This window comes from Microcebus murinus, chromosome X (genome assembly GCF_040939455.1).
Source record: "Microcebus murinus isolate Inina chromosome X, M.murinus_Inina_mat1.0, whole genome shotgun sequence".
NCBI lineage: Eukaryota > Metazoa > Chordata > Mammalia > Primates > Cheirogaleidae > Microcebus > Microcebus murinus.
The window spans coordinates 61291359-61363447 of record NC_134136.1 but is presented as its reverse complement, the minus strand read 5'-3'; the positions used below and the strand labels follow the sequence as shown (position 1 = coordinate 61363447).

General features: G+C 43.5%; 1 long non-coding RNA gene across 1 annotated transcript; it reads left to right on the top strand.

The window, feature by feature from the left end:
* The first annotated feature begins 33599 nt into the window (after positions 1–33599).
* On the top strand, positions 33600–41760 carry LOC142865876 (uncharacterized). The gene is made up of 3 exons (XR_012915966.1): positions 33600–33650; positions 36242–36335; positions 36698–41760. It is a non-coding gene; the product is annotated as an uncharacterized LOC142865876 (long non-coding RNA).
* Positions 41761–72089: the final 30329 nt, after the last annotated feature.

Genomic DNA, 72089 nt, shown 5'->3' with positions numbered 1-72089 from the left:
CTGTATATTGTCAAAACCTATTTCAATGAATTGTTACCCACAGTCTTGCATGGTGTATGAGTGTCAGTAATTAGTAACAAAGTTAGAATACAAAACCCATTACAAAAGTTGATTATGCATAATTTTGTATGATTTAATACCCTTATTATTGAAGAGAAAAAATGAACTTCTGAACCTCCTCTTGTAGCAAATAACAGACAATGCCTTTTAGTCTAATATCTAATAATTCTTCCATTTTTCATTAAAGTAGGATCAACTATTATTGTTTTGAAGCTGCCGTCGGGTCTCTAAAATATTGGTCCTATCCGATTTCGTGCTTGATTTATGTAGTTTCTATCTCTCTTTATCTTTGACTCTTTTGACTACTTCACACAGGCTTCATGATTGAGTACATGGTCCCCACCAACCATATTCAGAAACTACTCTCTGGATAAGAGAAAAAGTAGGTATGCCCCAGCCACCCACCTGGATGAGCTTCCAAGGTACATAACTTTCCTGTAGTGGTGGGAGGCTGTCCGCCCACAGGAAAGTCTCCTGACAGATTTGTGCAGTCACCATCTGCTTCAGAACTTGTGATGGAAAAGTCCAATACAGTCAGCCCATGGGCCTGTAACATGAAGAGGGTTGAACTGGAACCAATTGTCAAGACCAGGCAGACAAGTAAGAGTAAGCTTATGTTTTGTGATGTGACGGGAGTTGGGTCGATGGCAGCGCCCATTTTCCTGTCAGCTGTACTATCATTTAGGATGGTGTTGAAACTCTTTACAGGAAACTCTTTTCCTGAGTCTCTAGGCTAAGAGGTACCAACAATGTCAGGGGCAGTCCATGGGCACTGCTTATTAACTCCATGGTGGAGATCCTCTTTCTACAATCAATTCTTTTAGCTAAACAGTGACATTTCCCCAGTCCTTATTTGTGTTCCCCTGTACACTGTAGGTGCTGCTGTACAGACACATTGACTTTATTAGAATGTCAGATTTCAACGAAACCTGATCTTGACATTTTCACATCAAAGTTTGACCTGCCTTTTTATTTTGTTTTGAAAACCCTTGCAGTACCAGGCAGAAGCAGGATTGACTGGATAAGATGTCCAAAAACAAAATTCAGGAATCCAGGAATTATGCAAATAATGCACACATGATCTTTTTACAGGTATGAAAATGGGGCTTTGACTATGATCTAAAGCCAGCAATCTGTAGGACATTTCCTATATGAGAAACATGAGACCTGGAGACCAATTGAGTGCCAGAGAACGATAGTCTGCCAGGCTACTCACTGTGGCTGGATGGGCATCCAGTGAGAAGCGTGCTGGTCTCAAGCTGCCCACAGGGTCCCCAAGTAGGTTTGATGTCCCTCTGCCTCGGGTCATGCACCACAGTGATGCAGTTGCTGGGCAACTGGCACCAAGGAGGGGCAGCGGGCAGGGAGCTCACAGTCTGAGCACCCCTCAGTCTGCTGCAGGACCTCTAGAGGGAAGGTCTGAGCCCAATTCCCTGGGCAAGCCTTGGCGTAGTGGCTCTGTTGTCTCTCTCAGTAGCTATAGGTAGTGAAACTGCATGTCAATATGGGGTACAAGCCAAGAACTGTGGTAAATGCCTCGCCAAAAATAATGATAAAAATTATTTGCTGTCCCTCTATTTGCACCCCCTCTATTTGCACCTCTATAATTGCCAATCTGGAGCCAGGCACCTGGTGGTCATAAAGATTCTTAACTTTATCCATAGATAACATCACCTTTTCAAACCTAAAGGTAGTTTTTAAGATATCTTCCAAGCCCTGTATTCCAGTTGATTGACTGACCCACCAGGACCTGCAGCCCATACCAAGAAACTGACTCATGTGGAATTGTGACTCCAGGGGCTGAAACAACACAAGAACATGATTTCTACATTCCTATGATTTTGCCCCAATTAATGAACTTAATTGCCTAATCCCTTGCCTGCCAAACTTTTGTTAAAAATACTGTCTCCCAAAATCTTGGGGAGGCGGATTTGAGATTTCTCCCATCTACCCACTTAGTGCTATCTAGAATAAAGACTCTTGCTCTGCCATAAAACCTATTGACTTAGTATACTGGCTTCTTCTTGGGCAGCAGGCAATGAACCTGGTTGGGCCACAACAATAGGGGATGCGAAGGGGAGTCTGGGAAAGTTTGAGCCCCACTCTCTGTGCAAGGCCTGGTGTGGTGGTTGCACCAACAGAGAGGAGAAACAGTTCCAGTGAGCCCTGCTTCACTTGTCTCTCAGCAGCATCCACTGGGGCAGTAGAAGGGGAGAAAAAGGGTCTGAGTAGAAGAAAGCTAGCACTTGGTCATCTCTGTCCCTCTCTCCTGAAGGCAGCCCACCCAGAATGTCCAGATTATGGAGTCACGCAGGTATCCTATGGTTTCCAGCTGGGCTGGAGTTGGTATATTTTATGTGAGAAATAGTGAGATAAAAACTGAGGAGCTGAGGCCCCCTGGGAAGGATTAAGGTGTATGGTGAGTGGAAAAGCAATATGGCACCTGCTGTCTCGGCTCATGCCTGTGTTGAGGGGAAGTGACCTGAAGGCACCAGACGGTTGGTCCTTCACCCTCGTGAAGCACCAGTTCCCCGGTGGCAGCAGCTTTTGGGCTTGTGAGTGTTGAAAAACTCTCCAGCAACTTGGGAGCTCACTGACTGCAAGAAACATGGGGGAGGGAGACATAAGCCACTCCACACACCCTATTCGCTTGGGCACAGGAGGACTAACTGTGCTACAAGAGCCCACCCACATTCTGCATGATCTAGCAAAACCAATGAGTGAACAGGTTCCTTGTGAAATCCTCAGGGGAAGATATTTCTTGTGATGGCCCAATGAAAGCTTCTATTTCAGAACCTGCTTATGTACGTATGGGATCGCCATATGAAACCTGGTCTGCATTGAGCTAAATTATATCAGAAAGGAATAAGCTGGTCAGGTGCCAGTATGAGTCTCTTTTCTGTTGCTTATAACAGAGCCCCTGAAACAGGGTAATGTAGAAAGAAAAGAAATTTCTTTCTTGCAGTTGTGGAGACTGGGAAGTCCAAGGTTAAGGGGCTACATCTGCTGAGAGTTCTTTCCTGTGTAGTACTCTCAGCAGATTCCGAAGGCGGGGAAGAGTACAACACATGCAGGGGGCTGAGCATGCCATGTGCTAGTGCAGGCTCCCTTTTACTTTATATGAAGCCACCAGTTCCCCTTTCATGAGGGGATCGACCCACTCATGAGGGCTGGGCCTCATGATCCAACAGAACTTAAATATTCCCCTAATACTCCACCTTTCGGGGCTAAATTCCAAAATGAGTATTGGAGGAGACAAATATCACAACCATAACAGTGGCCCAGAGGGAAACTTGTAGTAAACTTAGGAGATGAGATGCATACATGAAGAATTAGGATCAGACTTAACATGTTGATTAATACAGAGGTATTAGCACAGATGAAAGCGACAATGTTGACATGAAAATTACTGGCAAAGTGGACAATGTGTTGTAGGAGGTGGGTTGTGTGTTATGAATGTTTCGGCTAAAAGGGATTAGAAAAAGGAGACTAACACAGACAGGCCCGGCACAGAACAGCTCAAGGAAGGAGATGATATTTGACCAGAGACATGCAGCAAAATGTTACAAAAAAAAATCATAGCTAACTTTACAGGAAAGTTTGATATCTTCCAGGATTTATTCCGGTTGCTGAATGCCAAGGCAGTCCAATAACATAATCCTTATTGGTCTCTACAGTGATTTCAATGTTGGTGTACCCCCACAATTTTTATGATGCAAGTTAGTCCCCACAGTGAAGGTATTATAGGTAGGGCCTTTGGGAGGTAATTAGGTGATGCGGCTCTGCCCTCATGAATGGGATAGTGGCCTGCCTTATAAAAGAGGCTAGTGGGAGCCTTCTTTCCCCTTACAATATGTGCGGGAACACAAAGGGTGACATGAAGAAGGAAGAGGCCCTCGTGAGGCAGCAAACCTGCTGGTGCCTTGCTCTTGGACTTCCCAGCCTCCAGAACACTGAGTAATCTACTCCTGTCTTTTGTGAATTACCCAGTGGGAGATATTTTTTTAAAAACAGCCTGAACAGACTTAGCGACTGTACCATCATTTTACTGACAAAGAAATCGAGAAGAAAAACAACCCGGAAAAATACACAGGTGGTAGGAGGAAGAGCTGTGACATGAATGCAAGCAGCCTACGTGGAACCCATACACTTGACCACTGGTGCAGGTGGATAAGAAGTCATAGATAATTTTTTCAGGACAACCTATGAGCATGAGATGAAGTATGGATGGGAGCAGAGTGACTAGTGAGCATAGACTGTGGAGACACAAGTGCACTGAGAGACAGGACCTGGGCAGTGTCCTGGCATCAAGAGAGGCCAGCCATGTTTCCAGCTGCAGAGTGCAGCCAGAGGGAAAAGCCTCAGCAACACGTGAGCAATGAGGTGGGAATTCCCGGGCATCGGATTGACACTAACGGCCTGGTTCTTCCTTCTCTTCCCATCCCTTGCTCCTTAAGTTCCCAGATTCATCCCTTCACTGATTTCTGGACAAAGTATAGAACCACTCCCTGTCCCTCTGGATCTTTGCCAAAGTCTTTTGCCCAACGCCGATATCTGGAAAAGCTCACTAATAATCATTCTCTGAGCTTTTATAGGAGCAGCAAGACTGTAGAGGGTAAATTATCTCTAGGGGAAAATGGTTCTCTTGTTTTTATAAAAAAAGAGTCACATATAATAATTGTATATATTTTGGGGGCAAAATGTGATAATTTGATGTATTACATGTTGTAGAATGATTAAATCGAGTAAATTGAAATAGCCTTTACTTCACATACTACTTTCTTGTGCGGAAGATCTCAAAAACCAATTCTCTCTGTCACACTGGAATTTTCTAGCCTTTGAACAACATCTCTCCTTAATCCTCCCACTACACCAGCCTCTGGTAACTTCCAAACAATGGTTTAGGAAGCTAAGATACCAGAAACAGACAGCTGAATCATGACCCCCATGTTCGTGGCAATACACAACAATTGAGCTATCTGTGTGTATTGTCTGAGCTTCCTAAAGCATAGTTGGGAAGTGATTTTAACCAATCTGATTCTGCTGTTTCTTCAGACTTGTACTTGGAGGACAGCGAGTCCATCTTTCCCAGCTAGTGTTGCTTGTGAGAGTCCAGGTTGGGTAGGGCAACATCGTGAACTATTGCATATGCACGCCGTGCAGCTTCACCTTTCCCACTCAAAATAATCTTTTCTGCATATTGGACAGTTATGTCGTTAGAGTGCCATTCCTGGTGGTGCTCCCCAAGCCACTCAAGGTCCAACTATCATGACCCCGTGACTGTGTGCTTCACCTTCCACCTTGGGCACAGATGAATTCAAAATTGAAATTAATCAATCCTTGGTAGAGTTGGACGTTTCTGTTTATACTGACTCGCATATTGAGAGCAGCTCAGCAGATGGCCTCTTGAAAAGGGGCAGGGTCCAGTCCTACCTCCAGTACTCATGAAGCCAGTGACCTTGGCAAATGAGATCTGAAACCATATAATCATTCATCCTACAACAGAAGAAATCAGTCTTCTAGCGTTTGTGCATGGAAACATGAAGTCAGTCATGTCGTCAGAGAAGAGACAGCTGATGCCTGAAGCTGGAAGGGTGGGACAAAATATTGAGAGAGAGAAAGACAGGGAAAGGGATCAAATCCAGAAAAGTTATTTGCGTTCAGTGTTGTGATTAATCCTGGGAGACTGCTGTGATTTACCTTGTGGATGGCTTCCCCTGGCCATAGCACAATTATGGAAACCTCAAAGGCATTGATGAAATCGCAAAGACAAAACTTGGGTCCCTGACATCTTGCTCAGCACACTGCTTTCAGATCCCAAGGACTATATAATTCTTCTTCCTCCCACCCTCTATATCTCTCATGTGCCCACTTAAAAGCAAAGAACAACTCCCTTCTGCCTGGCAGGGGAAGGAGTAAAAGCATGGAAGGCTTCCTGGAAGAGAGGGCAATTGAGGTGGGCCTAGAGAAACTGGGTGAACCAGATTTCCAAAATAAGAAATGCCAGGAAACAGGGGATATGGTATGTACAGAAGCCTGGGTAGTAGAACTGGATATGGAGAGATGAGCACAGTTATATAAGCTACAGTATGAGAAAGGCCTGAGTTATTTAGCTGGGCCTTTAGGTATTGGTTGAGTTTTCCCTTGTAAACCTGGAGCTCAATATTGGATTCCTTGTCAATCCCTTCAGACCCTTCAATGACGTTGTCTGTAGGCGGGGCCTTAGACTGGGTGTCCAGGCATCCGTACCACGTGACCAGGTAGATACCCTTAAAGTCTGGATTGTCCTGTGGGGCTTCCGTGGACAGTTTCCCGAGGATATGTGGGAATATGGCGGCACCTGCCTTCCGGGATCAGAAAATGTAAGTTTATTTGGTTTTAATTCTTAATTACTGAGTTTTGTGGTGATCCTGATCGAATTGGGTTTATGATGTGTGGTGACATCTTTAAGGGATGTGTGCGATGGGCCAATGGATTGTTGACAGGGAAGCTCCCTAGTCACGTCTGGCCCAGTGTTGTGCTTGATGGAACAACGGGATGAGTGTTTGCGGTCATTTTGTTTGTTTAAATGTTGGTCATGGGCACCCCTCCTCCCTCTGGATCCTAAGGTTTTTTGGTGGTTTAAAGTTAAAAATGAGGAAACGCTGATGTGATCGATGAGCAGCTGTCGGTCCAGCCCTGAACGGTGGCTGTTGGTCGCCGGGCACCTGAGTTTGCCTTTATTTATTACTGTCGTTGGGTAGATATCGTCACCGCTTATTTCTTTAAAGTTTTTATTTTGCCACCTTTCGCCATTCGATTTTCATATTTCTGTTCCTTTAGAGGTGACAAGGAGGGAAATTACCTCCTGAGGTGGGGTTATGACAGCTGACCACAGTTAGCTGCCTTACATGCCAGTTGAGTACCTCATTTAACATGATTATAGGTTTAATGTAATCTGTTATGGTTCAAGTTCAGAATCGGTCTTCCTAATATGCTGTGTTCACAAGAAAAAAAAGTGTTTTGATTATTTCTACGTGAAATGGGGCAATGGACTTACAGCTTGTTCACTAACCCCAGTGAATCACCTAGCCGTGGTCCTTGAAGTCTGTTTTGTGCTTTTGTATAATGCAATTGTCTATTTAATATCACTGTATTCAGCAAAAGCGCCCCTTAAAATGTTTAGCGGTATTGACACTTTAAGGATATGTAAACTAGCAGTCAGGTTGTCAAGAGCTTATACCTGAAGGCCCTGTAGGGAATGAAGCCCCCAGGGATCCTATTTATTGTTTTGGTTTCTAGCATACTGACTTGCGTTTTTTTCACGACATTGCAATCATTTGAATTTGGTTAAATTTCTTTGGGCTTTTTTGCATAAATATTTCTCAAATGAGGGTATTTTCAGTGTGCATATTGTGAAGTGATTCATCTGGCTTAGCAGGTGACGTTTTAAATCTCGTGATATGTCTGCCCATCAGCCAGTTATTTTTCAGACAAATTGGACTTGGATTTGCATTTAATTTCACCTGTTCCTCCTCCTGTCTCATCCAATTAACTTTTGGTCCCAGGGCTCTTCATAAGGGACTTTAAAAGGTTTTGTGTTGATAGAGAGTAAATTAATGTCTGATTGATTGATTGCCTTTTGTTTTCTATCGTAATATCTTCCGTGATATAATTAAAAATATTGTAGTGTTGTTATCTCTCTACAAATGTACTTTATGTTTCTGTTCTTGTACGCTCTTGAGCGGATCCATAAATGTACTTTAAAGAAATGTTGTGGGCCAGGGTGGATTAATAAATGCAGAACGTCATCAATGGGCCGCGTGCTTGATTTTTTACGACAGTGAATGCCCTTAACCATCGTTCTCGGCTGTTTCATAGGATTGGGTTTTAATTTGGAAAAATGTGTTTTTTAGCATTGTATTAAATTAACTGCGGTCCTGACCCTCATCCCAAGCATGGTTAAACACTTTTTCGTTCTTCTCAATGAACAAATAAGAAATATAATGTTTTCGTTGGTTTTGTGTGTGTCTTGCTTTACAACAGTTCCGGCCTCACGTTGCCGGCTACCTGAAGTTTGACTTGATTTTACCATCAAATTGTTTTAATATTATTGGATTGGTTGAGATTGTAGTCCTGGTGTTTCCTTATTTCATAAATGTACCCAAATGAAGCAAGTTTGGTGGCATTTTCTAGATCAAACCGCACATATGGAATAAGCTGCCACTTGTTTTATGGCAGTGAATGCCCGGAAGTACTGGTCGCCTGTCACCTCTGCACATTGTTGGGAATTTCATTTCCCACATGAATTGCCTGCTCAATATCATGTTATTTAATCCAATTCTGTCCTGAGGCTTTTGCATAAGTTTCCTTTAAACATAATGAGGAATTTCCCATTTATGAATGAAGAAAGTCACAGATTGAGTGCTTTCAGTAATCTGGGAGTAATTGCCAATTGCAGGTGACGTTGACAGTTTTGCTTTTGAAGCACAATGGTGTAAGTAATATACTGTTTTTCTTTAAATGTAGCATTGGTATCGTTTCCAGGTGTTCTTCCTTAGAAAAAAAAATGATTCATGTATTTTTTTATATGTCCACAAGGTAAAGAGAAATGAGTGATCAAGACCTAGCCTGGGGAGGACAAGAATTCCGTGGAATGGGCTACTCCTATTGACTGATTACCCCATGACCTGTGGTTCCCTTTGAAGGGAGCAGTGGAGCCTCTGAAAGGCACTCTTACCTGGTGTTGGGGCACAGTTCCTGCAATCTCTGTGTTACGTTGCCTTTCATGAATTTGGTCTACCTGGCATGGGCTGAATAACTGTGTACTCAGTCCCCACTAGGTATATTCAGCAGCTCTTCTTCATAAGGGTAATAGGACACGTGCTCCAGCCCCCTACCTACGTTATGAGTTGCCATATGTGTTTCCCCAGTGGTTCTAGTCTTGCAGATCTGTACAATTGCCATCTCCTTCAGGACCTGTGGTGGAAACGTCTGGGACTTGTCAGCATGGGAGCCTGTACCATGACTAGTGTGGAATTGGAACTAACTGTCCAGAGCATCCAGCCAGGTAAGAACAACCGTCTCTCGTGTGAGGTGACAGGTTTTGGGCAGAGGGCATCACCCATCTGTTCTCACCTGTACCATCATTTAGGAAGGCATTGAATCCAATGTCCTGGGTCTCCAGGCAAGGAACTGCCATTGGTGTTAAGGTCTGTTCATGGTTGCTGCTTATTAACTTCATGATTGAGACCCTCCTAGATATTGACATCTTTTTCCAGGAATTAGAGCTGTTCCTCTGCTCACAGTCAGTGTCCCATTACAGCAAGCTTGAATTTATTTTAATGTAATGGTGTCCAAAAACAAGATCTTGTCATTTTATCTTCAAAGTTTTAATGTTTGGATCCTATTTGGAATCTTTTGCACTAACAGGCAATAGCAGGATGAACTCGAGAGGATGGTCAAAAGTCAACTCCAGGAATGGAGGGAATGTGGGATACTGCTCAGATGCCTTTTAACTTCTGGTTCAAAAATGGATCTGAAGGTAATAGAAAGCCATGTTTATCTATGCAAAAGGGGAGGCTTGGGACCTGTGGGCCAAGTGGCTGGTGGGGAATGGCAGTCTGTCCGTCTGCCTCCACCATAGAGGGGAGGGCATTTTTTGGGGAGGAGACTTGGAGACAGAAGGTAACAGTCAAAGTAATGCATAAGTCAGTGCACCTTCAAATCTTCACCCTTTCTTGCTTCCTGGCCATTTCTTTGCTTTGCAGACATTACTGGGAGCACACCTCATGTCTCATTCACTGTCTCCGGTACCTGAGTCCAAAGAGGTGCCCAAGGAAGTAGTATCCCATTTCCTGACTCCACATGTTGGAGAAGAACATCAGGGTCCTCGGTTTAACGCCCTCCCTACCACTGTTCCCCTACCCCTATACAAGCTTTTAGATATTGCCACAATATCATTTAAATGTTTGTTTTCTTTCCCAGGGCCAGCAAGCCTCCTCAGGGGTTTCTGGGGAATCTCTCTGGAACCCCGACCTCATCAATCATGCTGTGAAGGAAGAGGCAACCCAGCACCTCAGGCTTTTCCTTCTCCTGAGCACGTTTCTATTCTTGCCTACTGAAACACTGCGCGTGGAGAATGACAGGGCTCAGGCCTCACTACTGATCAGGACTCTTTGCCATATGTCAATGGTGCAAGCTTGAGGGGTCCTGCTAACTGGCAGTGCCATAGAGGTGTCTGCTGTTTCTTGGTCTATTTAAAGTCATTTCCTTTGTGTGTGGTGATTTATTCTTTGAAATGCGGGTGAAGACATTTGACAATATGACAGAGGGAATGAACGTGCTAATTGGAAATATGCACTATTCTAAGATGTTCTTATGGTGACTTTGAACCTTTAGTCTCAATGGGTCCTTGTGGGTCCTGTAGTTTTCTATTGGCACACGTTTCGTGGAGAAGGTGGCAGCACAGAACTTGAAGTTCATTCATCTTAAGTCAAATTCCTAATTTCTTTGGGAAGAGACCCTAAATTGTCTACCTTTTACTCAGTACGTTGCCGTTGATACCCTTGTGACTTGTCCCTGTCATTGGTTAACTTACTTTTAATCCTTGGAAGATGAGAGTCATTTTTATTTTCCAACCAATGTAAAATTGAGGCCTGAGATCCATGGAAAAACATTACCTCAATCCATGCTAGTTAACCAAATATTGTGATGATGAGCATGGATGGCTTATTTCTTAGTCAAAAGCCCTTGTGAAACTTGAGGTAACTGTGATGCTTCCTCCCTGTTACACATGCACGTGTTGTGCCCTCTGCCTCTGCAATATCACCGCCATCTTTGGTCTTCTTGTTTTTTTTGTGAGTGGGGAAGCCTTGGGTTAAGACCGAAATGCGTGCCTTGGTTGATAGGTACACTGAGTAATAGCATGGAAGCAGCATTCTCAAGGTAGAGGATGCCAAAAGGGTGTCTCCGTAATTGATGGCACTCCCAGGGAACCAAGCCTTCGATGAAAGAGAAGGTGGACCTCCTCAGAATTTAAGTTGAGACTTATGTCCTTGGACCTTTCCCGGGAGTTCATTCCTAGGCCAGTCTTGTCACTTAGTTTTTTCTGGTTTGTAGTCATTGAGTATCTACTCACTAGTGATAATGGTAATGTGCTGTAAATTCTTGGTGTGCAGTATTTCACATCACACTCCAATTTGCCTTAAAGTGCTTTTTCATGCATGTTTCTTATATGAGTGCTAGGAAGAGAGTGGATTATATTGGCCACTACAAGGCAAGGCCTTTGACTGAAACTCTGTAGATTATTTAAGTAGAGGGAGACAATTTATTTTGCTATTATTTGATGAAATTGTACAACACAAGTAAGGGCTGATGTGCTCACTTTTCACCTGGTTGTGAAATGACTTTTCAGATTATTCAGTTGCTATGTAGTCATATACAAAGCTGAACGATTTCATGAGAATATAATGAAATTTCATACACTGAAGTCCCAATTTGCAGAGTTACACTCACTGTGACCATTTTGTATGATTTGCAGAGAGGCTTTTCCCTGACAATGCCTATTTTGTAGCTTCCGACCCATGTCATGGCTATTTAGGAAGTAAATTTCTGGTTTTGCACTGAGAAATTTGAAAAAAGCCTTTGATACTGTTTGTTACTTTTGAGGCACAATGTTAGCCCTGAGAATTGAAGGCCTGGATCTCCCACCTTAAATACCAACTCTTGTCTTCCTGGTGACTAAGTGTCTATGCTTGAACATAAGGCACAGGCACAGGTGTAGGCATTAGGCATGGAGAACAATGCAACTGATTGTATTTCTTGTAGGACTGGTTCCCTGTTTGGCATGTCTAGACATGTAACTGGGACAGCACTAGTCGTTTTGAGAAGCACCTTGGGCTACTGGAAATGATGGTGATGGTTGTGACAATGATGTTGATGGTAGTGGTGATGATGCCTAAAGAAATAAGTCAGGGCTATCACTGATGGAAAGGTCACTAACACCAACCACTGTGCTCAGTTCATTGGGTTCTCTCCTCATCCTCTAAAAACCATCAGTTAAACGTACTGTTATTCCCATTTTACAGAGTACATTAATGATTACAGAACCTCCCATGGTAACAAAGGCAGGATCCTTTAGGAGGGGGAATAAGATCCAGCTTCAGATGGTTCTGAATCCCGTGGTGTTAATCACAAGCTGTGAGGCCTTTTAATAGTGTTTTTGTTGCTTGAAAAAGTTATAATTACCCCAATCTCTGTCTCCTGTCCATTCTGGTCCATGTGGATATCCAGAGGTCACACTGGGTGTTTTTGTAGCAGTAGAAATACGTGCTGAATACAAGGCTCCTCAAAATCCAGGGCAATACACCTTCAACTAATAGATTTCATGGCTGGATCCCCAGCCACTTTGATGATCTGTCCTTTGATGGGAATAATTATAGGGGTTCGAGGGTGAGACAGGGATAGAGACTTCTCTGATCAGGAAAGATGGAATGACACATTGCATATGGTTGCTCCATCGGGGGCCTATTGACTCTAGGTGGGAAAGGGCTGGGAACAGTGGCACTGGGCAGAGCTGCTGGGAGAGGTGGAGGCTCAGGGACTCTGGCAGGGACGTTCTCAGAGGCTTTATGTGTCCAAGGCAGTGTCTCTGGCCATTCCCCATGCCTGGCACTGCACCAGAGGGTATTGTGGAATGTGACTTGGGAAAATCTGGCTCTTGGGCAAAGATGAGAGTTTATTAACGTGGCAGAACTTGGCTGTCCATTATGAATGAGCATTCTGGACTTCCCTGTTAATGAGGACTTAACAATTTCTGGCTAATTAGGTGCACTGCCTTAGCCTATGGCAAATGGCTTGGAGGAATGTGTTATTATATGGTATCATCATAGATTAATCTGTGGGAGTCTTCTGAGTAGCACCTGTGTTTTTTTCTGGGGTACGTTTCTCCCTTGCATGGTCTCACCACTGAGTCTTTCATGCTGATAGTGAGCCGTGTTCACAAGTGGAGACTGATGAAAGTGAACTGCTATTGCTATAGGGCCTCCCAATGCACTGCTTTACCCTATGTCAATGGCTTGAGGAGATGTGATCCTTCCCCTATTATATTGTAGCCTCATAGGGTAATCTGAGCGTGTCTTCTTAGAGGCACCTGTTATTGTTTCTGGGGGACATTTCTGTCTTGTATGGTCTCAACACTGAGTCTTTCATGCTGATAGTGAGGTGTGTTCACTAGCAGACACTTATGAAAGTGAACTGCTTTTGCTGCTAGGACCTCCCAATTTACTTGACCTCTCTCTCCTCTGTCCCACTCCAGTGGCTCCGAAGCCTTGTGTAAATTCCTACAGGAACGAGACAGCTTCACCGGCAGTATCTGTAGCAAGTAGAATTTTGAATCCAGTGGAGACACATTTGATGGCCAGTGGTCAGGCTGTGTCCTCATATGCTAATGTGCTGAACACAAGGGTTTGGACCATGCACAGCAAGGGTGCCCCAGGGATCATGAGAACTCCTGTTTCAGACAGTGGGAATGAAGTTGGCATGTTGTTCAGGCATTTCTCTATTAGCTTCCTACACTCTTCCGTTGATCATACTCTGCACGTTGGTGGGAAGGAAAATCCACATGGGTTCTGCCACTGACCAAAATATGAAGCTGGTGACGCTGGAATCCTTTTGCATATCTCCCCTTGAGCCTGGTGTCCAGGAACATTCCGAGTTATGTTAGGTGTCCAGAATGGCAGCTTAACCTGTCTTATTGGTCATGCTGAAAGGGGCATATCCCTGTCAGCTGAAGCTGTAACGTTTCCCGTCCACTGATGTAAACTGTCACCACTTTGTGGTCTAACCCATCAGTCACTTTGCTCTTCTCAGAAGGGTGTTTACATAGGCACGAGAAGTGTCCTGAACCCTCAAGACTGTCCTAGACAGCTCAGTGAGGGATTCATGCATCTTGTGTAGTACTACAGCCACTGACGCTGTTAAAGGACAGGAGGGAGTTGCAATGTGAGGAGGGGAGGGCTCGGTGGTCTCCCTATTTCAGGGTATTCCAGGGTCCTAAAAGGAATGTCAGGAGTCTCCTGGGCATGAGGAGAATATAGAGAGTTTGGAGGACATGGGAGTTGGGGGTGAATATCGTGATGGGCAATAGCGTTCAAGGAGGCACCTGCCTCGTGTGGCCTTTCCCCTCCCTTGCAGCACGTGTGGGTCGGCATAGCTGGGGAACCAAAGACAAAAATGTACCTTGATGGAGGTGATAGGGAAAATATGTGCCTTGGGAAGTTGATACATTTATTCTGGGGTCAGGTCCTTATTTTCCCTTTCCCAGTCATTGTGGGTTTAAGTGTGTTGACATCTTGGCTGTGTCACCTCCTCTGTGCACTGCCCTAGATGTTTGAAAAATGGCCACAGACGTAGGTGGGGCTTCACTTATATTGTTGCATAGTGCAACAGTGGGAGGGAGTTCTCGGCAGGATGGGCTGTAGCTTTAATTGGTACTCATGTATGCTTCCTGGACACTGTATTCTCTCATCTCTTTTGTATTCCAGTATTTTCTCCTGTAACTATAGGGAGCCTTGGGTGCTGACTGTGCTGTGCATTTGCCTCTTTTGTAGTCGGACCCTGATGAGTTTCTGGGTTCAGGTCCTTAAGATGTCCCCTGTGTACCGAGCTCTCATGAAGTCCAATTATGTTATTGGCAGGTCCTTGTCCATTCCTGATTGTACAAGTGGCAGAGATATATTTTATTTTCAAAATGTTTACGACATTTTTGAGAGGTACATGGAGAACTTCACATTTGCCAGTTTTCTAAGGGAAATGCTCTAAGAAAAGGGAAAGTTTAAGTTTCTTTTCTCAACATCGAGGTGTAAACTTTCATTTCCCTTTTTACTTTCTCACTCAGTCAGGCACCATGACTTATTGTCTGCTGTGTCTCCTTAGTGCCATCTTTCTTGGTAGAGAATGTATTTTACAGACCACATGTTAAATTATGCTGACTAATACTCATTTCTTTGCCTAAGAAATGTGTTTTCTGATTTGGTTTAGGACTTTGTAAGGTCCTTGTGTTCTTATAATAAAATGTGTTTCTTGGAGAATCTCCCACGTGAATGTTTTATTATTCAAAAGAAAGAAATCCTGATCAATGAATCATGTCTCTTCCATGTGCATCCTACCATGTATAGAGTGACATATATGAGCTTTATACTCTGGTACCTTGAGGTAAGGGCATTTGTGGCAAGGTTTAGGGTTTCCAGGCCAAGTCTTAAGTTCTCCCATTGTTAAAACAAGAACGGAAGTAAGTGATCTGATACCTCCTTATACAAGGTGATCTGTTGAAGATCACCATATACAAGGTGATCTGAAGAACACAAGTCTGTATTTGGATATTGTGTGGGTGACAGGGGCATCTCCTGATCACAGTAAGGGTAAGGCAGAGGTTGAGTGAGCAGTAAGGTTCTGCAGGACACAGTTCAGAAGTCATGAGGACAAAAACTGGAAGAGTGAGCAGGCAGTTCATTCTCACTCCTGCCTGCCTAAAATCTTGGTCCTCCAGTCTTAGAAATGTGTCCTTGTATCACACAACCTTCCTTTGAATGGAGACAGGTAAAAGGGGTGATGCTTCTGAGCATCATCTGTTCCTTGAAAATATCAGTACTCTTCTCAATGTGTCAAATTTCCAATTAATTACCATTATGTATCCTTTGTTAAGCTGAGAAATATCTCAGCATTTTATGAATTAGCAGTTCCAGTAAGTAGTAAGGATCAGGGTCTCCATTCCCAGAGAATTTTCAGATACATTTTATCTTCCTTAGGCAGCTTAGGCCTTGTGGGTATTAAGTGTCCCCTACAGGGAAGGACAAGGAGAGTATGGTAGCCCGTCCTACCTGTGCATGTGCCACATTGAGTGGTTGGGCATGTGCCTCTCCCTGCTTTGTCATAGAGATCCTGAGCTAAGGCTCTGAACAACTCTAGTGTTGTCTTTCAGTCTACAGAGCTGAAACATCTCATGTCCCGCCTCAGAATTCAAGGAACCTCCTCTCCAGATCCCATGGAGCAGCTGGAACTTTATTTTTATCCCCACTATTATTGGCTTCTATTAAGTATGGGTTGCCCCTTAGACTGTTAGCTACTCCGTCCAACTATTCATCTTTTCAGCAAGGTGAAAAGTAGAGACAACTGGTGAGATTTGGGTGAAAAGAGAGGTGGGAATGTTCACATGTATTTTCCACTCGAGACTGTCAAATATGAATGGGTAGGTCGTGTGTTCTCAGAACAAGAAGGTCTTTTGGAACTGAGAAGTCCTGAGGTATGTTGGTAATTGCCTCCATTTTTTGAGTGCTTCATACATGCCAGACTATATATTCCCCCTACATATCTATTGCCCTGGCAGGTAAATAATGAAAATGAATGAGAACTTCCTTTAGACACTGGACACCGTGGCACTCAGCATAGCATTCCTGGTGCCCATTCTGTGCGTGTATACACTTAGCCGCGATAAACATGATGTGTGTGCACGCACAGCGCTCCCCCATTCCAGTGGAGGGTGAGGCTGTCTCATTGCTCCCAGGCACAGGCCTCTCCATTAGCCTTAGGAGTTCCCTTCTCCCCTTCCACCTCTCCGTTTTTCTTAAATGTGGTCCCAAGATAGACGGGAACTAGTGTGTGGGTCGCAGCCAGTGCCAAGGAGGGACTGCTATGTGTCCTACCCCTTCAGTGTTCCTTTCTCCACCCTTTTTATGATTGTCATCCCCACCCCAGGAATGTCAGGGACTTCAATGCATTGAGTGCCCTCTCTGACAAGCATTTGCAGGGTAAAATCTCAGCACATTGATAGTTGACCCTCCAGGCACTGTGGGAGGGATTTTGGCCAGGGCCCGAGTTCAGAGTGAGGGCATGCTCAGGGCGGGGGAAAACTGTGCGTGTCCAAGAAGTATCCAGGGCAAAAGTGTCCTCATGGCAGAGGGAGTGGAGACAGCTGATCCTGTGTAGCTGGTTTGGCCCTGCTGTCCTCCCTACCTTCCTGCCTGTCTGCCCTTCTGCCTGTGTCTCTCTCTACAGATCTAGGTGTCTACCTGTCTATCTGTCTATTTCCCAGGGACACAGAAGCTCACCTGGCACAGTCTGCGCCAGGTATCTGGCCACAAATGTGGTCCAGGAGAGCTGTGGAGTCTGGTCTCTAGTGAGGGTTCTGAGTTTCCCTACAGATTCTAGCAGGTGATTTGGGTCAGCCCTGGGCTACCATTGCTGTTACTGGTGAGAATCAACCACTGTTGCCTGTTCCATGTCCCAGAGGAGTGGACCTGGACTATTGAGCCCGGGTCAGAGAGGATAGGACCTGATCGGCCATATGCCCCATTCCAGCCGTCTGGTTCTAGGAGGGTGGGCCCCTTGTCATGAATGGGAGGAGTGTGCAGTGCAATTCTGACAGTACCACGAGTTAAACAAAACTTACAGGCTAATGGCACAGTCCCCTAAATGAGACTGCCCACATTTCACACACTTTCCATAAATTCGAGGGTCCCTGGGCCCCATCATTGCTGCTGACCAACTGATACATGGGCCTGAGTCCTAATGAGGTAACACAATGAAAAGTCGCAGATGACCATTGAATATTTAATAGCATTTTCATTCAAACATTATTCAAACAGCTACAGGTGAAAGACAGTAAAGCATTATTTTTCCTGAGGAGATTCACAGTGAATTGTAAAACCTGATACTAGAATGCAGAAAAACAGCCATACTATTCATGAGAATTGAGGAGTGGGAAGAATCTTATAAAGGAAGAGAAGTAAATATAAATCATTAATGTGAATATTAGTTGATGAAGTACTTCCATTCACAGCTTTGAGCAAATGAATTAGGCTGTAAGTAAATAAATTCCTCTTCTCTATTTTTAGAGAAATATAAATTACAATATTCATGATTCTCTGGTAGATATTAAAATTTAAAGAAAAGTCTTAAGTCCCCATTTTGAGAACGGCATCAGGAAATGGACATACTCTGAGATTTTTAAAGTCTATTTAAAAATTTGTCAGAGGTTTCTCATGCACAATTGGACTACAACTGTCACAACCTTATAAATGTGCAATACATTGTGTCTGAGAGGATCCTCTGCTGGGCATGCATCCAGTGGGTGAGCAAGATTTCCAAAACCAGACATGACAAAAAACATTTTGTTTTGATTGTGCAAAGTCATGAGTATTAGATGTGGACATTGAGGGATTGTCAGAGATACGTAGGTGATAACAACATGAGCAAAGACGTATTATTTAACTACCATGTGTCCCCCAAAATAAGACCTACCTATAAAATAAGCCCTAGCAGGATTTCTACCAATTTATGCAGTATAAGCCCTACCCCAAAATAAGACCTAGTGATGGGCGTGGCTAAGGAGTATGTCTGCACAACCCACGCATTTCGTGTTGGTGCAGTAAAGAAGATGAGCAGCCCTTCTCATCTGCCCCATGAGAGCTCTATTGCTCAACACGAGAGTTTGGGGCCAGTGGTACTAAAGGACATAGAGTCACAAGAAATTCTGGATGGAATTCGGGGTTAGATACAAGGTTGTTGGCAGGCCCCCTCCATTTCCTAGTTCAAAAAAGAAAAGGCTCAGGAGACCAGACTCACCAAGGACAAAACTGCCAGGCCCCACTGAGAGGAACCACACCCAGATGTCCACCTGGATAAGAACATTTGGGCTCCTGGGTTCTGCAAATACCGCCAGCCCCTCCTGTTTCTCAATGACCACCCAAGGTCACAGTGGAAAATCCCTAGGTCTTCCTGCCCAAAGTCCCTAGCCAGGCCCAAAGGGTATAAAAGGCCTCAGCCCCTTCAAATGGAGGCAACTTCTGGGGCAATACCTGATACTTTGTATGATGTAAGAGTTACTTGTGGCCAGGCATGGTTGCTAACCCTTGTAATCCTAGCACTCTGAGAGGCCGAGGGGAAGGATACCTTGAGCTCAGGAGTTCGAGACCAGACTGAGCGAGAGCGAGACCCTGTCTCTACTCAAAACAGAAATAAATTATCTATACAACAAAAAATATACATAGAAGAAATTAATCAGGCATGGTGGCGAATACCTGTAGTCCAAGGTACTCGGTAGGCTGAGGGAGCAGGATTGCTTGAGCCCAGGAGTTTGAGGTTGCTGTGAGCTAGGGTGACGACACCGCACTCTATTCAGGGCAATGGAGTGAGACACTGTCTCAAAAAAAAGGAATCAACTGATGTTGTTGGGTGAGACAATGTTGGTCCAGAATTGCACGGTGGCCACCAGCGGCCTGATTTTGACTTTGTTTTACAAAGTCATTGGGTGGATATTGTGGAAGGGTACTTTTTAAAATCTTGGTCTTGGCTGTTTTCTGGAGATTTCTTTTCAGAGACCATATTTCTATTGTTTTTGACCTGAAAAGGAGGAAAGTATTAAATCACACGCTGAGGGAATGTACTTGGGATTATGACAACTGACAATCGTTAGCTGCCTTTGAGTGGTATTTTGTGTTTCTTTAACATGACTGTGCATGTAATACATTTTTTGGTTAAATTTTGGAATTGGTCTTCTCTATATGTTGTCTTCAAAAGAAAAAACAAATCTTGATAATTTCAAATGAGGAGTTGGGTGGCCTGGTCAGCTGAGGGTTTGGTCACGCACTACTGAGAATGGCCTTCAGCTGCTGTCGACACTGTTCTGCATTTATATAGAATATGTTTATTTAATAATCGTTGTATCAACTAAGTATGGTTCTGATGCTTTTAATGCATTTTGCAGAAGAAAGCTGGTGTTATTCGCATTTTAGAAAAAATGGAAATAGCATTCTGGTTTTCAAGAGCTTTTTGCTTTAAGTCTCTGAAAGTAATCAAGTACCCAGGAATCCTATTTCTTGTTTTATTTTACCATATAATGGCATGGGTTGTTTTCATGTCATTGCAGTGATTTGAATTTGTTTCATCTTGATTTTGCCCATGTTCCATAAGTAGTCTTGAAGTGAGAGTATTTTCGTTGTATATATTTGAAAATGAATTGTCCTGCTGTGTGCTTGTTACTTACAGCCACTGTGGCTGTCTGGTAGTCAGTCTTGGCAGCCAAGATTGAATATTGTTTGGCATTTAATTTTACATGTTCATCTTCAGAGCATGCAATTAAATTTTAGTCCTGGCACTCCTCATAATTTTCCTCGAAAAGGTTTGGTGTCAATTTCAATTTACAGAAAAAGAAATTAAGACCCCTTCCTGGCCACTGCCCCAGCCCCAGGCACCAGCTATGCCCAGCCAGGACAAAGCTGTAGATATGCAAACAGGGGCTGAGAAACTTGAATGGTACTCTGTTGCATTTACATAACAGGATCTTGAGATGTCCAGTGTTGCCTCATGGGCTCTCCTGACTTGTTTGATAAAAGCTTAATGGGACTTGTGGAACCTGCAATTGGAAAAGAATTAAGAACAACAGGTTATTTATCTAGGGTTCCTAGAAATGGCATCTAGATCCCAGACTTCAGAATGATAGTAAAGGGTTTGTACAGGGGGCCCTTAAGGGGACAGCTTATGACTGCCCCTGCTGTGTGTTTGCCTGATTCGTAAATGAGACAACAAATAAAGAATGAGCTTTAAATGCAGGGAGACATCCCAGGCCAGTGACATACTTCTGAGAGCCATTAAACAATATGGTGAGAGAATGACCTCTTTGCCTCCAGGCAGTAACAACAGCTACTTCTGAGTTGTTATTAAAGACTGTGTCTCTCTCAATCCTGCTACCTTTCTGCCAGCCAACGAGAATGAGTCTTTACAATATGACTGTGTAGAGGTTCTAGAGACTGTGTGTTCTAGCAGGATAGATCCGTCAGATCAGCCAATGTCAGAGCAAGACTGGGATCTTTTCAATGACAGGGACAGCTTTATGGACAACGAAGGGCTGGTTATGTGATGACCATGACAGTGGCACTGCCACCTGGGACTTTGGCCGAGAAAGCTGAGCTAGTGGCTTTAACCAGAAAAGTTATCCAGAGGGAAAAAGACAAACATTTATATAGACTCCAAATAAGTTTTTTGATAGTATATGCTCGTACGACCATTAAAGGCTGGGCGCGGTGGCTCACACCTGTAATCCTAGCACTCTGGGAGGCAGAGGTGGGAGGATCGCTCAAGGTCATGAGTAGGAAACCAGTCTGAGCAAGAGCGAGACCCCGTCTCTACAAAAAATTGAAGGAATTTAATTGGCCAACTAGAAATATATAGATAAAATTAGCCAGGCATAGTGGTGCATGCCTGTAGTCCCAGCTACTTCGGAGACGGAGGCAGAAGGATCACTTGAGCCCAGGAGTTTGAGGTTGCTGTGAGCTAGGCTGATGCCATAGCACTGTATACTGGGCAACGGAGTGAGAGTCTGTCTCAAAAAAAAAAATAAAATCATTAAAAAAGGGGTAGTCTCCTGATGACAGAAAATAAAGATATTCAGTATGCCATTAACCACTTTGGTATGAGTGTCAACTATAGTCGATAGCCACAGATGAACACGCACAATGACTTTAGCTGACAGCCATGATATGAAGGCTAATATCTAATTTTTCATTTATCAAAATCACATTGTGAACATTTAAAAATAACGTAATGAAAACATATATGTATATGTTACCTATTCTGATTTACTTTACAAGTAAAGCTGCCTGTAAAGTAAAACAAGCTTTCAGTGCTTTTAAGATTTCCTCATCTCACAACAGCACAACGGATTTTTCATCAATGCACAGCACAAACTATCGTGCAGACTATGAGTGCCGGCTGTGGGCAAGATTTCCCGGCCGATCACTGCCGTCTCATAGTGGTTAAAATAATGGCCTTGAGGCCGGGCGCTGTGGCTCACGCCTGTAATCCTAGCTCTTGGGAGGCCGAGGCGGGCGGATTGCTCAAGGTCAGGAGTTCGAAACCAGCCTGAGCAAGAGCGAGACCCCGTCTCTACTATAAATAGAAAGAAATCAATTGGCCAACTGATATATATATAAAAAATTAGCCGGGCATGGTGGCACATGCCTGTAGTCCCAGCTACTCGGGAGGCTGAGGCAGAAGGATCGCTCGAGCCCAGGAGTTTGAGGTTGCTGTGAGCTAGGCTGACGCCACGGCACTCACTCTAGCCTGGGCAACAAAGCGAGACTCTGTCTCAAAAAAAAAAAAAAATAAAAAAAAAAAATAATGGCCTTGAAACAGGCCATGGCTGAGCCCAAGCAGGTGGCCAACATGGCCAAAGAAAGGTGACTGGCAGAGCTGCTAAGGAGGCCACTGGAGATGATCTGTTCTCTGGGGCCTTGATACTCAGGCTAGATTTAGATTCACTTAGAAAGTAAAGACTGTGACTGTTATAATTCGGATGCCACAGTTAAGTGGAGGCAGAATTCTCATGGACTCATTCTCAGGCCCGAAACCTTGATTTGGCCTCTTGTGAGGCACGTACATGAATACACACATTATAGATGCGATGCCTTAATGGATTTGGGGGCACCTCATTAGGAAGGACCCTGTGTACCTTGGACTGTCTATGTGTTGCTTTAATGGTTTGATGAATCCTCATTCGGAAAGACCCTGCTTACAACAAATTGTTTATGTGCTCGGGGTGGTCCAAGAACAACAAAAACAAGAACCAAAGAAACAAAAGAACACTTACAGTGGCTAGCAATTTCATTCAGATGCCTGAACTTGTACTAATAGATACCTTTTCAGGCTGGGTAAAGGCTTTTCCTCCGCAGGTGGAGAGAGTGCCTGAAGCTCCAAAATGGGCTCCTACAAGGAGCTGCTGGCACGAGGCACATACGTCAGTGCAGAACGGGAACAAGCTTCAGAGGATGATGGGATAATGCACATCCGCAGTCCAGGAAAAGAGGCCAAGTAGATAGAAAATGACATGGTGGTAATGGACACCATAGACAGACAGCTAAGGTGACACTGGACAGCTCCAAGTATCACCATGTTTGGGTACTACATGAAAGTGCCCATCAGGGGAAATTTGTTTCCCGTCATCTGAACCTGGATCTGTTGCACAGTGTTCTGTGGTCGCCCACAAATGTTTAATGTGGACCCCAGTGTGAACCGGGTACACCAATTCTCCAAGGCAAGACACGGTAGACTCAATGATCCCTTAGGTCCTTATGATATTCATAGGCTCCCCTCCTCTATGTAGAATAATAATAGACATTCTTTCATATTGAAGTTAACCCACCAAATAAACAACCCCCTACATCTAGAATGAAAATTACATACATCTTGAAATTGATACAGGAAATTGAGATAAGATATTGCCACTTGTCCTCCAGATAAGGGTACCCCTATAAACAGGCTTCGTCAAGCATCAGAACAGAGTTTATGAGAGACTCTTCCTAACACCCCGAGGGATATATAATAATATAACCATGAGTAAAAACAACAGAGTAAAACAACATGTCAAATGAGTGAGTCAGGTGCTAACGCTATACATGAGTTTGCCTATTTCAAGTCTCTGTCCCGGTCGGAAACAAAAAAGAGAAAGAGACTCTATCAAGTGTCTCTAACAGGTCATTAAAACTGTCAAAAATAAAACCGTGGGTCCATCATACCATAGTAAAGAGGTGTCCCATGGAAGAAGAGGACCCAAGCACCAAGTAGAGGGGCCAGCCTTTAGGCAATCTAAAGTATCTGCTTTTAATAAGGGAAACCATTTAAAAAGTTGATATTTTTACTAACCTTCTTTGATTATTTGTTTTGTCTCTAGGATAGAGGGACAACACCTTAGTGAAGATTTCCCTAGGCTATTGTGTCTTCTGTCGATCTACCTACTGCTGGCTTGTCCTCCTAAACCTGGTTCACTGCAAGTATTTCTGAAGTTACAAAAGCTGGTCTGTCAGATCACCTACAGGGTGCAACCAATAGTTCTGTACTCAGAGGTCTATGTTTCTTTCGAACCCAGCCCTGTATCAGACATTGATTGTATATAAGGCGACAGTCCATTTTGCCTCCTTAGTCCTCACTGTTGCAATTATTGTTGATGAATGTTTTTTGCTGGTATTCTATTGCCATACACATATTGCCAAAGCGTTACAGTATAAACCTTCCATCTAAAATATCACCCCAATTCTACAGAAAATAACTCAAAGATTACGTTTCCCCCCCTTCCTATAAATATGGAAGGGTGAAATTGATGGGGGCGGGAGGAATATGTAACAGAGAATGGCCTGAAAAAACAGCAAAAATGTTATCTCACTTTTTAAAACCTCACTCACTCTTTGGGAACTAAAACCTGCATCTCTGTCCCAAGCCAGTGGTCTGGAGGGGCAGTGTCCTTTGTTCTTTGTGCTACAGGAGATGGCTCAACACAACTGTCTGAGTGGAGGTTCTGGGATTGTCTTCAGCAGAAATGGGACTGACATGAGATGATCAGAATCATCGACTGTAGTTGAACAGAAATGGTCTGAAACTGAAAACCTCCCTGTGAAAACTCTGCATTTCTGCCTATTATTAGGATGATGGCATTTTAAACAGGAGTCTCCATCCTCCTCATTTTCCAGAAAATTAATAAACTCCTCTTTCCTTCTCCTGAAATCACTTGTCTTCATTCTTTTGATGCAGCCTCAGGGACAAGTGCTGAGATTCCAGTAGCAATACTTTCTTGTGGAAAGAGTTATTTCTCTTCGATAATGGTGATGTTTGAGTTTCCTTGCCAGCCTTAGTGCTAGTTGATTTAAAAAAAAAAAAACAAATTTCTTCCCTCTTAGGGCTAAACAAACTGCCTCCCACAATCTGGCCTCTGCCGACCTCTGCAACCTCACTCTCCTACCACTGCCCCCAGCACCAGCCACAGTGACCACCTGCAGTTTGTCACATGAATCAAGTCCATGTCATTCTTTGTGCTTGTTGCTCTTTGTGTTTGCAGTATCCTGGCACAGAATTTGCTTGGCTGGATACTTTCTCTGGCATCCCCACACCTCCCCCTTTCCCTCCTTGCCAGCCCATGCTCGTGGCACTTCCCACCATCTGATGTTTTCCTGTTTGCTCACGAACTGGAATGGAACAGAACAGCTCAAGGAAGGAAATGATATTTGACCATAGACCAGCAAAATGTTACAAAAACAATCACAGCTAACATTACCAGACCATTTAATACTCTCCAGGATTTGTTGCAGTTGCTGAATGTCGTGGCAGTCCAATAAGATACTTCCTTCTTATTGGTCTCTGCTGTGATTTCAATGTTGGTGTACCCCCACAATTTTTATGATGCAAGTTAGTCCCCACAGTGAAGGTACTAAGCGAAGTATCCCAAGAATGGAAAAACAAGCACCACATATATTCACCAGCAAACTGGTATTAACTGAGTAGCACCTAAGTGGACACATAGGTACTACAGTAATAGGGTATTGGGGAGGGGGAAGGAGAGAGGGGGGCGGGTATATATATACATAATGAGTGACATGTGCCCCATCTGAGAGATGGTCATGCTGGAAACTCAGACTTGTGGAGGGAGGGGGGAAAGGGCATTTATTGAAACCTTAAAATCTGTACCCCCATAATATGCCAAAATAAAAAAAGAAAAAATTCAAAAAAAAGAGGTAGGGACTTTGGGAGGAGATTAGGTGACAAGGACTCTCCCCTCATGAACGGATGAATATAGACTAAAAATAAAAGGGTGGAGATTAGTATTCCAAGCAAAAGGAAGCCAAAAGAAGGCTGGTGTGGCAGTTCTAATTTCAGACGATTTAGTTTTTAAACCAGCAAAAGTAGTGAAAGACAAAGAGGGTCATTACATAATGGTGAAGGACACAGTTCAACAAGAAGAAATAAAAATTTTAAATATTTATGCACCCAACTTAGGTGCACCCAGATTCATAAAGCAAACCTTACTGGAGCTAAGCAAATGGATTAATAGCAATTCCATAATCACCGGAGATTTCAACACCCCACTGACAGCACGAGACAGATCCTCCAAACAGAAAATTAATAAAGAAATAATGGACTTAAACAAAACTCTAGAACTATTGGGTCTGACTGACATTTACAGAACATTCTACCCAAAATCCACTGAATATATGTTCTTCTCATCAGCTCATTGGACATTCTCTAAGATTGACCATATCCTAGGACACAAATTAAATCTCAAGAAATTTAAAAAAATAGAAATCATACCATGTACCTTCTCAGATCACAGTGGAATAAAAGTAGAAATCAACCCTAACAGAAACTCACATTTCTACACAAAAACGTGGAAATTAAACAACCTCCTACTAAATGATTACTTCATAAATGAAGAAATCAAGACAGAAATAAAACAATTCTATGAAGAAAATGACAATGGAGAGACAAGTTATCAACTCCTCTGGGACACAGCTAAAGCAGTTCTTAGAGGAAAGTTTATATCCATAAATGCCTATAACCAAAAGACAAGAAGATCACAAATAGACAATCTAATGAAACGACTCAAGGAGCTGGAAAAAGAAGAACAGGCCAACCCCAAACCCAGAAGAAGAAGTGAAATCATCAAGATCAAATCAGAACTAAACGAAATTGAAAACAGGGAAGCTATTCAGGAGATTAATGAAACCAAAAGTTGGTTCTTTGAAAAAATAAACAAAATTGACACACCATTGGCTAAGCTAACGAAAAGCAGAAAAGAGAAATCTCTAATAAGCTCCATCAGGAATAAAAAAGGAGATATCCGGGGGGCGGAGCAAGATTGCGGACGAATAACACCGCCAGACAGAGGGTCTCTGCAGAAAAGACAGATTCTAGCAGAAATTAGAGGAAAGAAGCAAGAAGACGAGCATACAGCAGACAAGGGCTGGAAGGAGGGGTACCTGAGACCCGGGGAGACTCCACGGGAGGAGTCTGCGGAGGAGAACTGGAGGCTGAGACCACCGGAGCAGCCCTGAGACCAGCGGCAAGGGTAGGTGGATTTGCTGTTTCCCCTCCCCTGCATTAGGGACTGCTGGTGGGCTCCCGAGCGGGTGGAGAGACCTGCGGCAGCCAGCCAGAGACCGCCGCCGCCAGCCAGCATGAGCCTGTAGCAGACGTGGCGCCAGGTTCCCAACTTCCTCCGGGCACCTCCGTGTGCACGGACCCGAGCCGCGCGGCAGGCGCCATATTGCCTCCTCCTCCCCTCCGCCGATCCTACCCGAGGCTGCCCAGAGAGACAATACAGCCACCAGCCGGAGGCACCTCCAGGGAACGGGACCTTCCCGTTTGGGATCCTAAACCTGACTCAGGGGAACTCAGAGTGTGAGCTCCCTACCCGCCTGCCCTCCCAGGTGCTGCTGGCACCCTGCTCCCAGGAGAACAGTGCCGATTCAGAGGCTGAGAGACATAGACCCAGCTTGGGCTCTCTGTGGGTGAATTGGGACCGGAAATCCTCTCCCTGGTGGGGTTACGGTTTGAACTCTGGGACCCAGAGGTTGGACCTGCAGACCAGATCCCCTGCACCGAGGGCTAGCATTGCCCGGGGCACAGAAGGGTTATACGTGAACAGCCTACTGAGGTATGTGTGCCTCCAGGGGCAGATCAGTGTCCTAGAGGGCAACCCTCCTCCCAGGAGGAGGCCGTGCGCCCAACCCAGGTGGTGTTCCTGTGCAGGGAACCTCCCCGCCGGCATCACAGTCCGGGGAGGCCTGGTGGCTTGTGGTCTGGCCTGCTGGCAGAGGCCCAGGAGTAGGTGCGGAGTTGGAGAGGGTGTAAAGAGGCGAGGCCCGCTCCAGACTTGGGGTCTCAGACAGCCCCACCCCCACACACAGACTTTCTGGCTGAGCAGGACCATTCCAGCCCCGCCCTGACAGCTTTCCCTGGAAGCAGAGAACAGAACTTTGACCCCCTGCTAACGGCCTGAGGGCAGGCTTACCCAACCCAGCTCCGCCCAGAACAAGAGCTGTTAACAGGACAAAAAATCAACAGTATAGCCTGTTCCTCCAAGCAAACGCCACCTACTGACAGGGACGGCATCTTGCAAAGCCTTTCCACAGCACCCACTGACTCAATATACTGGGAGTGGTCCAATTTCACCCACAGACACCACCTAACGCCTCAGAACCTAAACAAGGTTTGTGAATACCCAAACAATAACTTAAAGAAAGAAACAACAACTGATCGACATGGGAAGAAATCAGCGAAAGAGCTCATGAAATATGAAGAACCAAACGGAAAATACACCCCCAAAGAGGAGCACCAGCCCCCTAGAAACGGACACCAACCAAAATCAGGCAACCAATATGACAGAAGAGGAATTTCGTATGTGGATCATAAGAACACTCACCCAGCTGCAACAACAACTCAATGACCAACACAAAGAAACCACAAAAAGCCTCCAGGATATGGGAAAAGAAATAGACACAATGAAGAAAAGTGTAACCAAACTCCTGGAAATGAAGAGTCAATTCAAGGAACTACAAAATACAGTGGAAAGTCTCAAGAGCAGGGTAGATCAAACAGAAGAAAGAATCTCAGAGCTTGAAGATAACACCCTCCAATTAAATAAATCAGTCACAGAAATAGAGCAGAGAAACAAGAGAAAAGAGCAAAGCCTACAAGAGCTGTGGGATTATGTGAAGAAACCTAATGAGAGGGTCATAGGGTTACAAGAAGGGGAAGAAGACAACACTCAAGGGTTGGACAAGCTGTTTGAAGATATAATAGAGGAAAATTTCCCAGGCCTTGCTCAAAATGTTGATATACAAGTTCAAGAAGCTCAGAGGACCCCTGGGAGACTCAACGCAAACAGGAAGACGTCACGACATGCAGTCATCTGACAAACCAAAGTATCAACTAAAGAGGCCCTTCTAAGAGCTGTAAGACAAAAGAAGCAAGTAACATACAAGGGAAAGCCAATTCGAATAACATCAGACTTCTCTAATGAGACTTTACAAGCAAGGAGAGACTGGGGTCCCATTCTCACTCTTTTGAAACAAAACAATGCCCAGCCTAGAATATTATTCCCTGCAAAACTAAGCTTCATATATGAGGGAGAAATAAAAACATTCTCAGACAAGCAAAAGCTCAGAGAATTCACCAAGACAAGACCAGCCCTACAAGAAGTACTTAAAACAGTGTTACGCACAGAACATCATAATAATAACCCACGAATATAAAAACAACCAAAACCCAAAGATATTAAAGGCCAGATATTACAATGGCTCAAGAAAGAAATCATAGCAACAAATTCCAACCCAACAGAATGAACAGTAATCTACCTTACCTATCAATTCTCTCAATAAATGTGAATGGCTTAAACTCTCCACTCAAGAGACATAGGCTGGCTAAATGGATAAGAAAATACAGGCCAAGTATATGCTGTCTTCAGGAAACATATCTAACCTGCAAGGATGCATATAGACTAAAAATAAAAGGGTGGAGATCAATATTCCAAGCAAATGGAAGCCAAAAGAAGGCTGGTGTGGCAGTTCTAATTTCAGACGATTTAGTTTTTAAACCAACAAAAGTAGTGAAAGACAAAGAGGGTCATTATATAATGGTGAAGGGCACAGTTCAACAAGAAGAAATAACAATTTTAAATATATATGCACTCAACTTAGGTGCACCCAGATTCATAAAGCAAACCTTACTGGAGCTAAGGAAATGGATTAATAATAACTCCATAATCACAGGAGATTTCTACACCCCACTGACGGCACGATACAGATCCTCCAAACAGAAAATTAATAAAGAAATAATGGACTTAAACAAAACTCTAGAACAATTGGGTCTAACTGACATTTACAGAATATTCTACCCAAAATCCACTGAATATACGTTCTTCTCATCCGCTCATGGGACATTCTCTAAGATTGACCATATCCTAGGACACAAAGTAAATCTCAAGAAATTTAAAAAATTAGAAATCATACCATGTACCTTCTCAGATCACAGTGGAATAAAAGTAGAAACCAACCCTAACAGAAACTCACATTTCTACACAAAAACGTGTAAATTAAACAACCTCCTACTAAATGATTACTTCATAAATGAAGAAAGCAAGACGGAAATAAAAAAATTCTATGAAGAAAATGACAATGGAGAGACAAGTTATCAACTCCTCTGGGACACAGCTAAAGCAGTTCTGAGAGGAAAGTTTATCTCCATAAATGCCTATAACCAAAAGACAAGAAGATCACAAATAGGCAATCTAATGATACGACTCAAGGAGCTGGAAAAAGAAGAACAGGCCAACCCCAAACCCAGGAGAAGAAGTGAAATCAACAAGATCAAATCAGAACTAAACGAAATTGAAAACAGGGAAGCTATTCAGGAGATTAATAAAACAAAAAGTTGGTTGTTTAATAAAATAAACAATATTGATACGCCATTGACTAAGCTAACGAAAAACAGAAAAGAGAAATCTCTAATAAGCTCCATCAGGAATAAAAAAGGAGATATCACAACTGATCCCAAAGAGATACAAGATACAATTTATGAATACTACAAAAATCTTTATGCACACAAACTGTAAAATGTGGAGGAAATGGAGAAATTTCTAGAAACACACAGCCTCCCTAGGCTCAACCAGGAAGAAATAGATTCCCTGAACAGACCAATCTCAACAGCTGAAAGAGAAACAGCAATTAAAAATCTCCCTAAAAAGAAAAGTCCCGGTCCAGATGGCTTCACACCCGAATTTTACCATACTTACAAAGAAGAACTAGTACCTATCTTGCAGGAACTATTCCACAACATCGAGAAGAACGGAAACCTCCCCGACACCTTTTCTGAAGCGAATATTACTCTGATACCAAAACCAGGAAAGGATGCAACAAAAAAAGGAAACTACAGACCAATATCCCTAATGAATATAGATGCAAAAATTTTCAACAAAATCTTAGCTAAGCGAATTTAGACACTTATCAAAAAAATAATCCACCACGACCAAGTGGGCTTCATCCCAGGGATGCAGGGATGGTTCAACATACCTAAATCTATAAATGCAATTCACCACATAAACAGAATCGAAAACAAAGACCACATGATTCTTTCAATAAATGCAGAAAAAGCTTTTGACAAAATTCAACACCCTTTCATGATAGGAACACTTAAGAAAATAGGCATAGAAAGGACATACCTAAAAATGATACAAGCCATATATGACAGACCCATAGCCAACATCATACTGAATGGGGAAAAATTGAAATCATTCCCACTTAAAACTGGAACCAGACAATGCTGCCCACTATCTCCACTTCTGTTCAACATAGTGCTGGAAGTCTTAGCTACAGCAATCAGACAGGAAAATGGAATCAAAGGTATCCAAATAGGGGCAGAGGAGATCAAACTTTCACTGTTGGCTGATGATATGATATTGTATCTAGAAAACCCCAAAGATTCAACCAAGAAACTCCTGGAACTGATCAATGAATTTAGTAAAGTCTCAGGATAAAAAATCAATACACAGAAATCAGAGGCATTCATATACGCCAACAAAATCTCATTGAGAACCAAATCAAAGACTCAATTCCCTTCACAATAGCAACAAAGAAACTAAAGTACCTAGGAATATATTTAACCAAGGACGTAAAAGACCTCTACAAGGAGAACTATGAAACACTGAGGAAGGAAATAGTAGAGGATGTAATCAGATGGAAATCCATACCATGCTCGTGGATCGGTAGACTCAATATCATCAAAATGTCTATACTACCCAAACTGATCTACAGATTCAATGCAATACCTATTAAAATCCCATCAGCATTCTTCACAGATATAGAAAAAATAATTTTACACTTGTATGGAACCAAAGAAGACCCCAAATATCAAGAGCAATTCTAGGCAACAAAAACAAAATGGGAGGCATTAATATGCCACATATCAAACTATACTACAAAGCTGTAGTAATGAAATCAATCTGGTATTGGCACAAAAATGGGAATATTGACCAGTGGAACAGATGTGAAAATGCTGATATAAAACCATCCTCATATAGCCATCTAATCTTTAACAAAGCAGACAAAAATATATGCTGGGGAAAAGAATCCCATTTCAATAAATGGTGCTGGGAAAATTGGATAGCCACCTGTAGAAGGCCAAAACAGGACCCACACCTTTCACCTCTCACAAAAACCAACTCACGCTGGATAACAGACTTAAACCTAAGGTATGAAACTATTAGAACTCTAGAGGAAAAAGTTGGAAACACTCTCCTAGACATTGGCCTGGGCAAAGGGTTTATGAAGAAGTCCCCAAAGGCAATCACAGAAGCAACAAAAATAAATAAATGGGACATGATGAAACTACAAAGCTTCTGCACAGCCAAAGAAATAGTCATGAAAGTAAACAGACAACCTACAGAATGGGAGAAAATTTTTGCATCCTATGCATCCGATAAAGGACTGATAACTAGAATATACTTAGAACTCACGAAAATCAGGAAGAAAAAATCAAATAACCCCATTAAAAAGTGGGCAAAGACTTGAACAGAAACTTTTCTAAAGAAGACAGAAGAATGGCCAACAAACATATGAAAAAATGCTCAACATCTCTAATCATCAGGGAAATGCAAATCAAAACCACAATGAGATATCACTTAACCCCAGTGAGAATGGCCTTTATCAAAAAATCTCCAAACAATAAATGCTGGCGTGGTTGCAGAGAGAGAGGAACACTCCTACACTGCTGGTGGGACTGCAAACTAGTTCAACCTCTGTGGAAAGCAATATGGAGATATCTTAAAGCGATACAAGGGAATCTACCATTTGATCCAGCAATCCCATTGCTGGGCATCTATCCAAAAGATCCAATGACACTCTACAAAAAAGACACCTGCACTCGAATGTTTATAGCAGCACAATTCATAATTGCAAGGCTGTGGAAACAGCCCAAGTGTCCATCAATCCAAGAATGGATTAATAAAATGTTGTATATGTATACCATGGAGTACTATTCAGCTCTAAGAAACAATGGTGACATAGCACATCTTATATTTTCCTGGTTAGAGCTGGAACCCATACTATTAAGTGAAGTTTCCCAAGAATGGAAAAACAAGCACCACATATACTCACCAGCAAATTGGTATTAACTGAACAGCAATGTGGTCACATAGGTACTACAGTAATAGGGTATTGGGCAGGTGGGAGGTGGGCGGGTGGCGGGTATATACATACATAATGAGTGAGATGTGCACCATCTGGGGGATGGTCATGATGGAGACTCAGACTTGTGGGGGGAGGGAGGGAAATGGGCATTTATTGAAACCTTAAAATCTGTACCCCCATAATATGCCGAAATAAAAAAAAAACTGTAAAAAAAAATAAAAATGTGTAGCATGCAAAAAAAAAAATGCCAGGAAACAAGGGATATATTATCTGCGGAGGCCTGGGTAGGAGAACTAGAGATGGAGAGAGGAGCACAGTTATATAAGCTACAGTACCAGAAAGGCCTGCGTTATTTGGCTGGGCCTTTAGGTATTGGTTGAGTTTTCCCTTATAAACCTGGAGCTCAAGGTCGGGTTTCTTGTCAATCATTTCCGACCCTCCAATGACGTTGTTTGTAGGCGGGGCCTTAGACTGGGTGTCCAGGCATCCGTACCACGTGACCAGGTAGATACCGTTAAAGTCTGGATTGTCCTGTGGGGCTTCCGTGGACAGTTTCCCGAGGATATGTGGGAATATGGCGGCACCCGCCTTCCGGGATCAGAAAATGTAAGTTTACTTGGTTTTAATTCTTAATTACTGAGTTTTGTGGTGATCTGCTCAAATCGGGTTTCTGATGTGTTGTGACATCTTTAAGGGATGTGTGCGATGGGCCAATGGATTGTTGACAGGGAAGCTCCCTATTCACGTCCGGCCCAGTGTTGTGCTTGATGGAACAACGTGATGAGTCTTTCCGATCATTTTGTTTGTTTAAATGTTGGTAATGGACACCCCTCCTTTCTCTGGATCCTAAGGTTTTGTGGTGTTTTGAAGTTAAAAATGAGGAAATGATAATGTGATCGACGAGCCGCTGTTGGTATAGCCCCGAAAACGGTGGCTGTTGGTCGCCGGGCACCTGAGTTTGCCTTTATTTTTTACGGTCCTTAGGTCGATATTATCACCACTTATTTCTTTAAAGTTTTTATTTTGCCACCATTCGCCATTCGGTTTTCATATTTCTGTGCCTTTAGAAGAGACAAGGGGGGAAGTTACCTCCTGAGGTGGGGTTATGACAGCCGACTGCAGTTAGCTGCCTTACTTGCCAGTTTAGTCTCTCATTTAACATGATTATATGTTTAATGTAATCTGTTATGGTTCAAGTTCAGAATCGGTCTCCTTCATATGTTGTGTTCACAAGAACAAAAAGTGTTTTGAATATTTCTACGTGAAATGAGGCAATGGACTTCCAGCTTGTTCACTAACCCCAGGGAATCGCCTGGCCGTGCTCCTTGATCTCAGTTTTGTGCTTTTGTATAATGCACTTGTCTATTCAATATCACAGTATTCAGCCAAAAGCACCTCTTAAAATACTTCCTGGTATTGACACTTTAAGGATATGGAAAATAGCAGTCGGGTTGGCAAGAGCTTATATCTTTAAGACCCTAAGGGAATGAAACCCCCAGAGATCCTATTTATTGGTTTAGTTTTTGGTATACTGACTTGGGATTTTTTCATGGCAATCATTTGGATTTGCTTAAATGTGATTTGGCTTTGTTTCATAAATATTTCTCAAACGAAGGTATTTTCAGTGTGCATATTGTGAAGTGATTCATCTGGTTTAGCAGGTGACGTTTTAAATCACGTGACACGGCTGCCCATCAGCCGCTTTTTTTCACACAAATTGGGCCCAGTTTGGCATTTAATTTTACCTGTTCCTCCTCTCATCGCATTCAATTAACTTTTGGTCCCAGGGCTCTTCATAAGGGGCTTTAAAAGGTTTTGTGTTGATAGAGAGTAAATTAATGTAGGATTGATGAATTGCCTTTTGTTTTCTATCATAATTTTTTGTGTTATTATATAATTAAAAATATTCTAGTGTTGTTCTCTCCCCATGAATGTACTTTGTTTCTTTTCTTGTACCCTCTCTCAGCGGATCCATAAATGTACTTTAAAGAAAATGTTGTGGGACAGGGTGGATTGGTAAATGAGGAACGTCATTAAGGGGCCGCGTGCTTGATATTTTACGACAGTGAATGCTCTTAACCATCCCTTCTCCTAGGGTGGAGTTTTATTTTAGAGAAGTCGGTGTTTCCTATCATTGTATTCAAATAAAGGTGCTCCCGCCTGTTCTCATAAGTTTGGGTAAACAGTTTTTGTACTTTGAAATGCACAAGTAAGAAAAATAATGTTTTGATTGGGTTTGTGCTTCGTGCTTTACGACAGCTCTGCCCTCATGTTGCCGGCTACATGAAGTTTGACTTGATTTTACCATCAAATTGTTTTAATATCACTGGATTGGTTGAGGTTTTAGGCTTTGTGTTATCTTATTTCATAGATGTACCCAAATGAAGCAAGCTTTGTGGCATTTTCGATTTCCAACCGCACACATTGACTAAGCCGCCACTTGTTCTACGGCAGTGAATGCCCGGAAGTACTGGTCGCCTGTAACCTCTGCACATTGTTGGGAATTTCATTTCCCACATGAATTGCGTGCTCAATATCACGTTATTTAATCCAATTCTGTCCTGAGACTGTTGCATAAGTTTCCTTTAAATGTAATGGGGAATTTCCCATTTATAAATGAAGAAAGTCACAGATTGAGTGCTTTCACTTATATGGGAGTGAATTGACAATTGCAGGTCATGTTGCACAGTTTTATTTTTCAAGCACAATGGTGTATTTAATGCACTGTTTTTGTTCAAATGTGGTGTTAGTGCCTTTCCAGGTGTTCTTTCATAGAAAAAAAACCAAAAACACGATTCATGTATTTTTTTAGACGTCACAAGTTAAAGAGAAATGAGTGTTGAAGGCCTAGCCTGGGAAGGACAAGAATTGGGTGGAATGGGCTACTTCTATTGACTGATTCCACTATGACCTGTGGTTCCCTTTGAACGGAGCAGTGGAGCCTCCGAAAGGCACTGTTACCTGGTGTTGTGGCACAGTTCCTGCAATCTCTGTGTTACGTTGCCTTTTATGAATTTGGCCTACCTGGCATTGGCTGAATAATTGTGTACTCAGTCCCCACTAGGTATATTCAGCAGCTCTTGTTCATAAGGGTAATAGGATACCCACTCCAGCCCCCTAGCTACATTATGAGTTGCCATGTGTGTGTCCCCAGTGATGCTAGTCTTGCAGATCTGTACAATTGCTATCTCCTTCAGGACCGGTGTTGGAAAAGTCCAGAACTGGTCAGCATGGGAGCCTGTATCATGACTAGCGTGGAACTGGAATTAACTCTCCGGAGGAGCCAGCCAGGTAAGAACAACGTTCAATAGTGTGAGGTGACAAGTGTTGGGCAGAGCGCATCACCCATCTGTTCTTACCTGTACCATCATTTAGGAAGGTGTGGAAACCACTGTCCTGGGACTAGAAGCTAGGAACTGCCATCAGTGTTAAGGTCTGTCCATGGGTGCTGCTTCTTACCTTCATGATTGAGACCCTGCTAGAGACTAACATCTTTTCCCAGGCATTAGTGGTGTTCCTGTGGTCACTGACAATGTCCCATTACAGCCAGCTTGAATTTATTTGAATGCTATGGTTTCAAAAATCCAGATCTTGGCATTTTAGCTTAAAAATTTTGATGCTTTGATCCTATTTGGTATCTTTTGCACTAACAGGCAATAGCAGGATGAACTCGAGTGGATGGTCAAAAGTCAACTCCAGGAATGGAGGGAATGTGGGATGCAGCCCAGATGACTTTCTATTTCTGGTTCAAAAATGGATCTGAAGGTATTACAAAGCCATGTTTATCTACGTAAAAGGGGAGGCTTGGGACCTGTGTGCCAAGTGGCTGGTGGAGAATGGTAGTATGTGGGTCTGCCTCCACCATGGAGGGGAGGGCATTTATTTCAGAGGAGACTTGGAGACAGACAGTAACAATCAAAGTAATGCATAAGTCAGTATGCCTTCAAATCTTCACCCATTCTTGCTTCCTGGCCATTTCTTTGCTTTGCAGACATTACTGGGAGCACACCTCATGTCTCATTCACTGTCTCCAGTACCTGAGTCCAAAAGAGGTGTCCAAGGAAGTAGTATCCCATTTCCTGACTCCACATGTTGGAGAAAAACATTAGGGTGCTCCGTTTAACCCCCTCCCTACCACTGCTCCCCTACCCCTGTACAAGCTCTTTAGAGTTTGCTACATTATCATTTAAATGTTTGTTTTCTTTCCCAGGGCCAGCAAGCCTCCTCAGGGGTGTCTGCGGAATCTCTCTGGAAACCCAACCTCATCAACCGTGCTGTGAAGCAAGAGGCAACCCAGGACTTCAGGCTTTTCCTTCTCCTGAGCAACTTTCTGATCTGGACAACTCAGACACTGCGCATGGAGGCTGCCAGGGATCAGGCCTCTGTACTCATCAGGACTCTTTACCATTTGTCAATGGTGCAGGCTGGTGGGGGCCTGGTAACTGGCAGTGCTAGAGAGGTCTCTCTCTTGGCCTATGTAAAGTCATTTATTTTGTGTGCGGTGATTTATTCATTGAAATGCGGGTGAAGACATTTGACAAGGTGACAGAGGGAATTAACGTGCTAATTGGAAATGTGCACTATCCTAAGATATTCTTATGTTGACTTTGAACCTTTAGTCTCAATGGGTCCTTTTGGGTCCTGTAGTTTTCTATTGGCACACGTTTCGTTGAGAAGGTAGCATCACAGAACTTGAAGTTCACTCACCTTAGTTCAAATTCCACATTTCTTTGGGAAGAGACCCTAAAGTGTCTACCTTTTACTCACTACTTGTCATTCATATCCTTTTGATTTGTCCCTGTCATTGGTTAACTTACTTTTAATCCTTGGAAGATGAGAGTCATTTTTATTTTCCACCCAATGTAAAATTGAGGCCTGAGATCCATGGAAAAACGTTACCCCAACCCATGTTTGTTAACCAAATATTGTGATGATGACCAAGAATGGCTTATTTCTTAGTCAAAAGCCCTTGTGAAACTTGAGGTAACTGTGATGCTTCCTCCCTGTTACACATGCACATGTTGTGCCCTCTGCCTCTGCAATGTCACCGCCATCTTTGGTCTTCTTGTCTTTTGTGAGTGGGGAAGCCTTGGGGGAAGACCGAAATGCGTGTCTTGGTTGATAGGTACACTAAGTAATAGCATGGAAGCAGCATTCTCAAGGTAGAGGATGCCAAAAGGGTGTTTCCCTAATTGGTGGCAGTCCCACTGATTCCAGCCTTTGATGAAAGAGAAGGTGGACCTCCTCAGAATTTAAGCTGAGACTTGGTTCCTTGGACCTTTCCCAGGAGCTCATTCCTAGGCCAGCCTTGTCACTTAATTTTCTCTGCTGTATAGTCATTGAATGTCTACTCACTAGTCATAATGGTAATGTGCTGTAAATTCTTGGTGTGCAGTCTTTCACATCACACTCCAATTTGCCTTAAAGTGCTTTCTCATGCCTGTTTTTTATATGAGTGCTAGGAAGAGAGAGGATTAAATTGGCCACTACAAGGCAAGGCCTTTGACTGAAACTCTGTAGATTATTTAAGTAGAGGGAGACAATTTATTTTGCTACTATTTGATGAAATGGTACAACATACATAAGGGCTGATGTGCTAACTTTTCAACTGGTTGTGAAATGACTTTTCAGTTTATACAGTTGCTATGTAGTCATGTACAAAGCTGAGCGATTTCAGGAGAATATAATGAAATTTAATCCACTGAAATCCCTACATGTAGACATACACTCATACTGTGACCATTTTGTATAATTAGCAGTGAGGCTTTTTCCTGGCAGTACCTATTTTATAAGTTCCAACCTTTGTCACGACTGTTTATGAAGTAAATTTCTGGTTTCCCATTGAGAAATTTGAGAAAAGCCTTTGATACTGTTTGTTATTTTAGAGGCACAATGTTAGCCCTGAGAATTGAAGGCCTGGATCTCCCACCTTAAATACCAACTCTTGTCTTCCTGGTGCCTAAGTGTCTATGCTTGAATATAAGGCACAGGCACAGGTGTAGGCATTAGGCATGGAGAACAATGCAACTGATTGTATTTCTTGTAAGACTGCCTCCCTGTTTGACATTTGTACTCACGTAGAAGCACTGGTCGTTTTGAGAAGCATCTTGGGCTACTGGAAATGATGGTGATGGTTGTGACAATGATGCTGATGGTAGTGGTGATGAAGCCAAAAGAAATAAGCCAGGGCTATCACTGATGGAAAGGTCACTAGAACGAAGCACTGTGCTCAGTACAATGGGTTCTCACCTCATCCTCTCAAAACCATGAGTTAAATGTACTGTTATTCCCATTTTACAGAGTACATTAATGATTACAGAACCTTGCCATGGTAACAAAGGCAGGATCAATTAGGAGGGGGAATAAGATCCAGCTTCAGATGGTTCTGAATCCCGTGGTATTAATCACAGGCTGTGAGAACTTTTAAGAATGTTTTTGTTGCTTGAAAAATAATACCCCAGGCTCCATCTCCTGTCCATTCTGGTCCATGTGGATATCCAGAGGTCACACTGGGTGTTTTTGTAGCAGAAGCAATATGTGCTGATGACAATGCTCCTCAAAAGCCAGGGCAATACACCTTCAACCAATAGATTTCATGGCGGGATCCCCAGCCACTTTGATGATCTGCTCTTGATGGGAATAATTATAGGGATTCAAGGGTGAGACAGGGGTAGAGACTTCTGTGATCAGGAAAGATGGAATGACACGTTGCATGTGGTTGCTCCATCGGGGGCCTATTGACTCTAGGTGGGAAAGGGCTGGGAACAGTGGCACCTGGCAGAGCTGCTGGGAGAAGTGGAGGCTGAGGGACTCTGGCAGGGACGTTCTCAGAGGCTTTGTGTGTTCAAGGGAGTGTCTCCCGCCCCTTCCCCATGCCTGGCACTGCACCAGAGGGTATTGTGGAATGTGACTTGGGAAAATCTGGCTCTTGGGCAAAGATGAGACTTTATTAAGGGGGCAGAACTTGGCTGTCCATTATGAATGAGCATTCTGAACTTCCCTGTTAATGAGGACTTAACAATTTCTGGCTAATCAGGTGCACTGCCTTAGCCTATGGGAAAGGGCTTGGAGGAACGTGTTATTATATGGTATCATCATAGATTAATCTGTGGGAGTCTTCTGAGAGGCACCTGTGTTTTTTTCTGGGGTACGTTTCTCCCTTGGATGGTCTCACCACTGAGTCTTTCATGCTGATAATGAGCTGTGTTCACAAGTGGAGACTGATGAAAGTGAACTGCTGTTGCTATAGGGCCTCCCAATTCACTGCTTTACCCTCTGTCAAATGGCTTGAGGAAATGTGATCCTTCCCCTATTATATGTAGCCTCATAGGGTAATCTGAGCGTGTCTTCTTAGAGGCACCTGTTATTGTTTCTGGGGGACATTTCTGTCTTGTATGGTCTCAACACTGAGTCTTTCATGCTGATAGTGAGGTGTGTTCACTAGCAGACACTTATGAAAGTGAACTGCTTTTGCTGCTATGACCTCCCAATTTACTTAACCTCTCTCTCCTCCGTCCCACTCCAGTGGCTCTGAAGCCTTGTGTAAATTCCTATAGGAACGAGACAGCTTCACCGGCAGTATCTGTAGCAAGTAGAATTTTGAATCCAGTGGAGACACATTTGATGGCCAGTGGTCAGGCTGTCTCCTCCTATGCTAATGTGCTGAACACAAGGGTTTGCACTATGCACAGCAAGGGTGCCCCAGGGATCATGAGCACTCCTGTTTCAGAGAGGGGGAATGAAGTTGGCGTTTTGGCCAAGCATTTCTCTATTAGCTTCCTACACTCTTCCGTTGATCATACTCTGCACTTTGGTGGGAAGGAAAATCCACATGGGTTCTGCCACTGACCAAAATATGAAGCTGGTGACGCTGGGATCCTCTTGCATGTCTCCCCTTGAGCCTGCTGTCCAGGAACCTTCTGAGTTATGTTAGGTGTCCAGAATGGCAACTTAAGTTGTCTTGTTGGTCATGCTGAAAGGGGCACATCCCTGTCAGCTGAACGTGTCACGTTTCCCGTCCACTGATGTAAACTGTCACCACTTTGTGGTCTAGCCCATCAGTCACTTTGCTCTTCTCAGAAGGGTGTTTACATAGGCACGAGAAGTTGCCTGAACCCTCAAGACTGTCCTAGACAGCTCAGTGAGGGATTCATGCATCTTGTGTAGTACCACAGCCACTGAAGCTGTTAAAGGACAGGAGGCAGTTGCAATGTGAAGAAGGGAGGGCTCCGAGGTCTCCCTATTTCAGGGTATTCCAGGATCCTAGAAGGAATGTCAGGAGTCTCCTGGGCATGAGGAGAATATAGAGAGTTTGGAAGACATGGGAGTTGGGGGTGAATATCGTGATGGGCAATAGCGTTCAAGGAGGCACCTGCCTCTTTGCCCCTTCCCCTCCCTTGCAGCACGTGTGGGTCGGCATAGCTGGGGAACCAAAGACAACAATGTACCTTCATGGAGGTGATACAGGAAAATATGTGCCTAGGGATGTTGATACATTTATGATGGGGGCAGGTCCTTATTTTCCCTTTCCTGGTCATTGGGGGTTTATGTGTTGTTGACATTTTGGCTGTGTCCACTCCTCTGTGCACTGCCCTAGACCTGTGAAAAATGGCCACAGGTGTAGGTGGGGCTTCACTCTCTTATATTGTTGCATAGTGCAACAGGGGGAAGGAGAACTGGGCTGGATGTTCTGTTGCCTTTATTGGTACTTCTGTCCTTCCTGGCCCACTGTGTTCTCTCATCTCCTTTGTATTCCAGGATTTTCTCCTGTAACTATAGGGAGCCTTGTGTGCTGCCTGTGCTGTGCATTTGCCTCTTTTGTAGTCAGACCCTGATGAGATTCTGGATTCAGCTGCTTAAGGTGTCCCCTGTGTGCCTAGCTCTCATGCAGTCCAAATATGTTACTGTCAGGTCCTTGTCCATTCCTGATTGTAAAATTGGCAGAAGCATATTTGATTTTTCAAAATGTTTACGACATTTTAGAGAGGTACATGGAGAACTTCACAGTTTCCAGTTTTCTAAGGGAAATGCTCTAAGAAAAGGGAAAGGTTAGTTTTCTTTTCTCAACAGGGAGGTGTAAACTTTAATTTCACTTTTTACTGTGTCACTCAGTCAGGCACCATGACTTATTGTCTGCTACGTCTTGTTAATGCCATCTTTCTTGGCAGAGAATGTATTTTACAGACCACGTGTCAAATTGTGCTGACTAATTCTGGTTTCTTTGCCTAAGAAATGTGTTTGCTGATTTGATCTTGGATTTTGTAAGGTCCTTGTGTTCTTACAATAAAATATGGTTCTTGGAGAAACTCCCATGTGTATGTTTTATTATTCAAAAGAAAGAAATCATGATCAATGAATCATGTCTCTTGCATGTGCATCCTACCATCTACAGGGTGACATATATGAGCTCTGTACTCTGGGACCTTGAGGTGAGGGCGTTTGTGGCAAGGTTTAGGGTTTCCAAGCCAAGACTTAAGTTCTCCCAGTTTTAAAGAAAGAATGGTGGTAAGTGATCTGATACCTCCTTATACAAGGTGATCTGAAGAGCACAAGTCTGAATTTGGATATTGTGTGGCTGACAGGGGTGTCTCCTGATCACAGGAAGGGTAAGGCAGAAGTAGAGTGAGCAGTAAGGTTCTGCAGGACGCAGTTCAGAAGTCATGAGGACCAAAACTGGAAGAGTGAGCAGGCAGTTCATTCCCACTCCTGCCTGCCTAAAATCTTGGTCCTCCAGTCTTAGAAATGTGTCTTTGTATCACACAACCTGCCTTTGAATGGAGCCAGGTATAAGGGGCAGATGCTTCTGAGCATTATCTGTTCCTTAAAAACATCAGTACTCTTCTGAATGTGTCAGATTTCCAATTAATTACCATTATGTATCCTTTGTTGAGCTGACCAGTGTCTCAGCATTTTATGAATTAGCAGTTGCAGTAGGTAGTGAGGATCAGTGGCTCCACTACCAGAGAATTTTCAGATGTTTTATCCTGCTTAGGTAGCTGAGGCCTTGTGGTTATTACGTGTCCCCTCCAGGGAAGGACAAGATGACTATGGTAGCCCGTCCTGCCTGTGCATGTGCCACACTGAGTGGTTGGGCATGTGCCTCTCCCTGTGTTGTCATAGAGATATTGGGCTACAGCAGTGAACAACTCTAGTGTTGTCATTCAGTCTACAGAGCTGAAAAGTCTCATGTCCCGCCTCAGAATTCAAGGAACCTCCTCCCCAAATCCCATGGAGCAGCTGGAACTTTATTTTTATGCCGACTATTATTGTCTTCTTTTAAGTCATGGGTGGCCCATTTACTGTTAGCTACTCTCCCCCAACTATTCATGTTTTCAGCAAGGTGAAAAGTAGAGACAACTGGTGAGGTTTGGGTTAAGAGAGAGGTGGGAATGTTCACATGTATTTTCCACTCCAGTCTGGCATATATGAATGGGTAGGTCGTTGTTCTCCCCAAGAAGGACTTTTGGAACTGGAAAGTCCTGAGGGGTGTTGGTACTTGCCTCCATTTCTTGAGTGCTTCATACATGCCACGCTGTATGTTCCCCATACATATCTATTGCCCTGGCAGGTAAATAATGAAAATGATTGAGAACCTGGTTCAGACACTGGACACCTTGGCACTCAGCACAGAATTCCTGGTGCCCATTCTGTGCGTGTATACACTTAGCCGCGATAAACATGATGTGTGTGCACGCACAGCGCTCCCCCATTCCAGTGGAGGGTGAGGCTGTCTCATTGCCCCCAGGCACAGGCCTCTCCATTAGCCTTAAGGGGTTCCCTTCTCCCCTTCCACCTCTCCGTTTTTCTTAAGTGTGGTCCCAAGATAGATGGGAGCTAGTGTGTGGGTCGCAACCAGTGGCAAGGAGGGACTGCTAAGTGTCCCACCCCTTCAGTGTTCCTTTCTCCACCCTTTTTATGGTTGTCATCCCCTCCCCAGGAATGTCAGGGACTTCAATGCATTGAGTGCCCTCTCTGACAAGCATTTGCATGGTAAAATCTCAGCACAATTATAGTTGACCGTTCAGGCACTGTGGGAGGGATTTTGGCCAGGGCCCGAGTTCAGAGTGAGGGCATGCTCAGGGCGGGGGAAAGCTGTGCGTGTCCAAGAAGTATCCAGGGCAGAAGTGTCCTCATGGCAGAGGGAGTGGAGACAGCTGATCCTGTGTAGCTGGTTTGGCCCTGCTGTCCTCCCTACCTTCCTGCCTCTCTCCCCTTCTGTCTGTGTCTCTCTCTGCAGATCTAGGTGTCTACCTGTCCAACTGTGTGTTTCCCAGGGACACAGGTGCTCACCTGGCACACTCTGGGCCAGGTCCCTGGTGATAGAGGTGGTCCAGGAGAGCTGTGGAGTCTGGTCTCTAGTGAGGGTTCTGAGTTTCCCTACAGATTCCAGTAGGTGATTTGGGTCAGCCCTGGACCACCAATGCAGTTACCAGTGAGAATAAACCATCGGTGCCTGTTCCATGTCCCAGAGGAGTGGACCTGGACTACTGAGCCCGGGTCTGAGAGGACAGGAGCTGGTCGGCCATACGCCCCATGCCAGCCTTCTGTTTCTAGGACGTGGGCCCCTTGTCATGAGGGGAAGGAGGGGTAGAGCAATTCTGACAGTACCAAAAGTTAAACAAAACTTACAGGTGAATGGCACAGTGCCCTAAATGAGAGTGCCCACATTTCAAACACTTTCCATAAATTCGAGGGTCCCTGGGCCCCATTATTGCCGCTGAGAAACTGATACATAGGCCAAAGTCCTGATGAGGTAACACAATAAAAAGTCACAGATGACCCTGAATATTTAATAGCATTTTCATTCAAACATTATTCAAACACCTACAGATGAACGAAATTAAAGCATTATTTTTCCTGAGGAGATTCACAGTGAATTGAAAAACCTGATACTAAAATGCAAAAAAAAAATCCATACTATTCATGAGAGTTGAGGAGAGGGAAGAATCTTGTAATGGAAGATTTGTAAATGTAAATGAAGAATGTGAATATTTGTTGATGAAGTACTTCCATTCACAGCTTTGAGCAAATGAATAAGGCCATAAATGAATAAATGCCACTTCTCTATTTTGAGAGAAATATAAATTACAACATTCATGATTCTCTGGAAGATATTAAAATTTAAAGAAAGGTCTTAAGTCCCCATTTGGAGAAGGGCATGAGGAAATGGACATACTCTCAGATTTTTAAAGGCTATTTAAAAATTTGTCAAAGGTTTCTCATGCACAATTGGACTAACACTGTCAGAACCTTATAAATGTGTAATACGTTGTGTTTGAGAGGATCCTCTGCTGGGCATGCATCCAGTGGTTGAGCAAGATTTCCAATACCAGACATGACAAAAAACATTTTGTTTTGGTACTACAAAGTCATTTGTAATAGATGTCGATGTTGAGGGATTGTCAGAGATATGTAGGTGATAACAACGTGAGCAAGGACAAAGTATTTAACTACCGTGTTTCCCTAAAAATAAGACCTACCCATAAAATAAGCCCTGGCAGAATTTCTACGCATTCGTGCAGTATAAGTAAAGAAGACCAGCAGCCCTTCTCATCTGCCCCATGAGAGCTCTATTGCGTGACATAAGAGATTGGGGCCACTGGTAATAAAGGAAATAGAGTCACAAGAAATTCTGGATGGAATTCGGGGTTTGGAGGTACAAGGTTGGTGGCAGGCCCCCTCCCTTCCCTAGATCAAAAAAGAAAAGGCTCACGAGACCAGAATTGCCAAGGACAAAACTGCCATGCCCTGCTCAGTGGAACCACACCCAGATGTCCACCTTGACAAGAAGGTTTTGGCTCCTGGGTTCTGCAAATACCACCAGCCCCTCCTGTTTCTCAATGACCACTCAAGGTCACAGTGGAAAATCCCCAGGTCTTCCTGCCTAAAGTCCCTAGCCAGGCCCAAAGGGTATTAAAGGCCTCAGCCCCTTCAAACGGAGGTGACTTCTGGGGCCCCCCTCCCTTGGGGCCCCAGAACCTTGTCCAGGAGTGTATAATAAAACCACGTGGTTGGCCCCCACTCTTTCTCTCTCTCTGTCTTTTCTTTTCACCCGGGCAGAAAAACCTTACAGGAGTATTATGATGATGTTCCAGAAGAAGATGATTTAACTATATTTAAATAAACGTAGATTGTTGTACCGTACTTAAAAAAATATCTCCTCTCCTGAAAATATGCACTTCTGAGACTTCTTGAAGAAAAATAAATATAAGACCCTGTCTTATTTTCGGGCAAACAAGGTATGCTCGGATATGTGGGCGGAGTTTTCGCTTATACCTATGGAGAGGGTGGATCAGGTCCTTGCCAGTCATTTTATGAATTCCAATGAAATTTGGAGGCAGGGCCTTAGAATGAATGAAAAGCCCTACCAGGTGACCAGCCTGTGTACTGATCAGGGAGCCATTGGTGGAGGTTTCCTGTCATGGATCTGGATCCTGGTGGCCTCCCTCAGGCAATCTTGTAAGTGTATGTTTGTCTTTCTACATTGGCTGTTTGTATAGCTATTTTGATTGAATTAAGTATATGGTGTGAAATGGTATACTTTGGATTTCCTTTTGGATTTATGACAAGCAACGTCTCTTAACCAACTTTAGACATAAGGTTGTCCTGTATGTTACAACACGATGGGTCTTCACTATCATTTTCTTTACTTTAATCTTGAGCTTTGGTGCTGTCCTTTGTGGTGTTTATGTTTTGTGGTGTTTGTTCTTGAAAGTGAGGAAAGGACAGGTGCTGATTGCTGAATAGGTGTTGGTGCAGGACTACACACTGGCCTTGGTCACAAGGGGCCTGATTAGCCTTTTCTTTTACAAAATTGTCAGGTGAATATTGTTGATGCGTGTTCCCCTCAATTTTGTACTGGGCCTCCATTCATCAGTCTTATTATCAGAGACGATATTTCTGTTATCTTTACCCTAATAAGGAGGAAAGTAACACCCTGAAGGAGCATATGTGTGAGTATGATGTAGCTGCATTTATGCCCAGTTTTGTTTCATTTAAGAACATCAGTGCGTGTTTAACATCATGTGTCAGCTTACATTTAGTAGCCAGTCTTCTTCACGTCTTGTCTTAAAAAAAGACAAAAAAAGAGAGTTTCCTGCTAATCTCAAGTGAAAATGAAGTAGGAATCCATGGAAGGCCTAGAGCCTGTTCACATCCTGTATTAGCTTTGGTCACCAGGGAAGGCTGTTTGCATTTTTTTGTAAATTGACACCATTTTAATATCCTCCCATTCAACCAAGTATTATCCTGATTCTTTTCATGTGTTTCCCATTAAAGGTTTATTTGTAATTTATGAATAATGAAAATAGCACCCGTTTGGCATGAGGTTTTTGATTTAAGACCTTGAAGGGAACCAAATCCACAGGGATCTTTTTTGTTTGTTTTATTTTACAATATAATCATGTGGGTTGTTTTCTTGACATTGCAGTTTTTTTCAATTTGTTTAAGTTTGTTCTTGTTCTTGTTCCCTAAATATTTACCAAATAAATGTGTTTTCCTTGTGTGCATGGGAAATGGGCCGTCCTGCTGGGCTTTTGTCATTTACAATGGCTGTGGATGTCCCTTAGTTTCTCTTGTAGGGCAACATTGGACTTGTTTGGTATTTAAAATTTCATGTTCATCCTCATGGCATTGAAGTTTATTTTGATCCTGGTGCTTCCTTCAGTTGCCTTCAAAAGTTTCTGTGTAAATTTCAATTTACACAGGAGAAAATTAACATCTGATTGAGTGCCTTTAATTTTATAATTGCATGTTGGATATGCCTATATATACTTTTTGGGGTTTTTTGCTTAAATTTTGGTGGTGTCCTTATTCAGAAATTTTCTAAATAAAAAGTTTGAGTGTAGTCTCAATTTATCTTACAGAGCTTAGGTTGCTGAGTCCTTGATACTTTATAACAGTGAATCTTGTAAACTGTCGGCCGCCACTAGTAAATAGTGCTGAATTTTATTTTGCAGATTACATTCTCGGTATCATTTCATTCTATTAAATGTGGGTCTTAATCCTTTCCATAGATATGGCGTTAGACGTTATCTCAAATCTGCAAATAAGAAAAAGATTTTTCTGATTGGCTTTGTGCCTCTTGCTTAATGACAGTTACTAACCTCAAGCTGCCACTTAGCCAAACCTTTCCTTTTATTTTAACATTACATTATTTTCTAAGTAGTTATTTTTGTTGAAATTCTAGCCATTGTATAACTTATTTCATTCCTCTGTTAAACTAAACCACATGTTGCGATACCTAAATATAAAACTTCACACATTAAGTATATCATTGGTCCAGTGCTGGTTTGAAGACGGTGAATGCCTGGAAGTCCAGGCCACCGTAGACCTCTTGAAGACATTTGGGACCATTGGAATTTCATTTCCCCCAACAATTGGGTATTGAATTTCATGCCATTTAATTCAATTCTGTCCCTAGTGATCTGTGTATGTTCCCTTTGAAATTTGTGGGGCAGTTTTGATTTGAATATAAATAAATTGACAACCATAATTTTTGTTTTCTGTTGTTTGGGGATGAGTGTTCCTTGCAGGATGTCTTGCATACTTTGGAATTTTGTTTTAGAACCATACTTGTGTATTGAATATATTGTCATTTAAAAATATTCATTGAGGTCCTTCTTCCCAGGTATTCTTTGATAAAAACAAAGAAAAAAACAGCTTGTGTAGTTTCAATTAACATAGAAGTTAAAGAGGAATGGTCCAAGGGCAAGCTCCCCAGCACAAGAATTGGAAGGCATATGCTAGTCCACCCTCAATGCCAGGGTACTGTCCATGCCCCCGTGGCCACAAGTGCTACCTGTGCCTAATGCCTCAAGTGCTACCATATTGGCTTCAGAAATAGGTAGTGACTGCTGATTTGTACTCATGCCTCTATCCCGTGTCACCTAATGTATTTTATATTCAAAGAGATATCTAAATAAGAGGAACACTTTTGTTTTGCTCCAAAACCTGAGATACTTGTGCATTTATTTAAATATACATTTATTTAAATATAGTTAAATCATCTTCTTCTGGAACATCATCATAATACTCCTGTAAGGTTTTTCTGCCCGGGTGAAAAGAAAAGACAGAGAGAGAGAAAGAGTGGGGGCCAACCACGTGGTTTTATTATACACTCCTGGACAAGGTTCTGGGGCCCCAAGGGAGGGGGGCCCCAGAAGTCGCCTCCGTTTGAAGGGGCTGAGGCCTTTAATACCCTTTGGGCCTGGCTAGGGACTTTAGGCAGGAAGACCTGGGGATTTTCCACTGTGACCTTGAGTGGTCATTGAGAAACAGGAGGGGCTGGTGGTATTTGCAGAACCCAGGAGCCAAAACCTTCTTGTCAAGGTGGACATCTGGGTGTGGTTCCACTGAGCAGGGCATGGCAGTTTTGTCCTTGGCAATTCTGGTCTCGTGAGCCTTTTCTTTTTTGATCTAGGGAAGGGAGGGGGCCTGCCACCAACCTTGTACCTCCAAACCCCGAATTCCATCCAGAATTTCTTGTGACTCTATTTCCTTTATTACCAGTGGCCCCAATCTCTTATGTCACGCAATAGAGCTCTCATGGGGCAGATGAGAAGGGCTGCTGGTCTTCTTTACTTATACTGCACGAATGCGTAGAAATTCTGCCAGGGCTTATTTTATGGGTAGGTCTTATTTTTAGGGAAACACGGTAGTTAAATACTTTGTCCTTGCTCACGTTGTTATCACCTACATATCTCTGACAATCCCTCAACATCGACATCTATTACAAATGACTTTGTAGTACCAAAACAAAATGTTTTTTGTCATGTCTGGTATTGGAAATCTTGCTCAACCACTGGATGCATGCCCAGCAGAGGATCCTCTCAAACACAACGTATTACACATTTATAAGGTTCTGACAGTGTTAGTCCAATTGTGCATGAGAAACCTTTGACAAATTTTTAAATAGCCTTTAAAAATCTGAGAGTATGTCCATTTCCTCATGCCCTTCTCCAAATGGGGACTTAAGACCTTTCTTTAAATTTTAATATCTTCCAGAGAATCATGAATGTTGTAATTTATATTTCTCTCAAAATAGAGAAGTGGCATTTATTCATTTATGGCCTTATTCATTTGCTCAAAGCTGTGAATGGAAGTACTTCATCAACAAATATTCACATTCTTCATTTACATTTACAAATCTTCCATTACAAGATTCTTCCCTCTCCTCAACTCTCATGAATAGTATGGATGTTTTTTTTTGCATTTTAGTATCAGGTTTTTCAATTCACTGTGAATCTCCTCAGGAAAAATAATGCTTTAATTTCGTTCATCTGTAGGTGTTTGAATAATGTTTGAATGAAAATGCTATTAAATATTCAGGGTCATCTGTGACTTTTTATTGTGTTACCTCATCAGGACTTTGGCCTATGTATCAGTTTCTCAGCGGCAATAATGGGGCCCAGGGACCCTCGAATTTATGGAAAGTGTTTGAAATGTGGGCACTCTCATTTAGGGCACTGTGCCATTAACCTGTAAGTTTTGTTTAACTTTTGGTACTGTCAGAATTGCTCTACCCCTCCTTCCCCTCATGACAAGGGGCCCACGTCCTAGAAACAGAAGGCTGGCATGGGGCGTATGGCCGACCAGCTCCTGTCCTCTCAGACCCGGGCTCAGTAGTCCAGGTCCACTCCTCTGGGACATGGAACAGGCACCGATGGTTGATTCTCACTGGTAACTGCATTGGTGGTCCAGGGCTGACCCAAATCACCTACTGGAATCTGTAGGGAAACTCAGAACCCTCACTAGAGACCAGACTCCACAGCTCTCCTGGACCACCTCTATCACCAGGGACCTGGCCCAGAGTGTGCCAGGTGAGCACCTGTGTCCCTGGGAAACACACAGTTGGACAGGTAGACACCTAGATCTGCAGAGAGAGACACAGACAGAAGGGGAGAGAGGCAGGAAGGTAGGGAGGACAGCAGGGCCAAACCAGCTACACAGGATCAGCTGTCTCCACTCCCTCTGCCATGAGGACACTTCTGCCCTGGATACTTCTTGGACACGCACAGCTTTCCCCCGCCCTGAGCATGCCCTCACTCTGAACTTGGACCCTGGCCAAAATCCCTCCCACAGTGCCTGAACGGTCAACTATAATTGTGCTGAGATTTTACCATGCAAATGCTTGTCAGAGAGGGCACTCAATGCATTGAAGTCCCTGACATTCCTGGGGTGGGGATGACAACCATAAAAAGGGTGGAGAAAGGAACACTGAAGGGGTGGGACACTTAGCAGTCCCTCCTTGCCACTGGTTGCGACCCACACACTAGCTCCCATCTATCTTGGGACCACACTTAAGAAAAACGGAGAGGTGGAAGGGGAGAAGGGAACCCCTTAAGGCTAATGGAGAGGCCTGTGCCTGGGGGCAATGAGACAGCCTCACCCTCCACTGGAATGGGGGAGCGCTGTGCGTGCACACACATCATGTTTATCGCGGCTAAGTGTATACACGCACAGAATGGGCACCAGGAATTCTGTGCTGAGTGCCAAGGTGTCCAGTGTCTGAACCAGGTTCTCAATCATTTTCATTATTTACCTGCCAGGGCAATAGATATGTATGGGGAACATACAGCGTGGCATGTATGAAGCACTCAAGAAATGGAGGCAAGTACCAACACCCCTCAGGACTTTCCAGTTCCAAAAGTCCTTCTTGGGGAGAACAACGACCTACCCATTCATATATGCCAGACTGGAGTGGAAAATACATGTGAACATTCCCACCTCTCTCTTAACCCAAACCTCACCAGTTGTCTCTACTTTTCACCTTGCTGAAAACATGAATAGTTGGGGGAGAGTAGCTAACAGTAAATGGGCCACCCATGACTTAAAAGAAGACAATAATAGTCGGCATAAAAATAAAGTTCCAGCTGCTCCATGGGATTTGGGGAGGAGGTTCCTTGAATTCTGAGGCGGGACATGAGACTTTTCAGCTCTGTAGACTGAATGACAACACTAGAGTTGTTCACTGCTGTAGCCCAATATCTCTATGACAACACAGGGAGAGGCACATGCCCAACCACTCAGTGTGGCACATGCACAGGCAGGACGGGCTACCATAGTCATCTTGTCCTTCCCTGGAGGGGACACGTAATAACCACAAGGCCTCAGCTACCTAAGCAGGATAAAACATCTGAAAATTCTCTGGTAGTGGAGCCACTGATCCTCACTACCTACTGCAACTGCTAATTCATAAAATGCTGAGACACTGGTCAGCTCAACAAAGGATACATAATGGTAATTAATTGGAAATCTGACACATTCAGAAGAGTACTGATGTTTTTAAGGAACAGATAATGCTCAGAAGCATCTGCCCCTTATACCTGGCTCCATTCAAAGGCAGGTTGTGTGATACAAAGACACATTTCTAAGACTGGAGGACCAAGATTTTAGGCAGGCAGGAGTGGGAATGAACTGCCTGCTCACTCTTCCAGTTTTGGTCCTCATGACTTCTGAACTGCGTCCTGCAGAACCTTACTGCTCACTCTACTTCTGCCTTACCCTTCCTGTGATCAGGAGACACCCCTGTCAGCCACACAATATCCAAATTCAGACTTGTGCTCTTCAGATCACCTTGTATAAGGAGGTATCAGATCACTTACCACCATTCTTTCTTTAAAACTGGGAGAACTTAAGTCTTGGCTTGGAAACCCTAAACCTTGCCACAAACGCCCTCACCTCAAGGTCCCAGAGTACAGAGCTCATATATGTCACCCTGTACATGGTAGGATGCACATGCAAGAGACATGATTCATTGATCATGATTTCTTTCTTTTGAATAATAAAACATACACATGGGAGTTTCTCCAAGAACCATATTTTATTGTAAGAACACAAGGACCTTACAAAATCCAAGATCAAATCAGCAAACACATTTCTTAGGCAAAGAAACCAGAATTAGTCAGCACAATTTGACACGTGGTCTGTAAAATACATTCTCTGCCAAGAAAGATGGCATTAACAAGACGTAGCAGACAATAAGTCATGGTGCCTGACTGAGTGACACAGTAAAAAGTGAAATTAAAGTTTATACCTCCCTGTTGAGAAAAGAAAACTAACCTTTCCCTTTTCTTAGAGCATTTCCCTTAGAAAACTGGAAACTGTGAAGTTCTCCATGTACCTCTCTAAAATGTCGTAAACATTTTGAAAAATCAAATATGCTTCTGCCAATTTTACAATCAGGAATGGACAAGGACCTGACAGTAACATATTTGGACTGCATGAGAGCTAGGCACACAGGGGACACCTTAAGCAGCTGAATCCAGAATCTCATCAGGGTCTGACTACAAAAGAGGCAAATGCACAGCACAGGCAGCACACAAGGCTCCCTATAGTTACAGGAGAAAATCCTGGAATACAAAGGAGATGAGAGAACACAGTGGGCCAGGAAGGACAGAAGTACCAACAAAGGCAACAGAACATCCAGCCCAGTTCTCCTTCCCCCTGTTGCACTATGCAACAATATAAGAGAGTGAAGCCCCACCTACACCTGTGGCCATTTTTCACAGGTCTAGGGCAGTGCACAGAGGAGTGGACACAGCCAAAATGTCAACAACACATAAACCCCCAATGACCAGGAAAGGGAAAATAAGGACCTGCCCCCATCATAAATGTATCAACATCCCTAGGCACATATTTTCCTGTATCACCTCCATGAAGGTACATTGTTGTCTTTGGTTCCCCAGCTATGCCGACCCACACGTGCTGCAAGGGAGGGGAAGGGGCAAAGAGGCAGGTGCCTCCTTGAACGCTATTGCCCATCACGATATTCACCCCCAACTCCCATGTCTTCCAAACTCTCTATATTCTCCTCATGCCCAGGAGACTCCTGACATTCCTTCTAGGATCCTGGAATACCCTGAAATAGGGAGACCTCGGAGCCCTCCCTTCTTCACATTGCAACTGCCTCCTGTCCTTTAACAGCTTCAGTGGCTGTGGTACTACACAAGATGCATGAATCCCTCACTGAGCTGTCTAGGACAGTCTTGAGGGTTCAGGCAACTTCTCGTGCCTATGTAAACACCCTTCTGAGAAGAGCAAAGTGACTGATGGGCTAGACCACAAAGTGGTGACAGTTTACATCAGTGGACGGGAAACGTGACACGTTCAGCTGACAGGGATGTGCCCCTTTCAGCATGACCAACAAGACAACTTAAGTTGCCATTCTGGACACCTAACATAACTCAGAAGGTTCCTGGACAGCAGGCTCAAGGGGAGACATGCAAGAGGATCCCAGCGTCACCAGCTTCATATTTTGGTCAGTGGCAGAACCCATGTGGATTTTCCTTCCCACCAAAGTGCAGAGTATGATCAACGGAAGAGTGTAGGAAGCTAATAGAGAAATGCTTGGCCAAAACGCCAACTTCATTCCCCCTCTCTGAAACAGGAGTGCTCATGATCCCTGGGGCACCCTTGCTGTGCATAGTGCAAACCCTTGTGTTCAGCACATTAGCATAGGAGGAGACAGCCTGACCACTGGCCATCAAATGTGTCTCCACTGGATTCAAAATTCTACTTGCTACAGATACTGCCGGTGAAGCTGTCTCGTTCCTATAGGAATTTACACAAGGCTTCAGAGCCACTGGAGTGGGACGGAGGAGAGAGAGGTTAAGTAAATTGGGAGGTCATAGCAGCAAAAGCAGTTCACTTTCATAAGTGTCTGCTAGTGAACACACCTCACTATCAGCATGAAAGACTCAGTGTTGAGACCATACAAGACAGAAATGTCCCCCAGAAACAATAACAGGTGCCTCTAAGAAGACACGCTCAGATTACCCTATGAGGCTACATATAATAGGGGAAGGATCACATTTCCTCAAGCCATTTGACAGAGGGTAAAGCAGTGAATTGGGAGGCCCTATAGCAACAGCAGTTCACTTTCATCAGTCTCCACTTGTGAACACAGCTCATTATCAGCATGAAAGACTCAGTGGTGAGACCATCCAAGGGAGAAACGTACCCCAGAAAAAAACACAGGTGCCTCTCAGAAGACTCCCACAGATTAATCTATGATGATACCATATAATAACACGTTCCTCCAAGCCCTTTCCCATAGGCTAAGGCAGTGCACCTGATTAGCCAGAAATTGTTAAGTCCTCATTAACAGGGAAGTTCAGAATGCTCATTCATAATGGACAGCCAAGTTCTGCCCCCTTAATAAAGTCTCATCTTTGCCCAAGAGCCAGATTTTCCCAAGTCACATTCCACAATACCCTCTGGTGCAGTGCCAGGCATGGGGAAGGGGCGGGAGACACTCCCTTGAACACACAAAGCCTCTGAGAACGTCCCTGCCAGAGTCCCTCAGCCTCCACTTCTCCCAGCAGCTCTGCCAGGTGCCACTGTTCCCAGCCCTTTCCCACCTAGAGTCAATAGGCCCCCGATGGAGCAACCACATGCAACGTGTCATTCCATCTTTCCTGATCACAGAAGTCTCTACCCCTGTCTCACCCTTGAATCCCTATAATTATTCCCATCAAGAGCAGATCATCAAAGTGGCTGGGGATCCCGCCATGAAATCTATTGGTTGAAGGTGTATTGCCCTGGCTTTTGAGGAGCATTGTCATCAGCACATATTGCTTCTGCTACAAAAACACCCAGTGTGACCTCTGGATATCCACATGGACCAGAATGGACAGGAGATGGAGCCTGGGGTATTATTTTTCAAGCAACAAAAACATTCTTAAAAGTTCTCACAGCCTGTGATTAATACCACGGGATTCAGAACCATCTGAAGCTGGATCTTATTCCCCCTCCTAATTGATCCTGCCTTTGTTACCATGGCAAGGTTCTGTAATCATTAATGTACTCTGTAAAATGGGAATAACAGTACATTTAACTCATGGTTTTGAGAGGATGAGGTGAGAACCCATTGTACTGAGCACAGTGCTTCGTTCTAGTGACCTTTCCATCAGTGATAGCCCTGGCTTATTTCTTTTGGCTTCATCACCACTACCATCAGCATCATTGTCACAACCATCACCATCATTTCCAGTAGCCCAAGATGCTTCTCAAAACGACCAGTGCTTCTACGTGAGTACAAATGTCAAACAGGGAGGCAGTCTTACAAGAAATACAATCAGTTGCATTGTTCTCCATGCCTAATGCCTACACCTGTGCCTGTGCCTTATATTCAAGCATAGACACTTAGGCACCAGGAAGACAAGAGTTGGTATTTAAGGTGGGAGATCCAGGCCTTCAATTCTCAGGGCTAACATTGTGCCTCTAAAATAACAAACAGTATCAAAGGCTTTTCTCAAATTTCTCAATGGGAAACCAGAAATTTACTTCATAAACAGTCGTGACAAAGGTTGGAACTTATAAAATAGGTACTGCCAGGAAAAAGCCTCACTGCTAATTATACAAAATGGTCACAGTATGAGTGTATGTCTACATGTAGGGATTTCAGTGGATTAAATTTCATTATATTCTCCTGAAATCGCTCAGCTTTGTACATGACTACATAGCAACTGTATAAACTGAAAAGTCATTTCACAACCAGTTGAAAAGTTAGCACATCAGCCCTTATGTATGTTGTACCATTTCATCAAATAGTAGCAAAATAAATTGTCTCCCTCTACTTAAATAATCTACAGAGTTTCAGTCAAAGGCCTTGCCTTGTAGTGGCCAATTTAATCCTCTCTCTTCCTAGCACTCATATAAAAAACAGGCATGAGAAAGCACTTTAAGGCAAATTGGAGTGTGATGTGAAAGACTGCACACCAAGAATTTACAGCACATTACCATTATGACTAGTGAGTAGACATTCAATGACTATACAGCAGAGAAAATTAAGTGACAAGGCTGGCCTAGGAATGAGCTCCTGGGAAAGGTCCAAGGAACCAAGTCTCAGCTTAAATTCTGAGGAGGTCCACCTTCTCTTTCATCAAAGGCTGGAATCAGTGGGACTGCCACCAATTAGGGAAACACCCTTTTGGCATCCTCTACCTTGAGAATGCTGCTTCCATGCTATTACTTAGTGTACCTATCAACCAAGACACGCATTTCGGTCTTCCCCCAAGGCTTCCCCACTCACAAAAGACAAGAAGACCAAAGATGGCGGTGACATTGCAGAGGCAGAGGGCACAACATGTGCATGTGTAACAGGGAGGAAGCATCACAGTTACCTCAAGTTTCACAAGGGCTTTTGACTAAGAAATAAGCCATTCTTGGTCATCATCACAATATTTGGTTAACAAACATGGGTTGGGGTAACGTTTTTCCATGGATCTCAGGCCTCAATTTTACATTGGGTGGAAAATAAAAATGACTCTCATCTTCCAAGGATTAAAAGTAAGTTAACCAATGACAGGGACAAATCAAAAGGATATGAATGACAAGTAGTGAGTAAAAGGTAGACACTTTAGGGTCTCTTCCCAAAGAAATGTGGAATTTGAACTAAGGTGAGTGAACTTCAAGTTCTGTGATGCTACCTTCTCAACGAAACGTGTGCCAATAGAAAACTACAGGACCCAAAAGGACCCATTGAGACTAAAGGTTCAAAGTCAACATAAGAATATCTTAGGATAGTGCACATTTCCAATTAGCACGTTAATTCCCTCTGTCACCTTGTCAAATGTCTTCACCCGCATTTCAATGAATAAATCACCGCACACAAAATAAATGACTTTACATAGGCCAAGAGAGAGACCTCTCTAGCACTGCCAGTTACCAGGCCCCCACCAGCCTGCACCATTGACAAATGGTAAAGAGTCCTGATGAGTACAGAGGCCTGATCCCTGGCAGCCTCCATGCGCAGTGTCTGAGTTGTCCAGATCAGAAAGTTGCTCAGGAGAAGGAAAAGCCTGAAGTCCTGGGTTGCCTCTTGCTTCACAGCACGGTTGATGAGGTTGGGTTTCCAGAGAGATTCCGCAGACACCCCTGAGGAGGCTTGCTGGCCCTGGGAAAGAAAACAAACATTTAAATGATAATGTAGCAAACTCTAAAGAGCTTGTACAGGGGTAGGGGAGCAGTGGTAGGGAGGGGGTTAAACGGAGCACCCTAATGTTTTTCTCCAACATGTGGAGTCAGGAAATGGGATACTACTTCCTTGGACACCTCTTTTGGACTCAGGTACTGGAGACAGTGAATGAGACATGAGGTGTGCTCCCAGTAATGTCTGCAAAGCAAAGAAATGGCCAGGAAGCAAGAATGGGTGAAGATTTGAAGGCATACTGACTTATGCATTACTTTGATTGTTACTGTCTGTCTCCAAGTCTCCTCTGAAATAAATGCCCTCCCCTCCATGGTGGAGGCAGACCCACATACTACCATTCTCCACCAGCCACTTGGCACACAGGTCCCAAGCCTCCCCTTTTACGTAGATAAACATGGCTTTGTAATACCTTCAGATCCATTTTTGAACCAGAAATAGAAAGTCATCTGGGCTGCATCCCACATTCCCTCCATTCCTGGAGTTGACTTTTGACCATCCACTCGAGTTCATCCTGCTATTGCCTGTTAGTGCAAAAGATACCAAATAGGATCAAAGCATCAAAATTTTTAAGCTAAAATGCCAAGATCTGGATTTTTGAAACCATAGCATTCAAATAAATTCAAGCTGGCTGTAATGGGACATTGTCAGTGACCACAGGAACACCACTAATGCCTGGGAAAAGATGTTAGTCTCTAGCAGGGTCTCAATCATGAAGGTAAGAAGCAGCACCCATGGACAGACCTTAACACTGATGGCAGTTCCTAGCTTCTAGTCCCAGGACAGTGGTTTCCACACCTTCCTAAATGATGGTACAGGTAAGAACAGATGGGTGATGCGCTCTGCCCAACACTTGTCACCTCACACTATTGAACGTTGTTCTTACCTGGCTGGCTCCTCCGGAGAGTTAATTCCAGTTCCACGCTAGTCATGATACAGGCTCCCATGCTGACCAGTTCTGGACTTTTCCAACACCGGTCCTGAAGGAGATAGCAATTGTACAGATCTGCAAGACTAGCATCACTGGGGACACACACATGGCAACTCATAATGTAGCTAGGGGGCTGGAGTGGGTATCCTATTACCCTTATGAACAAGAGCTGCTGAATATACCTAGTGGGGACTGAGTACACAATTATTCAGCCAATGCCAGGTAGGCCAAATTCATAAAAGGCAACGTAACACAGAGATTGCAGGAACTGTGCCACAACACCAGGTAACAGTGCCTTTCGGAGGCTCCACTGCTCCGTTCAAAGGGAACCACAGGTCATAGTGGAATCAGTCAATAGAAGTAGCCCATTCCACCCAATTCTTGTCCTTCCCAGGCTAGGCCTTCAACACTCATTTCTCTTTAACTTGTGACGTCTAAAAAAATACATGAATCGTGTTTTTGGTTTTTTTTCTATGAAAGAACACCTGGAAAGGCACTAACACCACATTTGAACAAAAACAGTGCATTAAATACACCATTGTGCTTGAAAAATAAAACTGTGCAACATGACCTGCAATTGTCAATTCACTCCCATATAAGTGAAAGCACTCAATCTGTGACTTTCTTCATTTATAAATGGGAAATTCCCCATTACATTTAAAGGAAACTTATGCAACAGTCTCAGGACAGAATTGGATTAAATAACGTGATATTGAGCACGCAATTCATGTGGGAAATGAAATTCCCAACAATGTGCAGAGGTTACAGGCGACCAGTACTTCCGGGCATTCACTGCCGTAGAACAAGTGGCGGCTTAGTCAATGTGTGCGGTTGGAAATCGAAAATGCCACAAAGCTTGCTTCATTTGGGTACATCTATGAAATAAGATAACACAAAGCCTAAAACCTCAACCAATCCAGTGATATTAAAACAATTTGATGGTAAAATCAAGTCAAACTTCATGTAGCCGGCAACATGAGGGCAGAGCTGTCGTAAAGCACGAAGCACAAACCCAATCAAAACATTATTTTTCTTACTTGTGCATTTCAAAGTACAAAAACTGTTTACCCAAACTTATGAGAACAGGCGGGAGCACCTTTATTTGAATACAATGATAGGAAACACCGACTTCTCTAAAATAAAACTCCACCCTAGGAGAAGGGATGGTTAAGAGCATTCACTGTCGTAAAATATCAAGCACGCGGCCCCTTAATGACGTTCCTCATTTACCAATCCACCCTGTCCCACAACATTTTCTTTAAAGTACATTTATGGATCCGCTGAGAGAGGGTACAAGAAAAGAAACAAAGTACATTCATGGGGAGAGAACAACACTAGAATATTTTTAATTATATAATAACACAAAAAATTATGATAGAAAACAAAAGGCAATTCATCAATCCTACATTAATTTACTCTCTATCAACACAAAACCTTTTAAAGCCCCTTATGAAGAGCCCTGGGACCAAAAGTTAATTGAATGCGATGAGAGGAGGAACAGGTAAAATTAAATGCCAAACTGGGCCCAATTTGTGTGAAAAAAAGCGGCTGATGGGCAGCCGTGTCACGTGATTTAAAACGTCACCTGCTAAACCAGATGAATCACTTCACAATATGCACACTGAAAATACCTTCGTTTGAGAAATATTTATGAAACAAAGCCAAATCACATTTAAGCAAATCCAAATGATTGCCATCTCATGAAAAAATCCCAAGTCAGTATACCAAAAACTAAATCAATAAATAGGATCTCTGGGGGTTTCATTCCCTTAGGATCTTAAAGATATAAGCTCTTGCCAACCCGACTGCTATTTTCAATATCCTTAAAGTGTCAATACCAGGAAGTATTTTAAGAGGTGCTTTTGGCTGAATACTGTGATATTAAATAGACAAGTGTATTATACAAAAGCACAAAACTGAGATCAAGGAGCACGGCCAGGCGATTCCCTGGGGTTAGTGAACAAGCTGGAAGTCCATTGCCTCATTTCACGTAGAAATATTCAAAACACTTTTTGTTCTTGTGAACACAACATATGAAGGAGACCGATTCTGAACTTGAACCATAACAGATTACATTAAACATATAATCATGTTAAATGAGAGACTAAACTGGCAAGTAAGGCAGCTAACTGCAGTCGGCTGTCATAACCCCACCTCAGGAGGTAACTTCCCCCCTTGTCTCTTCTAAAGGCACAGAAATATGAAAACCGAATGGCGAATGGTGGCAAAATAAAAACTTTAAAGAAATAAGTGGTGATAATATCGACCTAAGGACCGTAAAAAATAAAGGCAAACTCAGGTGCCCGGCGACCAACAGCCACCGTTTTCGGGGCTATACCAACAGCGGCTCGTCGATCACATTATCATTTCCTCACACCACAAAACCTTAGGATCCAGAGAAAGGAGGGGTGTCCATTACCAACATTTAAACAAACAAAATGATCGGAAAGACTCATCACGTTGTTCCATCAAGCACAACACTGGGCCGGACGTGAATAGGGAGCTTCCCTGTCAACAATCCATTGGCCCATCGCACACATCCCTTAAAGATGTCACAACACATCAGAAACCCGATTTGAGCAGATCACCACAAAACTCAGTAATTAAGAAATAAAACCAAGTAAACTTACATTTTCTGATCCCGGAAGGCGGGTGCCGCCATATTCCCACATATCCTCGGGAAACTGTCCACGGAAGCCCCACAGGACAATCCAGACTTTAACGGTATCTACCTGGTCACGTGGTACGGATGCCTGGACACCCAGTCTAAGGCCCCGCCTACAAACAACGTCATTGGAGGGTCGGAAATGATTGACAAGAAACCCGACCTTGAGCTCCAGGTTTATAAGGGAAAACTCAACCAATACCTAAAGGCCCAGCCAAATAACGCAGGCCTTTCTGATACTGTAGCTTATATAACTGTGCTCCTCTCTCCATATCCAGTTCGGTTAGCTAAGATTTTGTTGAAAATTTTTGCATCTATATTCATTAGGGATATTGGTCTGTAGTTTTCTTTTTTTGTTGCATCCTTTCCTGGTTTTGGTATCAGAGTAATATTCGCTTCATAAAAGGTGTCGGGGAGGTTTCCATTCTTCTCGATGTTGTGGAATAGTTTCTGCAAGATAGGTACTAGTTCTTCTTTGTAAGTGTGGTAAAATTCGGGTGTGAAGCCATCTGGACCGGGACTTTTCTTTTTAGGGAGATTTTTAATTGCTGTTTCTATTTCAGCTGTTGAGATTGGTCTGTTCAGGGAATCTATTTCTTCCTGGTTGAGCCTAGGGAGGCTGTGTGTTTCTAGAAATTTCTCCATTTCCTCCACATTTTCCAGTTTGTGTGTATAAAGATTTTTGTAGTATTCATAAATTGTATCTTGTATCTCTTTGGGATCAGTTGTGATATCTCCTTTTTTATTCCTGATGGAGCTTATTAGAGATTTCTCTTTTCTGCTCTTCGTTAGCTTAGCCAATGGTGTGTCAATTTTGTTTATTTTTTCAAAGAACCAACTTTTTGTTTTATTAATCTCCTGAAGAGCTTCCCTGTTTTCAATTTCGTTTAGTTCTGATTTGATCTTGTTGATTTCACTTCTTCTTCTAGGTTTGGGGTTGGTCTGTTCTTCTTTTTCCAGCTCCTTGAGTCGTTTCATTAGATTGCCTATTTGTGATCTTCTTGTCTTTTGGTTATAGGCATTTATGGAGATAAACTTTCCTCTCAGAACTGCTTTAGCTGTGTCCCAGAGGAGTTGATAACTTGTCTCTCCATTGTCGTTTTCTTCATAGAATTGTTTTATTTCTGTCTTGATTTCTTCATTTATGAAGTAATCATTTAGTAGGAGGTTGTTTAATTTCCACGTTTTTGTGTAGAAATGTGAGTTTCTGCTAGGGTTGATTTCTACTTTTATTCCACTGTGATCTGAGAAGGTACATGGTATGATTTCTATTTTTTTAAATTTCTTGAGATTTACTTTGTGTCCTAGGATATGGTCCATCTTAGAGAATGTCCCATGAGCTGATGAGAAGAACTAGACTCCTCCTGTGGAGTCTCCCGGTGTTTCAGGTACCCCTCCTTCCATCCCTCGTCCGCTGTATGCTCGTCTTCTTGCTTCTTTTTTCTAATTTCTGCTAGAATCTGTCTTTTCTGCAGAGACCCTCTGTCTGGCAGTGTTTCTCATCTGCCATCTTGCTCCACCCCCTTCCTGGCATTTCTGACTTTGGAAATCAGGCTCACCCAGTTTCTCTACGCCCACTTCAATTGCCCTCTCCTCCAGGAAGCCTTCCATGCTTTTACTCCTTACCCTGCCAGGTAGAAGTTGTTTTTTCTTTTAAGTGGGCACATGGACAGATATAGAGGGTGGGAGGAAGAAGAATTATATGGTCCTTGGGATCTGAAAGCAGTGGGATGAGGAAGATGTCAGGGACCCAAGGTTTGTCTTTGCGATTTTATCAATGCAGTTGAGGTTTCCATAATTGTGCTATGGCCAGAGGAAGCCATCCACAAGGTAAATCATAGCAGCCTCCCAGGATTAATCACAACACTGAACGCAAACAACTCTCCTGGATTTCATGCCTTTCCCTGTCTTTCTCTCTCTCAATATTTTGTCCCACCCTTCCAGCTTCAGGCATAAGCTGTCTCTTCTCTGATGACATGACTGACTTCATGTTTCCATGCACAGATTCTAGAAGACTAATTTCTTATGCTATAGGATGAATGATAAAGCAGTTTCAGATCTCATTTGCCAAGGTTACTGGCTTCATGAGTACTGGAGGTAGGACTGGACCCTCCCCTTTTTCAACAGGCCTCTGCTGAGCTGCTCTCAATATGCGAGTCAGTATAAATAGAAAAGTCCAACTCTCACCAAGGGTTGACTAAATTTCAATTTTGAATTCATCTGTGCCCAAGGTGGAAGGGGAAACACAGAGTTACTGGGCCATGTTAGTTGGACTTTGAGTGGCTTGGGCAGCACTACCGGGATTGGCACTCTAACGACATAACCATCCCACCTGCAGAAAAGATTATTTTGAGTGGGAAAGGTGAAGCTGCAAGGCGTGCATTTGCAATAGTTCATGATGTTGCCCTACCCAGCCTGGACTATCACAGGAAACACTAGCTGGGAAAGATGGACTCACTGTCCTCCAAGTACAAGTCTGAAGAAACAGCAGAATCAGATTGGTTAAAATCACTTCCCAACTATGCTTTAGGAAAGTGAGACAATACACACAGTTAGCTTGATTGTTGTGTATTGCCACGTACATGGTGGTAATGATTCAGCTGTCTGTCTCTGGTTTCTTAGCTTCCTAAACCATTGTTTGGAAGTGACTAGAGGCTGGTGTAGTGGGAGGATTAAGGAGAGATGTTGTTCATAGGCTAGAAAATTCCAGTGTGACAGAGATCATCTGTTTTTGAGATCTTCCCCACAAGAAAGTAGTATTTGAAGTAAAGGATATGTCAATTTACTTGATTTAATCATTCTACAGCATGTAATACATCAAATAATCACATTTTGTCTTATAAATATATACAATTATCATATCTGACTTACTTTTTTTTTGAAAAAAGGAACAGTTTTCCCTTAGAGGTAACTTATCCTCTACAATATTGCTGCTCCTTTAGAAGCTCAGAGAATGTTTATTAGTGAGCTTTTCCAGACATGGGGCTTGGGGATAAGACTTTGTCAAAGATCCAGAAGGGCAGGGAGTGGTTCTACTCTTTGTCCAGATATCAGTGAAGGGATGAATCTGGGAACTTAAGCAGCATGGGATGGGAAGAGAAGGAAGAACCAGGCGATTGGTGTGAATTTCACGCCCGGGAATTCCCACCTCATTGCTCACGTGTTGCTGAGGCTTTTCCCTCTGGCTGCACTCTGCAGCTGGAAACATGGCTGGCCTCTCTTGATGCCAGGACACTGCCCAGGTCCTGTCTCTCAGTGCACTTGTGTCTCCACAGTCTATGCTCACAGTCACTCTGCTCCCATCCATACTTCATCTCATGTCCATAGGCTGCCTGAAATAATTATCTATGACTTCTTATCCACCTTGCACCACAGAGAGTGGTTAAGTGTATGGGTTCCACGTAGGCTGCTTGCATTCATGTCACAGCTCTTCCTCCTACCACTTGTGTATTTTTCAGGGTTGTTTTTCTTCTCTTTTTCCTTGTCAGTAAAATGATGGTACAGTCTCTCAGTCTGTTCAGGCTGTTTTAAAAAAATATCTCCCACTGGGTAATTCAGAAAAGACAGGATTATATTGCTCACAGTTCTGGAGGCTGCAGTTCTGGAAGTGCAAGAGGCACTAGCAGGTTTGCTGTCTCATAAGGGCCTCTTCCTTCTTCATGTCAGCCTTTGTGTGTCCTCACATATTGTAAGGGGATAGAAGGCTCCCACAAGCCTCTTTTATAAGGGAGGCCACTAGTCGCGTTCATGAGGGTAGAGCCCTCGTCACCTAATCACCTCCCAAAGGCCCTACCACTTTTTTTTGAATTTTTTCTTTTTTTATTTTGGCATATTATGGGGGTACAGATTTTAAGGTTTCAATAAATGCCCTTTCCCCCCTCCCTCCACAAGTCTGAGTTTCCAGCATGACCATCTCTCAGATGGGGCACATGTCACTCATCATGTATGTATATACCCGCCCCCCTCTCCCCTTCCCCCTCCCCAATACCCTATTACTGTAGTACCTATGTGTCCACTTAGGTGCTACTCAGTTAATACCAGTTTGCTGGTGAATATATGTGGTGCTTGTTTTTCCATTCTTGGGATACTTCGCTTAGTACCTTCACTGTGGGGACTAACTTGCATGATAAAAATTGTGGGGGTACACCAACATTGAAATCACAGCAGAGACCAATAAGAAGGAAGTATCTTATTGGACTGCCACGACATTCGGCAACTGCAAGAAATCCTGGAGAGTATTAAATGGTCTGGTAATGTTAGCTGTGATTGTTTTTGTAACATTTTGCTGGTCTATGGTCAAGTATCATTTCCTTCCTTGAGCTGTTCTGTTCCATTCCAGTTCGTGAGCAAACAGGAAAACATCAGATGGTGGGAAGTGCCACGAGCATGGGCTGGCAAGGAGGGAAAGGGGGAGGTGTGGGGATGCCAGGGAAAGTATCCAGCCAAGCAAAGTCTGTGCAAGGATACTGCAAACACAGAGAGCAACAAGCACAAAGAATGACATGGACTTGATTCATGTGACAAACTGCAGGTGGTCACTGTGGCTGGTGCTGGGGGCAGTGGTAGGAGAGTAAGGTTGCAGAGGTCGGCAAAGGCCAGATCGTGGGAGGCAGTTTGTTTAGCCCTAAGAGGGAAGAAATTTGGTTTTGTTTTTTTTTTTAAATCAACTAGCACTAAGGCTGGCAAGGAAACTCAAACATCACCATTATCGAAGAGAAATAACTCTTTCCGCAAGAAAGTATTGCTACTGGAAGCTCGGCACTTGTCCCTGAGGCTGCATCAACAGAATGAAGACAAGTGATTTCAGGAGAAAGAAAGAGGAGTTTATTAATTTGCTGGAAAATGAGGAGGATGGAGACTCCCGTTTAAAATGCCATCATCCTAATAATAGGCATAAATGCAGAGTTTTCACAGGGAGGTTTTCAGTTTCAGACCATTTCTGTTCAACTACAGTCGATGATTCTGATCATCTCGTGTCAGTCCCATTTCTGCTGAAGACAATCCCAGAACCTCCACTCAGACAGTTGTGTTGAGCCATCTCCTGTAGCACAAAGAACAAAGGACACTGCCCCTCCAGACCACTGGCTTGGGGCAGAGATGCAGGTTTTAGTTCCCCAAGAGTGAGTGAGGTTTTAAATAGATAGAATACATTTTTGCTGTTTTTTCAGGCCATTCTCTGGTACATATTCCTCCCGCCCCCATCAATTTCACCCTTCCATATTTATAGGAAGGGGGGGCAATGTAATATTTGAGTTATTTTCTGTAGAATTGGGGTGATATTTTAGATGGAAGGTTTATACTGTAACGCTTTGGCAATATATGTATGGCAATAGAATACCAGCAAAAAACATTCATCAACAATAATTGCAACAGTGAGGACTAAGGAGGCAAAATGGACTGTCGCCTTATATACAATCAATGTCTGATACAGGGCTGGGTTAGAAAGAAACATGGACCTCTGAGTATAGAACTATTGGTTGCACCCTGTAGGTGATCTGACAGACCAGCTTTTGTAACTTCAGAAATACTTGCAGTGAACCAGGTTTAGGACGACAAGCCAGCAGTAGGTAGATCGACAGAAGACACAATAGCCTAGGGAAATCTTCACTAAGGTGTTGTCCCTCTATCCTAGAGACAAAACAAATAATCAAAGAAAGTTAGTAAAAATATCAACTTTTTTAATGTTTTCCCTTATTAAAAGCAGATACTTTAGATTGCCTAAAGGCTGGCCCCTCTACTTGGTGCTTGGGTCCTCTTCTTCCATGGGACACCTCTTTACTATGGTATGATGGACCCATGGTTTTATTTTTGACAGTTTTAATGACCTGTTAGAGACACTTGATAGAGTCTCTTTCTCTTTTTTGTTTCCGACCGGGACAGAGACTTGAAACAGGCAAACTCATGTATAGCGTTAGCACCTGACTCACTCATTTGACATGTTGTGTTACTCTGTTGTTTTTACTAATGGTTATATTATTATATATCCCTCGGGGTGTTAGGAAGAGTCTCTCATAAACTCTGTTCTGATGCTTGACGAAGCCTGTTTATAGGGGTACCCTCATCTGGAGGACAAGTGGCAATATCTTATCTCAATTTCCTGTATCAATTTCAAGATGTATGTAATTTTCATTCTAGATGTAGGGGGTTGTTTATTTGGTGGGTTAACTTCAATATGAAAGAATGTCTATTATTATTCTACATAGAGGAGGGGAGTCTATGAATATCATAAGGACCTATGGGATCATTGAGTCTACCGTGTCCTGCTTTGGAGAAATGGTGTACCCGGTTCACACTGGGGTCCACATTAAACATTTGTGGGCGACCACAGAACACTGTGCAACAGATCCAGGTTGAGATGACGGGAAACAAAGTTCCCCTGATGGGCACTTTCATGTAGTAGCCAAACACGGTGATACTTTGAGCTGTCCAGTGTCACCTTAGCTGTCTGTCTATGGTGTCCACAGGAGATACTCAAGGATTTAGTACCTCATTTCCAGAATATGTTCATTGGAGCAGCACGTCGTAGTGCTTGGTTTAGTACTACGTAGTGCTTGGTTTAGGCGGGAGGATCACTCAAGGTCAGGAGTTCAAAAACAGCCTGAGCAAGAGTGAGACCCCGTCTCTACCAAAAATAGAAAGAAATTAATTGGCCAACTTAAAATATATACAAAAAATTAGCCAAGCATGGTGGGACATGCCTGTATTCTCAGGCACTTCGCAGGATGAGACAGGAAGATTGCTTGAGCCCAGGAGTTTGACGTTGCTGAGAGCTAGGCTGATGCTACGGCACTCTAGGCTGGGCAACAATGTGAGGCTCTATCTCAAAAAAAAACAACATATATATATATATGTGTGTGTGTGTATATATAATTGATTAATAGGTTTAGAGTTTTGATTTTAAGTAGAACTCTTACTAAATTCTTTATATCTATATATACATGCTATATACATCATCAACTGGAACATTTACAGGAAGCTTAGTTTCACAGTTTTATTGGTTTTTTTTTTTTTTTTTTTTTGGAGACTGGGGTCTGGCTCTATGGCTCAGGCTGGAGTGCAGTGGCACAGTCATAGCTCACTATAGCCTATAATTCCTGGGCTCAAGTGACCCTCCCACCTCATCCTCCTGAGTAGCTGGGACTACAGGTGTTCACGACCTCACTCAGCTACTTTTCATATTTTAGTAGAGATGGGGTGTTGCTATGTTGCCCAGGCTAATCTTGAACTGCCAGCCTCAAGAGATCCTCCCGCCTTGGCCTCATAAAGTGCTGGGATTAGAGGCATGAGCCATTGAGCCCAGCCCTGCTTTATTAAATTAATAAAATGATTAAGTAATCGTGAAGGATTTATTTATTCAGACTTTTATCTTTTAATCTCCCAAATCCGCTCTTCTTCTGTCTCCCTCATCTTGGTACACAGAAACTCTTTCCTTCTCTTGCTGTCATCCTTGAATCCTGTTTGTTTCATGCCCCACATTAACTGCATCAGCAAGTATTCAGCTGTACCTTCAACACACAACCAGAATCAGACCACTTTCCTGCTCCTCTACTGTTATGACTCCTGTCCAAACCACCTTTACAGTTCTCCTAGATTATTCCAAGCCCCCTAACTCATCTGTCTCTTTCTTCCCTTGCTCCATGATGGTCACTTCTTGCATATGTGTATCTTTTGCTGAATATATTTCTGTTGGTAACGAAATTGGAATTACAATAGTTGTATCACAGAGGATGCTTACATTTAGCTTTAGTAGATAGTGCCAAACAGGTCCCTATTTGGTTGAACCAATTTACCGGCAGTGCAGCTTGATAGCAACAGCAATGAAAGTAGTTGTATGAGGAGAGAAAACACAGCCCCAGCGCATTCATTTGTCCTCACCCTTTCATGTGGGACATGTCTTCTTCATGCCATCTGAATGACACCGTAACATGTAGAAATCTGTGTACCTGTAACCATAGGCAGCAGACCGTGAAGCATGAGTGGGATGTGACACTGAGGCCAGCCACAAGACAGAGCAGATGGGGTCTCATGGGCCAAAATGGACAGGGCTGCCTCTGGTAGGATGTGAGTTCCATGGTGCAGTTCAGGGAGAGCAGGGCCTGGGTAAACCACCATGTGTATCCTTTCCTCCCACTCAGCCCTGTCTACTCAGGATGCCTTTATACAACAGAGTGGTGGTGAGCGTGGACAGGCAAGATAGCTTTTCCAGGGAGCAAGAATCCAGAAAATGGCAACAGGCAGCCTGGCAGATATGTTGGAGAGGGCACAGACCCACCCCCACGCCCTGCTGCCCCGAGGGGGGCTTGTGGACCGCGTGTATGAACATGGGCTTCAGGAGCTTTTCTCTGCCCTCCTGGAAAACTCAGAGTCACTGCCCAGCTGCCAGCAATGTAGGACCCTAGAGTGCCAGGGTCCGGAGCCATTGGGCAAGTGTGTGAGAGTCACGTACAAGTCAGTGTTTGCCAGGCAGGGTTGCTTTGGAAAAAACAAAAAGAAAAAAGAAAAAAAATCCCGTCTTGCCTCACCTTGAACTCTGGTTGCTATATGGCTCAGGGGCCCCTATGATTTTCATGCTCCCAGGAAATTTAGGCTCCCAGCCTTCTTGACCTGGGTTTAAAAAGAACAAAAGTGAAAGCCTCAGAGACTTCTTGAATAGGCTCAGATCTCCAACGATGTCTCCTGCATCGGAGGTCAAAAGAAATCAAAGGCCAACCGAGATTTATGGGGATGGGAAACAGACCCCACCTCTTGAAGGAAGGAGTGGCAAGGTCACAGTGCAAAGGACCTGGCCTCGAGGGATGGGAGGAATTGCAGTGGCCTTTGTTGTCCATCTACCACTGTCTGCTGTCTGTATATGAAATATGAGCCAAAACTTAGAACAGGAACTCATAAAGCGGCAGCAGCCAACATCTAGGAATAAAGTCTGTACTTGAGATTGGAGCTTTATTCAATCTAATGTCCAGTGATGTGAACATCAATTGGTATGGAGTTATTCTCTTCTTTGGGGGATGACTTCCTACCATGATTTCTTATTTATCTGGATATCTTTCAGTGATTCCTTCTCATCTGGAGCAATTTTTGTTTCTTATTTTTCCATTTTCTTTTTCTTATACAATGGCACACCCAGTTTAATCTCTGAGACAGTGGGTGGTTCTTGTGGGTGAGAACCAACCACAGTCTATGCTTTGAGTCAGTAAATGCTGTAAAGGCCTGTGTAAATTGACCTCCCTGCCAGTAGGCGGCCCTTGCGAGAAGGAACAACCTGCAGTGTAGTGTTTAGAACCTGTGACCAGCTCTATTCCCTCCAGAGAAGCATTGGATTGCCCCAGGTGCTTCCAGGTGGGACACTGGACTGGAACTTCAGCTGAGTCCTTATTCTCTGCCACAGCAGAGGTGTGTAGGGGAGTGTGGCAGGGCAGGCTGGGTTGGGAGAGCTTGCCCTCAGGCTCTACAAAAGCTGGCAAGTATCTGTTTCAGCTGGGGTCAAAGGTCTGCTCCCAGCTTTCAGGCTAAGCCACAGGGAAGGGCTGTAGTGGCCTCACACAATCACAAATCTCTCTTCCTTGCCCCTGAGCAATGTGATTCAGACCTCGGAATGGTATCTGGGCTGTGGGCCTGTACCAGGTCCCCAAAGATCAATCCCTGACCATGCCAGGGAGAAGCGTTCTGGTCTCTAGCTGCCCACAGGGTCCCCAAGTAGCTTTGATGTCCCTCTGCCTCGGGACATGCACCACAGTGATGCTGTTGCAGGGCAACTGGCACCAAGGAGGGCCAGCGGGAAGGGAGATCACAGTCTGAGCACCCCTCAGTCTGCTGCAGGACCTCTAGAAGGAAGGTCTCAGCCCCATTCCCTGAGGAAGCTTCGGCTTGGTGGCTCGGTTGTTTCTCTCAGTAGCTACAGGTAGTGAAACCGCACGTCAATATGGGGTACAAGCCAAGAACTGTGGTAAATGCTTCGCCAAAAATAATGATAAATTTAGTTACTGTCCCTCTGTTTGCACCTCTATAATTGCCAATCTGGAGCCATGCAGTTAGTGGTCATAAAGATTCTTAACTTTCTCCATAGATAACATCACCTTTTCCAAACCTAAGGGTAGTATTTAAGATACCTTCCAAGCCCCGTATTCCAGTTGATTGACTGACCCACCAGGACCTGCAGCCCATACCAAGAAACTGACTCACCTAGAATTGAGACTCCAGGGGCTGAAAAAAAACAAGAGGATGATTTCTACATCCCTATGATTTTGCCTCAATTAACAACCCTAATTGCCTAATCCCTTTCCTGCCAAACTTTTGTTAAAATCCCTGTAACCCAAAATCTTGGGGAGGCGGATTTGAGATTTCTCCCATCTACCCACTTAGTGCTATCTAGAATACAGACCTTTCTCTTCCATAAAACCTGCCGACTCAGTATACTGGCTTCTTCTTGTGCAGCAGGCAATGAACTTGGCTGGGCCGCAACAGTAGGTTAAGGGTAAGGGAGTCTGGGAAGGTTTGAGCCCCACTCTCTGTGGAAGGCCT